This window comes from Erpetoichthys calabaricus, chromosome 7, assembly GCF_900747795.2.
Source record: "Erpetoichthys calabaricus chromosome 7, fErpCal1.3, whole genome shotgun sequence".
Taxonomy (NCBI): Eukaryota; Metazoa; Chordata; class Cladistia; order Polypteriformes; family Polypteridae; genus Erpetoichthys; species Erpetoichthys calabaricus.
Window position 1 is genome coordinate 180,119,368 of NC_041400.2, and position 54,210 is coordinate 180,173,577.

The 54,210-nt window shown below is 35.6% G+C and overlaps 1 protein-coding gene across 2 annotated transcripts; it reads right to left on the bottom strand.

The window, feature by feature from the left end:
- Window positions 1–1,838: 1,838 nt before the first annotated feature.
- melk (maternal embryonic leucine zipper kinase) lies at window positions 1,839–49,271 on the bottom strand. 2 transcript variants are annotated; one of them, XM_028805787.2, is made up of 18 exons: window positions 48,983–49,271; window positions 40,826–40,927; window positions 37,594–37,679; window positions 33,340–33,456; window positions 32,760–32,903; window positions 30,198–30,266; window positions 24,176–24,268; window positions 21,036–21,134; window positions 18,659–18,727; window positions 18,207–18,305; window positions 17,568–17,654; window positions 16,900–17,025; window positions 12,324–12,461; window positions 8,916–9,147; window positions 6,389–6,485; window positions 4,095–4,263; window positions 2,759–2,862; window positions 1,839–2,538 (listed from the first exon to the last, which is right to left on the bottom strand). In XM_028805787.2, exons 2-18 carry the CDS (start codon window positions 40,887–40,889, stop codon window positions 2,361–2,363), a joined length of 1,971 nt encoding a protein of 656 aa, XP_028661620.1. In that variant the 5' UTR covers window positions 40,890–40,927; window positions 48,983–49,271; the 3' UTR covers window positions 1,839–2,360. The 2 variants fall into 2 exon arrangements, with proteins under 2 accessions (XP_028661620.1, XP_051786000.1); XM_051930040.1 differs by having other exon boundaries at window positions 40,826–40,921; window positions 48,976–49,271.
- Between the last annotated feature and the right edge of the window lie 4,939 nt (window positions 49,272–54,210).

The following is a 54,210-nucleotide window of genomic DNA, read 5'->3' on the forward strand; positions in this document are numbered from 1 at the left end:
TTTGGAGGAGATGCTTGTGGCTTTCTTCAGATTATTTTGACTTGACTTTTGACAATTCTCATTGGGGAAAAATGTTTTCTGGAGGGTGACTGGTACCCAGGTAATGTTGTAGATGGGCTGGCCTCATGGAACTGTTGGCTAGCACTTCACCACAAATAAAACACAGCAGTTACAGTGGGACTGCATCTGTACTTGTAAATCCATATAAAACATACTCCTCTAGAAAGATTTGATATTTGACCCTTGCTTCTTTTTAAAGTTAGATAAATGCCTGAACTTGCATTGCCACTGCCACTTAGTGTAGCAGCAGCAGCGGGCATTTCAACCTTTTATCCAGTGAGTTGCTTTTTTTTCCCCACCAGCATTGGCACCTTTCTCAATTACCACTGGTAAAGTTACAACTGACTGAACCCAGGGGAGGGGGAAACTAAATGAGGCGTGTATTGTTCAGTATGAAGGTATGTGATTGTGAAAAATGACGGTAAAATTTTTTTAATTGATTTTTAATTAGAAACAGACAACACTCCATACAGTCGAGTCATATTTAACAAATCAAAGCAAAATTTGACCCCCACCCAAGAGAAAGGGAGAGAAGCCAGCAACCGAAGCTACTCTATAAAAAGAGCAAGAAAAGAAGGGGATCCTTTTCCCGGAAATGGAAGCTTATTCTAAAATGTTATTGATTAGATCCGGCCATATTTTAAAGTTTTGAACAGATCCTCTAAATGAGAATTTGATCTTTTTTTCCCCCAATTTCAAGTACTGTCTTTCAGTTACCCACTGACTTAAGAGTGGTGGGGTGGGGTTCTTCCATTTGAGCAAGATAAGTTTACATGCTGGTAGTAAAGAAAAATTACAGAAATAATAGTAAAGGAATAGTAAATAAATAAAATAGTAATAATAGTAATACATAGAAATTGTAAATAAGGAAATTACAGTTTGTCCTTATATTCTTTAAGGCTATCTGGAAGTACATAAATGATGGTAAAAATGAACAATTTCATGACTTATTTATTATATACATTTATTTTGTTCCAAACAATTATGCCTTTTTGACACAAACTAATAGTATAATATCAGTCTTTCTATGGACCCACCTGCAGGTAACTGCTTGTACTTCTGGTTGGGAAACAATGCTCTGTCAGTTTTTCTGCTAATGTCTTCTTTGTAAGTAAGATATTGGACTAAATAAACCACACCACATATATTTAGAAAAAAAGGCATTTTCACAGATGTTTAGAATGTAAATTGAAAAACGGTTATATATAAAAAAAAAAAAAAAAAAAAAAAAAAAAAAAACACACCCACACACCGATAAAATATACTTTGTATTTTTGATTTGTAAGTTACTTTGCCTAAAGGAGCCAGCTAAATAAACATGTGTACATACATATTATCCTGATAATGGGATTAAACTGTATGCAAAGTTCAAAGTATCATCACCACAAATACTATCTACTAGGATATATGGTAGTGATAAAAACCGCTTTGCAAATGTGATTAATTAGCACAAATATTAGTCATCATGTCTTAAAGTGTTATTCATTTATAAAAAACACTTACATTAAAATGTATAAAGATCTACTCTAAAAGTATACTAGCTTAACTTCACGTTCCATTATTATGCAATTCACATTGCTTTATAAATGACAAAAATAAGTAAAGAAACCGTGGAGACTACATTTAAAACACTGAGACGTAAGTAATGACGAAGAATGAGTACTTTCAGTTCTTTAATGTGCAAAGTTTTGAACCGTTTTAAACATTCCACTTGCAGAATTAAAAAAAAAAAAATTATATTTTTATATATATAAAGAAACTTGTTTGTTTAACACAAGCCTTCAAAGAGAGGGAATTTGAAAACACCATGCAGTTTTAATTGGTGGTAATTTTACTGGACACACAGTTTAACTCTAGTGACAACATCTGTGCTTGAATTAATAGTACCAATAAATTCTACTTAATTCACAAACATGAACCGAATTATGCAAATTAAAGATAGAAATAACATGTACACTGACGTATAATGGATTCTAGGAGACAGATTTGTAAATATAACCAAAATATTCCATTACAACCATATAATTAAGGTACAAACTAACAGAAATGCTTCAAGGGTGCTATAAACAAATTTATTTACAAACCACAGGATTTACTTTTATTAAGGAAGAAAAAGGAGTAAACAAAGAAAGATACCACAAAACACATATAAAATATACACATGTAAATATGAAAACTATCTATAAAAAGTAATAGCCTAGGTTAATTTACATTTATTCACAATATACAGTTTTCTACAGTTAAGATGCAAGTTTGCATAGCTTATGAATACAAATCTGAATATGAAACCTTATTTTGCATTATACATTTGAACAGGTTAATATATCTTCTACTAAACGCTTGTATACCCAGGCGTCTCCTTTAAGCCTCTGTCTTCTGATTCCTACAACCTCAGGCTTGCTCAGTTGACATACCTCCAACTCAAACTGCATGGTAACCTTGCCAAAGTCAGACTGGGTTTTACATTTTAGTGTATATCTGAGGAAGGAACAAAAAGCGTTAAGACTCAAGTTGGGGTTCTGAGTGCAAAATTCATACTTGAGGACATATTTTTATTTTCGGTAATTACCGAAAAAAAAAAAAAGAAAGAAAGAAAATTAAAGAAAAAAGCAACAGCAATGTATCTATCTTGTAAAAAATTAAAAAAAAATAATAAAAAAAAAAAAAATCCAATTTTAAAATATAATTACATATTTACCCTTTCTGAGTATAATCCACATTCTTTTCCGGAAGAATGCTGATAATTTGATTTAGAACTAGGTCTGCATTGACCATGTTAGTTGATGTTACATTATACTGGGCCTGAAATGTATAAAATTAAACATGTAAAACAAACCATCAGTTACAGATATAATATTGCAAGCATTTTAAACTTGGATTTAATGCCAGTTTAGCAGTATGACACTTCACACCTCTATGACACCACTGCAAAAAAAAAAAAAAAAAAAACATAAAGCCCAAAGATCATTTTTAAATAAACAAACATATAGAGTAAATTAGGCACTTTCTGTAGGTGTAAATTTTTAAATATTCAGGACAATGCTTTGAGGACTGCACCATTAATTGTGAAAAGTGATAGTTACTACACTTCCTTAAGTACTGCTGTTCTCTTAGAGATTATGTTTTCCCAGTTATAAAATGGGAAAAAGTAAAGTTGGATAGTAAAATTCAAAAAAGGCATTTACCAGAACTTTGAATTACTTAGGTAATCATTTTAATTTTTAATTCTGATTAATTAAAATACATTTATTGCATACTAAATTAAACTACTGTGGGAGGTACAGCCTTTTCCTATATGCTCCCCTCCCCAATCCCATGCTTTGTAATGATCTGAAGCTCAGTATAAGAGATGCTTCATCTGCCTCAGTGTTTAAATCAAGGTTGAATAAGAAGTCCTTTGGCACAGGTTATTTTAATTACAGCTGCTAATGTGGCTGAGCTTACTATAAAAAAATGGACTATTTTTCTAAAATCAAATTGGACATTCCTCAACTTGCTTGTTGCAAAGAACTGTAAATTCCTGAGATGTTTAATCAGAAAAATCTATAAATTGAAGTCCCACTATGAATGTATATGTTCAAAGAGGAGATGTACGTAGCTCCCCTGGTGCTCCAGATGGGACAGGGTAGCATGGAGAGCAGCAGCAACAGCGTCCTCAGTAGACCTGTTAGCAAATTGGTGTGCATCAAAGGTGGGAGGGACGAAGGACATATGACTCCGGACCAGTCTCTTAAAACACTTCAACACTGGGGTGAGCGCTACTGGCCGATACAGTATGACTAAACACACTAAATTAACAAACAAAAAAACTTCTTTCATTAACTATTCAGTATTATATAGGAGCTCAAAAGCAGTGTAAATAAGTATACAGTATTGTTGCATATATTATAAAAACTATGTAAAATCAATGCATAATATTTGCAATCTAAGTAAGTAAGTAATAGATACCAGCTTTATTTAGTTACGAAATAGAGAATGAACAAACTGACAAGCTTTATAGATATCATTGCTTTTGTCAGTAGCTATACTCTCACCTTGATTTTTCTTGGTCCATCTTTCATAGATCCTTTCTTTTTGCTTGGTGTGAGCATTGTAATCATTTTGTCCAGCCCTCTTTCTAGGCTTCCAAATACCTTTGTCCCTTTTTTCTTTTGTGCACTGCCCAACTGATCTTGTTCAGGGTCAATTTCTAAAGAACGTGACCTGAACAAAAATACCAATATTGAAAGATCAATACAGAAAAATCATTTTGAAAACCTAAAATGTGAAAATGCATTACAATCTGCAATCTATACTGCTAATGTCAAATACTATGGAAGTCTTATGTCAAACATTTACCAGATATCAAACATTATCACTGTAGAATTTACTGTTTTACTTATAACACAATCAAACAAAAACATGTTCCATCTTTAATAGTAAAGTGTACTTAATCTAACCATGTTTGTATAATGTAGTACTGCAGGATGACCAGAGACAACGGACTTTATTTTGATACTGTGAATTAACCAAAAATATGCAGTAAATTAATTGCAGTTGTGATAAAACTAAAATGCCAGTTTAGTCTGCTACATTTAATACTTCTCTGTGATTCAGTCTTACAAGGTGCTGCATTTGAAATAGTGCTCTCTACAGAGAGACTAGACCTATCCATTACATGGGCCATCAAATGAAAAAAAAACAAAAAAAAAATTAGCAAGCAGCACAGAACATTTTAAATGCCCGCAAGTTCCAAATAAGAGATTCATAGCAAATCATGAAATTTTGCATTTAACAAAGAAAACTACAACATTGGCATACATTTTACACCTAATTCTGATTATTTTTAATTGCATCCATCTCAAAATCATAGCCAGGATTTCACTTGTATATTTGTAATTAACCATGTGTGCCTAATGCAACACCTTTTGAAGCTTCTACTACTAGAATGCCCTTACAGACACACTGACGCTTTGCCCCCCCCCCCCCCCCCCTTAAGCCCATCAGTTAATGAATTGTTCTGAAACCACTTTATCCAAAAGACTGACTTGGTGGTAAAGAGGGTAGCACTGCCTCTTTGCAGGCACCCCAAGTCTATAACCCACATCCACATGTGGTTCATGTTTGCATGTTCTCACATCTGTGTGGGGTTTCCCCTGCATTCTCTGGTTTTCACCCACATTCAAAAAGGCATTAGGCCAACGGACAATTCCAAATTTTCCCCATGTGAGAATAAGTGTGTCTGAGAGGACTTTGAACAACAGATTTCTGGGCAAATCTCATTCAACCCCTGGGACCTTGCCACTGTGGGGTTTCTTAAGTACCTCAGTGACATCCCGGGCCTTGATCTCCCAACGGCTTCTGGCTCTACCTCATCCTATAGAAGGCATGTATGTTGGGTTCAGAAGCTCCTCAAATTATTTCTTTCACAGACAGACTACATCCTGTGTATACGAGCCCAATCTATAGTCACGTTCCATGGTCTCTCCAAATTCCTCACAACCTGGGCTTTGCCCTCTTCTGATCATTGCAGCTTCATGAGTCTCCTGTGCTGGTTGGTCGGTACTTCATTGCAGCTTCATGAGTCTCCTGTGCTAACCATACACGATTCCTTCTTCAGCCTGATGACATCCCTCACCTTTGCTGTCGATCATTTGGTCCTTGCATTGCCACCTCAAGAGGTACCTATGGCCTTCAGGCCACAGGTCTTGGCAACCACTTCCATGGAGTCTTTGAACAAGGTTCATTCGGACCATGTCCCTGTTCCCCCCAGGATGCAGGAAAAGATCTTTCGGATGTGGGACGTAATAGTCTTCTGGACAGGGGCCTCTTGCAGATATTCCCAGTTCACCCTCACTACTCACTTGAACTTTCCAGGTCTGTCCAGGCACCTCTCCCACCATCTGACCCAACTGGTGGCCAGTTGGGGGCTCTGCTCCTCTCTTCACCCAAGTGCCCAAAACATTTGGCCACAAATTTGATGATACGATTATAAAATCTATCATAGATCTTTGGCATGGTACCTCCGAATCTCAGGTACCAAGTACACATATCACCTACCTTATTTTTAAACATGGAGTTTATTGTGTACAAACCATACCCATATTTAAATAATAGTGCGGTAGCCATGCTATGGGTGACACCTCATTAAATAATAGTATTATTTTATATTTCTAACATTCTTCAAATCTTAAGAATGACTGCTACTTATTTATATATACTTTTAGCTTCATTGGCAAACAATCACATCTTGCTTTTCATTTACTTTTGTGTAGTTATACACTTCTCATCCACAAATCAACAGTATTCTGGTGTAGTAAATACATCTGATACCTAAAATCACACATACCTTCGCTCTGGACTAAGGGAAAATGTTGCAAGATTATTGGTATTGATTAAGTCAGCATACTTCTTCGTTGGGGTTTCTTTGACACAGACATTTCCTGCTGCAACACCAAAAAAAAAAAAACACATTTTAAAAATAATCTTTTGCTTTTCTTTTTTTTTTTTAATGGAAAACTTAAGTATGTTGTTCCAGGATATAGATTTGCTTAAATTAAATTACAGTAACACAGAACTAAATTGTTCACTAGAAAGGTTTTTGGTAAGATACTTTGTACGCAGATTACTGAGTTGAAAGTTATCTGCATGCATGAAACAGGCGTCTCCTTATATGAAGATGCACATTAAACTGCAAACAGAAACATTTTCTGAAATTTATGTTAGCCACGTTTAATTCTTTCTCAATAATTTACCTAGTATGTTAAACAAACCACCTGTGTTTATTGTCTTTCCATATTTATGTATTTGTTTCTTCATTAATGTAAGCATAATTATAACAACTTTAAAAAGAGGAATGTGGCAAGAAAAAATGGTTTTTGTATAATTACCATTCTTTTTTAAAGCAATCTAATTATTTTACTCATTGTGAGTCCAAGCAAGATAGTTCACTTATTTCATAAACAATCTTTCCACTCTTCAGTGTGCACTTTCAAGAACCTATTCTCTGTTGAAAGAGCTGTTTTAATTGTCAAACTCTTTTTATGAGTGGTCTTTTTAAAAACACAGGAACATACAAAGCACAGTTTAGATCAATTACAAATATACAAGTGGTCTGCAAGTAGGCAGGGTGTAGAGCAGCGAAAGGCAACCTTTTTCGAGTTGCGGCGCACTAAGTCCAAAAATTTTCTTTCGCGCCGCACCTGAGGGACTGCCCATAAATAAAGTTGTGATGACACAATCTATGGACAATCGCCAATAAAAAGTTAATTTTACAAGTTTGGAAGACATTTTATTAATAAAGGAATCAAAGGATAAATCTTAAATTTAATTAATGTGAACGTTGAAATTGTTTTTCAGCACATATGAGATTGATGCGAGGATCAATTTTTGAAAGACAGACGCGCATTTCCTTGTCGATCATTTGAAGTCTCTCGCGTTTCTTAGACTTCATTTCTGTAAGTGTTGAAAAACCTTTCTCACAGAGATAAGAGCTTCCAAAAGTTCAAAAACACTAGCAATTTTAAATATTTTACAAAAGTTTTCGCGCCGCCCCTAGAAAATTCCATGGCGGCGCACCGGTTGCCCGACAGTGCTTTAGAGCATTCACCAGTAAGGTTCTTCTCACCATAAAGATGAATTTCCATACTTAGAAAAACATTTCAATTTGAAATGTTCTCGTTTTTGAAACATAATGCTGTGGCATCATACTACACCAGAATTCACCTATTAGCTAACTATGCAGTTACTATTTTTGAAAATGAAATGCTATAATTGGAGTGATAGTTTATTGATTTACTACTCCATCACAGAGAAATGTGAAACAATAAAACACAAGCCTGGAAGTCATACGTAGAATAGTGTCAATTAATTTCAGATTCTCTGTTGTTATCGATAGACTGCCATTTTTGCTGGGAGAAAAAAAAAAAAACGTTGATAAAACATAATAAAAAGTATTTTGTTATTTCAAGCTGATACATTAATCTCAGAAAAATCTTTTCTAATATTAGGATATTTTTTTTTAAACTGGCCTGAAGACTCGCTCAACTACAGTCAGAAAATTTTACACACTAATGGACATGCAGTATTAGGTGACATAAATTAATCTGGCATACCGGATAAAATTATTATTCTAGTATGGATTCTGAAGAAAAAAAAAAAATAGTGGAAAACTTGTGAACACTTTTAAGATAAAACATGGGAACAAAAGGAAATGTTATTTAGATGTATTTGTATTAGTATCTTAAAGATAATGTTATTGTGTAGTTGACCCACGTGTAATAAGCAAGCCTTCCCTTTTAAGAATATTACCTAGAGGGCTGTGCAGTTTAACTTGACTGGTGAGTTGATTCAAATAGAAAGGTAGGACATAAAGAAGCTGTGTCTTGTGCATATGTTTGATTGGCAGCAGTGGAAGAAGTGAGTGAGAGGGACAGCAGTTGTACTTGTATCAGTTCAAGAGAGGTGAATATCTGCAATCAAATCTGTTTGAGAAGCAGAGTGTTGAAAGTGTTTCAGTGAAGAAGAGGTGTGTCTGCATAAAGTATTAAAGTAATCTACATCTGTTAGTTTCATTCTGAACAGTATATACTGTACACATTATACTGGTAAAAATCAAAACAGTCAAAATTTTTAGTTATACATAGATTTTTTTCTTTGCCATACTGATAACTTCTATGTATTTGTCTAGAACATTTACATTTAGGGCCTAATGTTATTCTTGCCTAAATCTGTATTCAAAACAAATGTAAGTTTTCTATAATGCATATTGAATATAATTTCTCAACTTTTAAGTAATGTTTGATTATAATGTTTTACATATAAAACTGCTTATTATAAAAGATAATGAATAAAAAACTATTTCTTAACATCCTTACTTTTGAAATTGGCAGTAGTATTTTTATTTGGAGTCATAAGAATATTTTTTTTTCCAACTGAATTCATCTTATATGAAGGAGTCTTCGGTGCTGGCAGAACAAAAGGTTCTGCTGTTTTTTGGCAGACACTATTGATGTTTTCTTTATTTTCAACATTTCTAGACTCCTTCTGTTTACAGGAAGTGGTATACTCTGTATCTCTACTACTAGATTCAGATGGGTATTTTGTTCTCTGAAATACAAAAAGAGAAAAATGTATTAAATGTTGGTATTTTTAAAATAAAACTCATTGCATGCTAAATGATGCTTTGTAACACATATATAGGAATTTTACAAAAAACACAGACTAGAGATATTGAAAATGTGAAAATCAGAGTGTGAACAATAAAACAACTAAGCCAAACCACAAAAATACTAGGTATAAGTAATATATATGCATTTACATAATAGCTAATAGTAGTATGGAAATCATTGCACAGATATAGCCAAAAGTAAAATAAATACAACAAATTTATAGAAAAAACTTAAAATTAAACAAACTATGAAAGAGTATTTACTGACTAACACAAAAAGAATAATAAAAAGTAGGTAAAAACTATAAGAAATTGAAATAAAAAAAAATTATAAATTTTATTTAAGCATAATACTGAACAAAGCACCTGTAATCTAACTGGCCTTAATCAGATTACTTTCATTGTTTTTGGTTTTTTTTTTTTAAATATGGTAGTATTTCCTGAAAATCTTCTAAATAATAAAGAGTCGCTATAATTATTATCTATGTTTTGTTTTTACAACTTCAAAAATAGTGAGTTTTAATTCAAAAAGAGTATGGTTAGAATGTGTAAAATATCTGAAAACTGCAAGTCTCCTGTGAAATTAAACTGCAAAACAGATGATCGTAATGAGGTTAATTATAACAACTACAGGTTAACTATAACAGATTAAAGATTAAATAAAAAATCTGCACAAAAGAGCATTAACACGAATAATTTAAATACCATTTTGAACAGCCATAATACTACAATTCATCACTGCTCTTCCAAGAACTTGAATATGGCCTTATTAAATGTTAAGAGTGTTAACCAACATGTTTTACATCAACAATATTATTAGTGATAGGAAAATCACTGCTCAAGCAGGATAAGTGTAAAGATGTCAGCTTTGGTACGTTTACATCTTTTGAGTATCTTGCTGTTGTTATTCAAGGAGTTTCCCAGTCTCTAATATTGTCCGTGTATAGACCTTCTAAATATAATGCGTCTTTCATTGAGGAATTCTTGGACTTAGTGTCAATTATAATAACTAACTATGACAGGTTCCTAATTGTTGGCGACTTTCATTTTCACATAAACAGTGTGACCCGAAAACAAAAGAATTAATGAACATCCTGCACTGTTTTGATCTCAGCCAGTACGTTAGCCAGCCCACACATAAAGGGGGACAATACCCTGGATTTAGTGTTTATTAATGGATTAAAAGTTGATGTGTAGCAAATCATGGATATCGGTATATCAGACCATCTTTTCATATTATTTAATGTAGAAATACTGAGGACTACAACTAATGAGAAGTGTATTGTTGATACATCTGCAGCTTCAAAGTTTGCTAACAATCTAAACAACCAGTCCATTTGTAGTGCTTCCTACAATAGTGATAATAATGTAAATAGTAAGGTGGAAAATTTTAATGCTGAAGTGAGAGGTGCCGCTGACATATTTGCTCCTGAAAAGATAGTTAAATTATCCAGGACTAGTATACTGTGGAAGACCCCATGAGTGTCGGATTTAAAGAAAATATGCCGGAGAGCTGAGCGAAAAAGAACAAAAACTAAACTGATAGTTCACCATGAAATATTGAAGGCTAAAATAACAGAACATAACAACATACTCCGTCTTGAGAGATGGTGCTACTTCTCAAAAATTATAAATAATAATTAGTTAGGAAGAAACCTGCAGGAAACAAAGGTCTAAGTTTCCACTGAAAATTTTAAAAGAAAGCTGTATCCAAAAATGGCCACAATGTTTCTAAGAATAGCTGGACCAATCCCCCATGAGGATTTCTTTTTTTGTTTTTGAACTGAGTAACACATTGCTAAGCGACTATGAACTACAGGGTGGAACAGAGATATTATAGCTGAAGAAGATTATTCAGAAAGCTAGCAATGAAATGAATAGTCACAGAGGACAGAAGATCCATCTGGGATAATTCCTAAAGAGAGCAATAAGTATAAGAGGGTCCTTGCAAGTTTTAACAACTCTGAAAGTAAAACAAAAATGTGCAGTAGTCAGATACTGTATGTTAGCAACGACAAATATGACATAGGGGGAAGATGAGGATGCTAGCTTTTAGAAAATAGGAATTGTATTAATTAGTAATGAAAAACTATTTCAACATCAAGTTTTATTTCTCATAGACTTATTCAAATATTCCGAAGGTATGTATACAAGTATCTACTAAGGTGTGTATGTGCGTGTGTTTGGTTCCTACTTTACTTACAGGCTATATGGTGTATCAGGGAGAGAGTTTTACTTTAAGGTGGCAACCCCAAAAAAAGTGGTGATATGGGAAATGTAATATTTGGGGCTGATTGGAGGGCACAGTTATCAGCGCACACACAAAGTTCTGTGCCAGTCAAAGAAAGGTCTCATCCAAGACTGCAAATACAATGTTTTCTTCTCAATTACACTGGACAACAATTTTATGTCTTGGTGGATTACAGCTTATGTCAAAGAGGATGTCATTTAATCTCATCATGGATCACGTTTAGTGATACTGAATTTCCAAAACAGACGTTTTGCCCATTTGTTTTCATCTAGGCCCCCAAACAAACTCCGAAAGGCCCATATTTTTTTTAAAAAGTGTATCACAGTTGCAAAATCACATGTGAAATGAACTTTGGCATTAATTTAGCAAAACTGTGAAATGAAACTTGTATTTTGCTCACCACAACCTATAGTTTCTAATGGTATATTGAAAACAGGTATAGAAAATGGATGTGTGAATGGATATTACACATACCCAATGGACTGAGATTTGGCCCACCAGGCATGGACAGTGGCAGCCTGCTCCAAACATATAGGTAGGAATTTTATACACATGACAAAAGCTTAGTTTTCATACTCCAAGACTATAGAAAGGTTCAGTGTCTTTAGCTCGTCAGAATATCACATGCTCTTTAGATGGATGGATAATATATAAATAGTAGATAGCACTTTATTTGTAGTCCAGTCGTTTTGGTAGTGAAGTGAATTGAAGGTGGTATAGAACTCCAAATTGTGTTTAATTACATGATTAGGATTTGTGATGATGTAGTGTTTGATTCCATGCTGGTATGCTATGCTTTACTAGTATGAACTAGAAAATGTTCCTACAAATAACAGAAAATAACTAACAGAGGAATTCAGATACCTGGTTTTTTCTTGGCGATAAGGGAACAAATGTTGGGTCTTCAATAAAAGCACATTCATCAAGAAAGTCCATGGAACAAAGCACAAGTGGTATCTCAGTACTCTCTGGTTCTTCACCAAAGTTCAGGTTTTTCTTAGACTAATAAAAATAAAGTTATATAAGCACCAACCAAATCTTACAGCCAATTATGTATTATAAAAGCACAATAAATAATTTTCGAACACATGAATGATAATAATGCAAAAAACAGGATTTAAACAAAAAATAACTTCTAAGATAGTAAAAATACATGACAGTGACCCAAACTAACTGTTTCAATTAAAACCATAAAGGTTTACTTTTTCACATATTCACTGCTTCCATATCAGTTAAAAGGATATTTAGAGTCAAAGGCTGCTAATCATATTTACTTGACTAGATGTTGATCAGACAGACAATGCTGCCGTCCATAACGTTTGGGACAAAGACATGTTCTTCCTTGATTTACCCCCTGCTCCACCATGTAGAAATTATAACACTTTTTATACGTAGTCCCCCCTCATTGGACGGCACAATAATGTTTGGGAAAATTTGTGTCACAGGTGTTTGTGACTACTCGGGTGTGTTTCATTGCTTCATCAGTGCAGGCATAAGATACCTAAGCTTAATTCTACTTTTTAGAGTCTGTAATTGACATTGGTCAACATGAGGACAAAAGCTGTGTCAATAAAAGTCAAAGAACCCATTATGAGGCTGACAAACAGGAATAAAACCATTGGAGACATCAGTAAAACCTTAGGATTACCTAAAGTAACTGTCTGGAATATATTTAAGAAGAAAGAATACACTGGTGAGCTCTGTAATTGCAAAGGACTGGTAGGCCAAGGCAGATCTCCACTGCTAGTGACAGATGAATCCTCACTATGGTAAACAAAAACCATCAAACACCTATCTGTCAGATCAGAAACAGTCGTCAGGAGGCAGATGTGCATGTGCCAGAGACTGCAAGATGCAAACCACTAGTTAGCTACAAAAGCAGGATGGCCAGATTATAGTTTGTGAAAAAGTACCTAAAAGAGATTGCAGAATCCTGGAACATTTCTTGTGGAGAGACAAGACAAAGATGAAAAGGAACTGCCCAAGATCCAAAGCAGACCACCTCATCTGTTAAACATGGTAGTGGGGGTGTTATGGCTTGGGCACGTATGGCTCCCACAGGTACTGGCACACTTCACCTCATTGATGATGGATCTAATGATGACAGACGTACAATGAATTCTGAGGTGTACAGAAACATATATATCTGCTCAAGCTCCAGAAAATGCCTCCAAACGCACTGGACAATGCTTCATCCAACATCAAGATAATGATATCAAACATACAGTACTGCTGAGGCAACATATGAATTTTTCAAAGCTAAAACATGGAAACTTCTTGAATGGCCAAGCCAGTCATCTGATTTAAATCCAATTGAGCAGGACTTCCATATGCTGAAAAGAAAACTTAAGGGGACAACCCTAAAGCAAACAGGAGCCAAAGATGGCTGCAACAGAGGCTTGGCAGAACATCACCAGAGAAGATCCTCAGCACCTGGTGAAATCTATGAATCACAGACTTCAAGCAGTCATTGTATGCAAAGGACATGCAACAAAGGACTAAATATGACTCATTTAATATACCTGACATTGCTATGTTCCAAACATTACAGTGCCCTGAAATGGGGTGGGGGGGATCATGTGGAAAAAGTGCTGTAATTTCTACATTGTGTAACCAAAATGTATGCAAAGCCCCTAAAATGTAAGTCTGCAATGTGTACTTTATTCACATCTGAATTGCAGAACCTTTAGCATTCAGGTTTCTGGTAACCCTATGTCATAGACAAAACAATATCTGTTTAAGAAGTCGGAAAAACAGTGGTTGTTGATGATCAGTCTAATGAGGTTTCTGAACTCTCTTTAGTCCATCATTCTATAAATGATAAAGACATCTGTATTTACTAATAGGGAACATTTAAGTATTTGTCTTACTAAGCGTGTGCATCCTAGTACATTCTCACATACAAAAACATATTATGCTCCAGGAAATAGCATATAGCTAAAAACCTACATTCACAGATCTATAACAATCTGCAAAATGATAAATATTACAGGCCATGACTCTACCGTCAGGGAAAGAAAAAATTTAGATGAGTGATTATCTATGGAATTGTGGACTAGGCTATGAAAGGGAAATACTTGGCTACTCCTTTTTACAAGACATTTCTTGGTGGTGTTGTCTGTGTGATTTGGATCTTTGTTGTGTTGACATGTGAAATTATTCTGTAATAATAGCATTCTGTTATATTTGATGATATTTTTTATTCACTGTGTATGTGTTTTGTGGGAAACTAATATAAAAATATAAAGGAATTTAAAGCTCAGCTAGGCTCTTTCTTGTGTTTAACATAGAAGAAATATGGTATGTACACACTAACAGATGGACCGGTGTATGGACGATGCAATAAAATAAGAGCACACATTTTAATTTCAAGCTTAGCTGCACAAATCTCAGGATCCTCCCTTTGCCATTGATGATACTCTGCACATAAATGATTTCCATGGTACTCTATAATATGCACTGATACAGCAAAATTTTAAATGCAAAATTATAATCTTACTTTTTTTTTTTTTTTTAAATGGTGTATATATTGCATATATAAAAAAATAGACATATATATTATTTATATATTTTCATATGCATCACTAGACACTGTCATCTGTGAATGTGATGAAGAAATATTGCACATAAAGAAAGTGAATGGATATAGTGATAGGATAAGCATGCACATTTTAATTTCAAGTTAAACTTGTAAACATGTTTTTCTGACTCTTCCTTTTCCCAAAGCAGGCATTTGGTCTATAGTGATGATTTTGTTATTTCAACTACATTTTCATTACAGTACTGTATTTTTTATAAATTAAACCCATACATGCGAAGGTGTAACTGTACAACAGAAAAATAACTGAAAAATACAGGCACTGAATTAATATGTTATTGACAGAACATGTATAAAGCAAGGCCAACATTCCAAAAAGACAAGATCATTAAAGTGAATATGTGCTAAAAATGCCAAATTAGCAAATGCACCTGAAACATTGGCAAGCCAATTAAATGACACTGCATGAAAGATTGCTTTGTGCAGTTATTTTAGGAATTCACCTTCATAGCTTATAAAATCTGAAGTAGTAATGCTAAAAAAAACCTGAAAGAGTAAAGGTATATGTTTATTTAAATCTCTGGCACAGGAAAAAAAAATGAGTATAGCAGAAATACAGTGATTAGGCCCAACATTAACAGCACCTGCCTAATATTGTGTAGATCCTTCTCATGCCACCAAAGCAGCTCTAACACGTTGAGGAATAGACTCCACAAAATCTCCGAAGGTGTACTGTGGTATCTGGCACCAAGACATTAGCATCGAATCTTTTAATTCGTTTAAATTGTGAGGTGGGGCTTTTATAGTTCAGACTTGTTTATCTAGCACATCTGAAAGATGCTTAAATCGGATTCAGTTCTGGAAAATTTGGAGGCCAAGAGAACACCTTGACATCTTTGTCATGTTCCTCAAACCATTCCTGAACAATTTTTGGAGTCTGGCAGGGGACATTATCCTACTGAAAGAGGACACTTCCATCAAGGAGTACCATTGCCATGAAGGAGTGTACATAGTCTGCGAAAATCTTTAGGTATGTGGCATTTGTCAAAGTAATATTCGCATGAATGCTAGGAGCTAAGTTTCCCAGCAGAACATTGCCCTGAGCATCACACTTCCTATGTTAGGCTTGCCGTCTTCCCATAATGTATCATGCAGTTATCTTTCCCCCCCAGTAAATGATGCACGCATACCTTGCCATCCATATGATCTAAAAGAAAACGTGATTCATCACACCAAGCCACCTTCTACCCTTGCTCAATGGTCTTGTTATGATGGTCACATGTACATTTTAGGCACTTTCTGCAATGGAGAGGGCTCAGCATAGGCACTATGGCGCAGCTACGCAGCCACATATGCAGCATGCTGTGACGCACTGTGCATTTCAACACCTTTCTCTCATGGCTAGCATGAAGTTTTGCAGCAATCTGTGCTATAGTTGTTGTTCTGTATGACAGAACAACCCACAAGACCTGCCATTTTGAAGATGCTCTGTCCCAACCATCTAGCCATTACAATTTGTCCTTTGCCAAAGTTGCTCATATTCTTATGCTTACCCATTGTTCGTGCTTCCAAAACATCACCTTCAAGAACTGACTGTTCACTTGTAATATGATAATATCACTCACTACACCCCGGATTAGTTTTAATGTTGTGGCTATTTGTGTATAAAGTAAAAGTTTGTAATATTGCATGCAGCAGTATTTAGTTAAAGGTGTCAAGCACTGTGTGGTTAAGAACTGGAAAATCAGTTTGAACAAAAAAGTGTGATAAAATAGGGAAATTTAAACATACTTATTAAAAGTATGCAAAACTAATTGTTAACCTATATTGCTGTTATACACAACACAAAAAACTTGAAATTAAATTAACTAATACGTATAAACCACAATACATTTTACAAACCTTTAATTCATTAGTAGCTTTGAACAATGAATCGCCATAAAAGAAAGTAGCCAACCGTACAGGCTTTCCTCGTTTTTTCTTGGCCAATAGCAGCAGGTAAGTGGCTGTTGTTTGATCATATCTCCACTAGAATAATAAAACAGCAGGCATTTCTGAGCTACAAATATTTCAGCAACATTTAAAACATATTTCAGTAAGAAACTGATTATCTGATGTTACATAATATTACAACACTAAGTCCTGGTTCTTTTTCAGGCTGCTTGATGGCTTTTTTTGCCAGCATTTTCCTGGCCTCTTTAGAGCCCTGATTTGAACTGAGCATGATTTGTAAATAGAATTGGACAGACATATAGACAAATGTCTGCAAGCTGTGAATAAGAGTTAATTAGCTGAAAAAGAAACAGTTGTATCAATTCAGAGTTGATATTTCATTGTTTTTCTTGATCTTTTGTTGGTCTTACATAAAATGAGTTATAACTTCCTGCAAGGTACTCTGTTAGTAACAAAGTAATATATAGCAAGCAACAATAGTAAATAGAATCTGTATCATCCTATATTTGATCAGTTAAAAAAAAAAAAACAGTTTCCACATACAGAATTAAAATATAATTACACAAATGTAAAAATGTTACTTCCACATAAAATTTAGAATTTAAAAAAATCTTTACCTCAGAAACCATGTTGAGCATGTTCGCTTTTGATTTCCTATAACATACTGCCATTTCTGTAATGCAGTCATCATCGATATATCTCAGCTTTTCAAAAAAGGGAACATAATGAAATGTTAAAACCAGGATTACCTACTACACCACTCTTCCTTTTCAAGTTTTATTTAAATTCTTGATTTAAAAAAATCTTATTTGTACAGTAGACAAATATTTAAACAATAATCTTGTAATTACAGTGTGCTGAGTTACATCTCACTGACTAGTAAGGACAGTAGATCTGAGGATTGTGATCTGAGATGTTTCCATTTGTATAACACAGGACATAGTCTCTAGTAAATACATTGCTTGTAACATGAAAAATGTATCAAATGTTTTATCAAACAGCTTTTTGTTCAGATAGTTCCAAGTGTGAAGTTGAAGAAAGTTAAAACCAAAACCACAGAATAAACCATCTGAATACTATATTAAATTCTGCTTGAAAAGCAGACAATGCTATTTAATAGGGTAATAATCAGTAATTATATATTAAACAAAATACAGTCCAGCACATTAATGCTTTAGCGAGATTGGGGGAAAGTTAACCTATTTATCCATTAAAAAAAAAAAAAAGGTAATATTAATGCAGACACAAAAACCTACGGGATATTTGCTGTGCCACTCAACTGGACCAATGCCTCCCTGAATTAACCATGGATGGTTTAGAAGCTGCCTCAAAGTAATACGCTTCTTTGGGTCCACCTAGTGGAATTTGCAGAAAATGAACGTTAAGCAGTATTTTAAAGAGATGCATTTTACCTATTTCATTGGCCCCTTCTAAGGCTTTCTACTTGCCTACTGAAAGAATAGAAATTATTCATTTAACAACTGACATTAGCAGAACTGATTGAAGAACATATACAATGCTATCTTTAATTGACCTTTTTAAGATAAAACATGATTCAAAGTAAAAACTTACATACTTACCTAAATGGTCTAAAAAATAGCCAAAACATTAAAAATTAACCCTTAATCACTGAATAAAACTAAAAGCAAAATAAAAGTGCAGAGTCAATCCCCAAACACAATGTTTCCAATTGATATTCTAAAATTACCTGCATCATTTGATCCAGAAGAATAACACTGCCAGGGGAAAGCCAACAGGGAATCTCATATTTACCTCTCTAAGGAAGAAAAATATGTTTAAAACAAGAACAATGTTCTGAAGTTGCTATAAGCGTGTGAACATAATGCCCACAACCGTATCCCAGGCAGCAGAAAGCCTGCTAAAATAAATGGTCTCAATTCTCAAAACACAAAGCTACATTAATGGTGGCATGGCTTCATAGTATTTAAGAACTACTACCTCATTGACCTAGCATCTTCAAATCAAATTTATTGCAACAAGGTGGCAATCTGGTTTGTCAGCAATGTTTTTTACAGAGAGATCAAGATATCATATAAAAACACAGCTGACAACATCTCAAACATCAAAGCTAACGTTGCACAAATAAATATAGCAGTGATCATAGTATTTATAAAACACACAAAAATTTTAAAAACATTAAGACTTCACCATCGATTGACAAGAATGAGATCTGTTCAGACCATAAGTTAAGCCTGTGAATGTTTATTAAATTTAAATTTATTTAGAAGATTAATAGCAGTTGGAATAAAGAAGTTTTTGTATTGGCTGATCGTCCTCTAAAATGGAATCTGCGACCTGCTGGCAATAATGGGAATTGTGAAAATAATGGGCAAGTTGTGTTTGAGAGAATATGCCCTATTTTCGGTACATGCTTACTAATTTGTCTCATCCTATTTTTGTTGCCAACATTAAGATTTCCAAACCAAACCACCAGAAAATTAGGTTGACAAAAAGCATTAGGTTTCTTATACAGTGTCAGTTTTAAGTCTGATTGCCTCAGGATATTTATAACTTTCAGAAGTCTCCACTTCCTTATCTTTGATGAATGTTTCTTGTAGATGAGAGGTGCGTCTCTAAAAGCAATAAGAAGTTCTTTCATTTTTGTTATATTAAGCTGTAAAAAAACTCCTTGCTCCAGCTCACCAAATCATCCATCATACAATGGACTCTAATCCTGCACCCAGTCACTGTGTTGAGTTTGCAAAGTTCTCCTCATGTTTGTCTGTTTCTCACCCCAATCCGCCGACCCTGCTTTTATCTCCCAAATCACACAAACTTACATTTTAAGGTGACTGGCATTTCTGAAACTGCCCTGTGCAAGAATGGGTGTGTATATATGAGTGGGCCCTTTGATGAATGTCATTGGCCAGCACAACATTTCTCTTATATTTGTCTTTAATGCCTTTTATTTGCTTGTTATAAATTGACAATGCTTCATTTAGGAAAACCAGAAACAGAATAAAGGACATCTTATGAAAATAAAAGTGTCAGGAGATCCATCTATCCATTGACTTCATCAAAGGATGTACAATGAACACAACTATGTAATTTCAAAGTACATTTGAAATGAAATTTATATAAATAGCAAAGAAACTTCTTTCACTGGTGAATAAAAATGTATTAAAAAGAAAACACAGATGTCTGGGCTTTCCAAGATGTAGAAATTCACCACTCAGTACAATGTTTTCTGATATTTTTGTGGTGCTATAGTTTCTACTTTATGATTTATAACTTAAAAGGTATGTAGCATAGCAGTGTTTCTATGTAGCCCAAGCAGTTTACATTTGCTGCTTGGTCTTAACTGATGCATCCAAATTTCAAAAAGAAAAATTTTGTGTGTACGTGCTGCAACATACAGTAGTCTAAGGTTAACATCCTGGATTAAATTCCAACCATTTATGAATGTTTAGTTGAAACCCTTGTCCAAGGTAACCTACAAGATCATAACTACTAATTTTTATAAATTTTACCCTGGATGGCTCTGGCCACAATCTGCAAAACATTCAAACCTAATCAATGAAGTGGCTCATAAGAGGCTTTAATATTTTTAACATCAGTCTTTCTATATATTCTGCTTTTTGTTGGCTTTCAAGAGTAAAGCCTTTTAAAAATCGGTTAATGTCCGAAGTAAAATTCATATATTTGATATGTCATTATAGTCAAAAGAAAAGTAATATTTTCATGGAATGATAAAAACTAATGCATGCTTTGTTGGCTAAGGCAACCAGGGCTGCTGGTTCTCTTCCTGTCCAAGACACTTGTATAACATAAAGGTATAGAATGAACTCCGGTAATGGTGGTAATTTTGGGAAAAGTTGCTTTTCTAAATAAATGATAGATGAATAATAATTATAATAAATTGTGTATGCCCTAGTTTGCAGAACATTCATATCCATGGAAGCCTTGGTCTATGGATCCCACCAAAATTGCTAACAATCAACCAAAACCAGGGAAGTGATGTCAACAACAAAATATTTAATACATAAAAAGACAAAAAATATCTTGTGTCAAAAAATAAAATATCAATGCATGCATTTAGCAAAAACTAAATGCTTTTAACTTACAGTAATTTTTCTATATAGAACCATAACATTATCATCATCAAAAGGAAGAAATCCACAAAGCAGAGCATACAGCAAGACTCCCATGCTCCACACATCAGCCTAAAAAAAAAAAAAAAATTAAATAATAAACACAAATGTACTCTTCAGAACTTCCCTAATTGCAAGATTAACAAATTAACCTTAAGACCCTCTGTATTAGGTATTTTTTTGCAAATAGGAGCTTATACCTCAAGGTAAGGTTGAAGATCAACAGAAAAACTAAGACTGACATGGAAAGCTTATGCAAATACCACACCAACAACTACCAGCATGGATCTTTAAAGCAGAAAAGCACTGTATAAAACATACAAAAATCTAATCAATTAGTAACATTGATTTAAAATTTTAAATATATGGAATACATATTTGTGGCTCTCTCCTAGCTTTAAACTAGTGATATCATTGTCTTCAATAAAGATGTCATGACATTGTAACAACCCAATTAGCTTCCAGAAGAAAAAGTCATATACCTTCTTCTCTGCTTCCCAAATTGGCCTAGATGACTCCACACTTTACAGCAACCAGTGCTTCATCTGAATTTATTTTCACCTGAGCTACAGAACAACTACATAATCATCAGTAGCACAATTTTTGCCCCATAAAATGTTAGCTGAAAGAAAAACTACTTTGACTTGTTTTATTTTCAAGTTACATTTTTGCTTTAAAACTTAAAATATGTGATTAATAAATTATCAATTGATAAAATGCATTTCATACACTTTTTAATCCGCGTTAATTACCATTTAAGAGAGATACAGTATATCGTGAATTTCTATAAGAACAATATACACCTGCTACAGTAAAACTGACAATCACTTAAACAGGATCATGCCTTGTAGTGCTGTCAGCACTGGCCCAGACCCACTACTGGATTAATGAGGGTATGTTATGGTAGGGGGTTGTAAGCATTAGGTTAGCTTACTTGTTGCTACATAACAATGGCTTGATAGTATTTATATAGTATTATCAGAATCAAAGTTCTGATAAACTTCTGATAGACATAAAAACTACAAGCAACATACATCCATCCATCTTCCAACCCGCTGAATCCGAACACAGGGTCACGGGGGTCTGCTGGAGCCAATCCCAGCCAACACAGGGCACAAGGCAGGAAACAATCCCAGGCAGGGTGCCAACCCACCGCAAGCAACATACAATACATGTTAAAGAAAAAAAAAAAAAAAAAAACTTTTACATACACCCCTCCAACATACACTCAGGTGTATGTAAGGTTACGTTTGGGTGTTAATTCAATGAAAGAAAAATGCTAAATGTTCTTATGGCAGAGGGAAAGACAGTGATGTAGTTAATTTTTCAAAAGGAAGTATTTTTAATATTATTCTAAAGGAGGTATTTTTAAGAGGGTGGAGATGGTCCAGGTGTCAAACGTTTCTATACAGTGAACTGATAAATATCATAGAACACGTGTGTTTTTGATCATATATTGCTTAAAAATGTTTTTAAAAAGACTGGAGAATTAGGAAATGCCCAATACTATGAAAAAAATTTGTTTCAGGCAACCACTGCAAATGTGGTAGTAACAAAGGTTATGGAGGGATGCAGCATACATGTCAAGGAAGATCATACTTTGTTGTGTACAATCCTGCTTAACAAAAGACTGAATTCATTATATGCAACTTATACAAGCTAACTTGCAGGCTAACTGACTGATACTCAAGAGCAGTTACTGTTTTAAATGTTTGAATGCAAAGAACACTTTCGATTAGGCAATAGGAGATACAAATGTTTATACCTATAACAAAATTTGAATGTCCTATATATTAAAAAGTATCTTTTAAAAATTATTTGTTATTAGAAGACATTAAAACAGTTTTGAAGAGAATAGTCCATTCAAAACAACAAGCTCATCAGCCCTATTCTCCTTGATTATTCAAAGTAACATTAAGTTTAGATTTGAAGATCTCTATCACTCTACTTCATTCCATGTGTGTGTTATCCTTTGTGTGAAGTAAAACTTTTTAATATAAAATTTCCCATTTGGATTCAGATACTGACACGTCCACTGTGATGTCTACATCTTTCTCATTGTGTATTCAAATCTAACATTTTTACTGCCTGTGTGTTTACATTTACTTACAGTACATTAAATTTCAGCTATTCAGCTTTTTGTTGTCTGGGTACCTCTAGAAAGATTCCGGTGATTTTACATTTCCTGCCCTTTCACCTGGTTTAGTATCAGGCAGACTGAGCAACTTGCTATTCCGATCATGTATGCATTTTAAAAAGAGTAGCAGACCTTGCCCTGATCCCTGAGGGATGCCACTTTTAATATCACCTAATTCTGAAAACATTTGTTTCATCATAACCCTTTAATCCACTCTTGTACCCATCTACGGAGAGCCCTGAAATCTCGCCACATTTAGTTTGATCACTAACCTCCCATATGGTACCTGTCAAAAGCTTTCTAAAAATTAAGATAAATAATTTATCATATGCATCACTCCTATCAAATGCTTTTGTTGTTATCTCATAGAATTATAGCAATAAGCGTTATAAGTGATACACAATGTCCCTATCTGAACCAATGCTGTTTGCTAATACACCTTTTCTTAACATGCGATACTCAATCTTTCCCTTAATAATTGCTTCCATCAATTTGCACATTAAGATTACTGACCTGTAGTTACTTGGATTAGACCAATATAATCAGATAAAAGGTATCCTTAATTATAGACTGTCTGTAAACATATTTTTCCCCCTTGTGCTACAAAGTTTAACTTATTGTGCACTTACAGAAATGTATTTATTTAAAGAATATTGCCTAAGTTATAATATTTATATTCCACACCCAGACATAGTAAATCAGATGTACAACTTACACTTTGTGTAATGATACTGTACCTACCCTCAAGAACATTGGATTCATAAATTAAAGCTACCAATGTTTTCTACTTTCATGTAATCAATAATTCATATTAAGTCAAAACACATGCTTTATAACAATCTGCTTTCTGTCCCAACTTTAATTTAAAATGGATACCTCAAAAGAACTGTAGATTATTTCAGTGAAAAATATACTCAAACCAAATAAAAACAGATTTTTTTTCATGATTAATACAATAAGGTTGTTCAGTTTTTACCTCAGATCCAATGTAGGCCCTTCCCTGAATAAGTTCTGGAGCAGCATAGGCTGGGCTTCCACAGCAAGTCATTAGATGATAGTCTAAACCACCCTACCAAAGAAATAACAAAGGCTATATTTCACACACCAAAAAAACATAACACTCACGACAGATGTAGTGAACTCCTTGTGCTACAGAAAGTAAAGTAAAACTTGAGACATCTAAACCAGGGTTTGACAGACAGGTAAAATCTTTCATTACAAGGTTGTGATTACACACATTAAAGAAAAAAAAGACTATTAAAAAAAAAAAACGTGTTAAAAAGTTTGTCTTTTCAACTGCTTTATACTCCAACTTTAGTGAACGTATTATTACAATGCATATATCTAAGCAACATATATATTTGTTACAATTTTTGTTGTTGAATTTTAGTTTCTCCCAGAAAATCTTATTTCATCTGGCTGGCACTGAACTGCAAAACGTTTCACTAGCTAAGCAATGCAAAAACTATAGAAACATTTTTTTTCCATTTTAAACAATGACGCATTGAGTTCTCTCTACCCATAGTCATGATAGCTTTCTTTTTTCTTTCTCAATCGTATCAAAGTTACCCATGAAGTGATTACTTCTTCATTTATTAATAATTTGCTATCATCCACAAATCTTAAATTTCATGACATTCTTATTTCTGACTTTGCAAAAGTTTCCCTGCTTCTTGAATTGTCAATAGCTTTCACTTCAGCTTGCAATAATATTTCAATAAATCTTTCATCACCAAATTGAGATTGTTTTGTTTACCCCAACATGCCTAAGCTTGTCTGTAGGGACAGATGATTTCTTACGTTTCACATTAAAAAAAAACAAACAAACAAATAAATAAAAAGGTTTAGTCTTGTGACCATTCTTTCTGGTAATGGTTCTGATTTCTCATAACCTCCACCACTAAGAAGATGAAGAAAATAAAATCAAGGCATGGAAATTAGTTTTATTTAAAATCACTGAGATTGTAAATAAAACTAATTTCCATGCCTTGATTTAACCGCGCGTATATGCAAATGTGGCCTGGCATTAATAAGAAAATAAAATTAACTCTTTTCTTTAATGCATCACTCAGTAATTTTATGCTAATACTTCTTGAAAGGAAAGAGGCTTTAACACATTTATATTGCCAAATAATAGTCATTATTTCTTTTTAACTGTTGTTCCTGGACAAGCACTGTAATTGATCCTAACTGGTGAAGCTTATAGTCCATTGTTTCATGGGAAAATGAAATAGAACTTACATCTGGCAAAACTGTAGTTCTGTTCTTGTTATGGACTAGAGAGTTCCTAAGCACACACAATCCCAAAATTACTCATAATGCCCACTACTTGGGGGACGGACCGTGATACAATAGACACAATCAAGGCTATGTAGAATCTTTATATAGAAAAGATTTATTTGTACAAAACATGCTCTTTATCAAAATAAAGCTCCATGGAGCACAAGAGGCAAAAAGAGTTGCCTGAAAGGCAAATGCAATCCTTAGGCAAACAAGTCTCAATACACAATTGAGAAGGCAAAGTCAAAGCAGATCAAAAGGTCAGTCTTCAAACAAGTGTTATTTGCTGTTCAAGAAAGGGCACAAATAAGCTCACTTCAGGGGCGATTCAGGTGTACAGCTGCCCAGTGAATCAACATATTATTTTAACACTAGTCATTAAGCCCGTTACAATAACGGTCACTAGAACAGTAGTGCATAAACATTAGTAGGAACAGTCTATATTAAATGGCAAGGGACCTTGACCTCATTCTGTTTGTTGGTCGTATTTTTCTTTGTCTTTCAGCCTTTCTTTTCTTGATGTTTACTTGCTGAGTTGACCATTCTTTGTGGGCTGCCGTCGTGTATTGCGTGTCTTTAATTTTCTGTGACAGTAATACTGTCTTGTACGTCCGCTGGATTGTACGTCCGTAATATACCTTTAATTTTCTCTGGCAGTAATACCGGCGTGCGCGTTGGTAATATGCCTTTAATCTCCTCTAACAGTAATACTGGCTTATATGTGGCTGTAATATGCGTCACTGTATTGTGTACCTTTAATTTCCTCTCGCAGTAATACTGGTTTGTATTTCCGTAAAACGCCTGTAATTTTCTCTGACAGCCCGCACCGTGCCCCGTGCATGCGCACTTCACCTGAAGACACACACATGGACAACTGGATGCAGACAGGGATTTTATTAAAGAGGATTAAGAATATTTGGGGCAGCTGAGAACTTCCTAAGTTTCTCATTCATTCGACAACAACCACATCTAGCCACTGTGATTGAAAAGTTTTTCTATTCATTTTGAGACCAATGACAGTTGGGTCGTTATAATTTCCAGAACACATATTCTGCATTTGGTTATAAAATTTTCCAGAAAACATTGTTTGCATTTGGTTACAAAAATTTTCTAAGCACATTTTTACAAATACCCTTGGGTTAAATTTCAGTATCCACTTTGGGGGGTACAATGAAAATATTTTAATCCTGGTAAAAGGTTAAAACTTATTAATAAGCAAAAATATGAAAGCCTTTATCTTGTTTCAATTGTCCTTTTTCTGGGTTTCCTGAACATGAACAATATACAGATGTTTTAGAGGTCTTTAGCAAACATAAATCTTTAGTTTGCCTCCTCAGACAAAATTTGATCATACTAGTGATTTGTTTCTTGTTACACCTCTACCTAAAGAGTATTCCCTATGTAATCCTGAAAGCAAGGCAATGGAAGACTTTATCCAAGAAATCTTAGAAGGTCTAGTAAAGCCATTTTCTAATAGATCTTTTGGTGCTAGATTTTTCTTTGTTGAATTATAAAATGTCTCATTGTGCCTTTGTATAGAATACAGAGATTTAAATATAATCACGGTAAAGAATTTCTGTCCCATTACTGAATCACTGAATAAGTCAAAACCTTTTATAAAATTAGACTTGCGTAGTGCATGCAGTTTAAGATTAGAAAAATGTGATGAATTGAAAACTGCCTTTAATGTGGAATAGTATGTTGTAGGTAAATTACATATATTAAATACTGAAAATATATTCATTGAGAAAGAGTCATAAGTCTTATTGTTTATAGAGGAAATTTGTCTCTCTTTTCCTGCATTTCACTCCTAATAATAATAACAATAACACGTCAGGACAGGTCGGGAAGCATGCACCAGTACAGCGCATTGCTGTACCCACCATATGACGAAACAGCTTGGGATCCTGGTTGGCAACCCCCCAGGCTGACACACTGTCCAGTCCCACCATCCGGAAGTGACCCTCTATCTGCAGCAGCCAGGTTTTACATGGGCATCTCCTTGGCCTGGTCCAGCCACTCGGGTCCTCAACAACGAGGATCCTGCGAGCCGGATCACCAACAGGGATTCACGCCACATGGCCATAACTGATGCTCCCTCTCAATGCAGGTAATGTGCTTCATTTGGGACTCAATGAGCAACTGTTCATTTGACACAAAGTCAAATCTGTGGTTCCCAAGGATTCTCTGAAGAGACATAGTACCAAAGGATTCCAGTCTTCGTCTCAGGTCACTGGATAGCGTCCATGTCTCACAACCATATAGCAAGACAAAAAGCATCAGGCCTCTAAAGACTTAGACCTTTGTACTTTTGTATAAATATCAGGAGCTCCATACAAAACTTTCCAGCGACCTCATGACCTCCCAATGCTCTCCCAATCCATCTACTGACTTTATAGGAAGAGTCACCAGAGACATGAATGTGATTGACAACGTAAGTAAATAATAACTCCCAAACAAAAAACATAGTAGAGAAGTAATTGAATGCTTGCAACGAAATAACTTATTTACAAAATTAGGAAAATGTGAATTTTATTGCAGCCCAATTTTCATCTTTGAACACAGCAAACAACAGAGTGTTAGATACTGTGATTGCCGTTAGCAAAAACTCACCAGGATCTGGATTTTATACATAGTTAAAATCTTCAGATATTATGAACTTATATTAATTCAAGACGAAAATTAATACCAGAACCTCTTCTGTTAATTCATTATTATCTGTATTTGGTGTGTATGGTATTCAGTACTACCCAAAGCACACAGCGTTGCCTGGGTATGTTTATTGAATGGGTTAAGGAAAGGTTTATGCATTTTGTAAATTGTGACCCTGTTATTGGTAGCTGTCTCAGCCATCATCCTCACTATTCTTCTATCAATGTCTCTGCTCTCACAAGTACAGAATTTGTTCTTTGGGTTTAATTGGATTCCAGAATTGCAGTAAGTCTACGTGAGTAATAACCATGAATACTGTCATGTCTGACTTGTACTCTTAGTTTAAGGTGGACAGATCGTAGTGCCTAAATTATAATGGAAAGAAAACAAAGCAGGAGTTAAAAAACAACCCTTTGATTTTCCTTTGTGCTATGCCACACTTCCACTCTCAATCAGGCCTCATCCAACACATCCCTGTAAAAGTGCACAATACTTCTTTTTATATTACGGTTGATAGAAGCAGCATGCAGTATTGCCTGGTTAAGTAATGCTAAGCTCTGGGTTATTTGTCTGCAAGCTGCATGTTTCATTTGCTCCGAGTCAGCAGGTGGCACTGCTGAGCAAACTGTAGCAAAGACGAAAGAAAAAAAAGACCTGAGCAGTTTATCTGGTCCATATAGTCCTACAGAACAACTATGAAAAAATTTCATCCAGACCAGTCAAAGCCAAGACATCTCCTTACTGCTCAAGTAATATTGCTTCTTCTATCAAATAATTAAGATGGAACAGAATGTGTATTACTCTTAAGATCAGGAGACCTTTGAAGCTCAAGTTAAACCAAATTTATTGATTCATGTTACACTGTTGTATATTTGGAATAAACTTCCAGGGTAAAAAGGGAAAAATTAGATAATTTTCAATTATGCCTTTTATCAGTAACAACTCAGTTGTTCCGACTACCAGAAAAACTTCAGAAAAATGTTGGACACATAAAATGAAGAAAAAAAAATAGGAATGACTTGTTCTGTCCCTCATGTCCCATTTTGAGAATTTTAAGCAGCTTCTGGACCACTATGCCAGAACCTAGGATGAAGTAAAGAAATTTTCTGATTGTCATCAAAAGGAACATTCTACTTTTCCATTCAGAATTTCTGGTTGAGGGGTCCATTGCAAAAGCAGGCTGCCAGATTTATTAGTTTCTTTAACAGAATTAAGCAACTGTCCCACTAATGTATAAGATGGCTTTACTTATTCATTATAGAGTTCACCCCAACTTTTCATATTGTTTTTGTTGAAACAAATAATTTTAAAGTGTTTATCCCCCTTCACTGCCTTAACTACTCTTCGTGTCAAGATTAACAGTGAGCCAGAAAACAAAAATCAAACTTTGAATTCCTGTTATGATGTATTTTGCAGGCACAAAAATACCTACTATTATGTAGCCCACTACAACATCTTTAATTGTACCCTCCCACCCAAATGCTGCCTAATTATGGTTAAGGGAGTTGGTGGAGTAATAAACCCAGCTTAAGATGGCCACACTGTATTGCATAATGGTGCCCGAGGTGATTGGAGAGAGCCTGTCCTTCTTGTTATAAATCTATATACAGAAAGAAAGGGAAAGAACATAGTACAATGTGAAGTATACCTCTATTGACTTTTACATGTGAAGACAATGTGCAGAGAAGACACTAAAAAACAAGTGCTGAAAAATGCACATTTTGTTCTGGAACATGGCTTACCAAAATACTTTTCAGAATTACTCAAGGAAGCTATAGACCACACTGCAGTATAAATTAAATTACTATTCATTTATAATGAATAAATGCATTGGAAGGTCTTTAAATTTTATTTTTGCAGTTTAAAATGAATTATAAATACTAACCATTGACTCAGTACAGTATAATAAATTGATCAAAAATCGTGTTGATGTTGTTGAGATAAAACCAACAAAAGCTTCTCCATAAAAAAAAAAAGTGCAATAATTTGTCATTAAAAGAAATTTTGAGAATTTAAACAGGCCATAAGTGACAACTTTAAGAAACAGTGAAAAGAAATAAACATACCTTTGGTTTTGCACAAAGACCAAAATCAATTAGCTTAAGATTATGTTCTTCATCAATTAGCAGGTTTTCCTAAGAAAAATGATGCAGAAAAAACAGATAAACAAAATCTCTGTACTGAAGAATTGCAAAAGTCAGAATTAATAAGATATATAAGAGACACAGAAAATATTTAAATTGTATCAGTCATTTCTATTTGATACTATTTTTTCATATGAAAAGATCACTGGAGATGGAGAGCAAGGCATTAGTATGCTTTAATTAAATTTTTCAAAATATAGAAATACGGTGGTGCACCCTTCATGCCTCTAGAGCCTTATGATCAAATTAGAAGATGGAATTTGCATATTTGGTACTTCACTTTAGAAAGCTAAATAGAAAAAAGTTAATTCAGGTAGATGGGCTGTAGATCATAGAGGGTAATAATAATAATTAATAATTCCTTACATTTATAGATTGCTTTTCTCACTAGTCAAAGCTCTGTATGTAGTGAGTTGGGAACCACCACTGATGTGCAGCATCCACCTGGATGATGCGACAGCAGCCATTTTGCACCAGTACACTCAGAACACATTAGCTGTTAGGTGGTGAAGTGCTGAGAGAAGCTTAGTCAGTTACATGCAGGGCATGATAATGGGGCCAGAATTAGTAGGCTGTGGGGAGCAATTTAGCTAGGACATCGAGAAATGCTCTACTCTTTACAAAGGTTGCCCAGGAATCTGTTATGACCACAGAGATTCAGAGCTTCAATTTCTCTCATCCATAGGATTGCACCATTTGTATAGCACAGCATCCCCATCACTGTACTGAAGTTTTGGGATACACTTTCAGACCACAGGGTAAGCACTCCCTGTTGACCTCACCAACACATCCTCTAGTAGCAACCCAAGGTTTCCTGGTTTGACTCCAATCCAAGTACTGGCTGGGCCCACAGTTTAGCTTCAGGTGGGTGACCTGTTCTGAAGTGCATGTGGTATGGCTCTTGGCAGGTCCGGCTAGGAATTCAAATCCCAAGGTGTCAGATTCATTTCTCATTTCTGTTTTTTCCAGAAAGGGGAGTCAATCTATTTCATGATAGTCGATATGCTTGTAGATACAGACTACATAAACTTAAGATACACCGATATTCAGAAAAAGTTTACCACATAAGAAAGAAAAAAAAAAAATACATTTATGGATTCTCAGTTTTCTTACTAAAAATGATCCTTATGTGAATGAGAGATTTTAGTTTTTCATTTTTAATATATTTGTAAACCTTTCTGAAAACGTTTTAACTTTGTCATTAGGGGTTATTAGCCAAAAAATGAATGGGCAAAAACAGCAAATGTATCTATTTAAACAAAATCTACAAGACAATAAAATGTGTAGAAAGTTAAGGATTTAATACTTTCTGCATCCACTGTACAAACACAAGATCATTTATAGGCTTTTCTACTGTTTATAGGCTTTATCTTTATAGGCTTTTCTAATGTTGGCAATTCAGAGCCCACAACTGACTTAAAGTACAACAATGTGAAAGTAATCCAAGCGAACTTGTTCCCTATTTAGTATGTAACCTGCTGTACTGCAAAAGTTCCTTGAGAAGGCATAGATGAAAAGAAAACCAACATTTGTCGTAATCCAAATTCCAGAAAGGTACTTTTTATGCAACTCATAAAAGCAATCGATTACATACCTGCCTCTAATAAAAAAAAACAAAAAAAACAAAAACAAAACATTTTCAGAATATGGTCAAAATCATTTTAAACTGTAAAATTATAGATTTTAAGATTATACTGCTAGCTCTTAGTAAATGGCATTTCTGTTCCTCACCATTAAGAAATAGAAAGTATACCCAGGTGTTAAGTCTCATCATCTTTTCTATTTCTTGTCTCCCCTATGTATACCACTTTACCAATTAACAGATTTTAGAGTGAATCGATTTTAAGATGATTCTGGAACATTTCCAAAAGCTTTGATTCGTACCCAAAACCAACGCTTTCTTTTAGCAAAATAAAATTCTCAAGCTACAATTCATACATGTCTGCAGTTTGTAACACTTAAACGCATTATTTTAGATCTCTAATTAAATGTATTGTTTTCAAGTGTCTAGCTGTACGTTTACATTTATTGGTGTAATGCATTACCAGATCTGACAGTCTCCTTATTTGTATTTAGTATTCTAGCTGAAAGCCCATCTGAAATAAATCTGGATTCTGACATATAAAAATAACCTAGGTGCAAAACAATAAGTACTTTGACTTCAAAGATGGAATCTGCACGTTCAACAAATTATTCATTTTTTTTTTTCCTTACAAGGTTTGTTTTTTGGAAGTTTTTTTCTTTTCTTCTTAGAGAGTCAAGGTTGAGGGGCTTTTAAATAAAGGGCCTGTTAAAACTCATTGAGGCATTCCTTGTGTGATTTTCGGCTATACAATTAGTTTTATTTATGTTCCCGACAAATAACAACAAGGCAATGCATTGATGCAATGTGAGCGATACAAAAAGCCTAAAGAAATGCACCAATTTTATTTTGATACTTTACGTGTGAAGTTACAAAAACTAGTAATGAAATGTTTTACTTACAGGTTTCAGGTCTCTATGAGCATAACCTTGGCTGTGAACGTAAGCAAGTGCAGAAACAATTTGACGGAAAAAGATCCTAGTTTCATTTTCAGATAACCGATCTTTGGCAATAATGTAATCAAATAATTCTCCTCCAGGACAATACTAAAAACAAAAACACACAACAAAAATGCAAAATGATTTAATAAATTAATTTTACGGGAAAAATATATAAAGTAATTTAAATGTGTGAAAAGATATTTAGTTCTTTGTACTGGCTTCTTTGAATTATTTTTATTTTTCAGAAAATGCAAACAATCAATAGATAGATCGATTGATTTAATAGTACATCCTTCTAAGGGCGGAGCCAAATAGACAAATTTCATAAATTAAGACCAACTCAGAAAAGACCATGAGGTTTTAAGGTTTACAATGTCGCATTCTGGAAAGATCACATCCCTCTACTGCTCTGCTCTCCTAGTTACACACTATTTCAAATATTTAAATATTCTTTTTTCCTTCCACTAAGAGTTATTTTATTATTCAGTTAGTATACCCATTCCTGATATGCAAATATACACATTCACATTGACTGGCTTACCTCTAAAACCATGTATATTCGCCTAGATGTCTCAATAACATGATACAGACGACAGATATTCTGATGACTAAGATTTTTCATTGCTTCAATCTCAGTCTTGACTCGAGGTAGATCATCCTAAAAGATATCCAAAAGATTCAGATAAATGACTAGAGTGTTTAGATTAATGAGATCACCTTAATAGTATTTTCAGCTACATAATAAAACAAAAAGAACAATCTTTACAGCTCTACCATCACCCTTCATTCGTGAATGTACATAAGACCTGCAGGTCATTAAGGTGCTACAGACCTTTGAGCTATATTGCTTGATAAAACTTGATAAGGTATTAGGATCTATAATTGAATCAAAATTCATGTAGCACCATTCTGGTGGAGTATAACAATCATGCATTAAATGCAATATCACATGACATATACATAAAAATAACCCTCAAGTAGTTGTCAGTAGGGTGGCACGGTGGCGCAGTGGGTAGCACTGCTGCCTCGCAGTTGGGAGACCTGGGGAACTGGGTTCACTTCCCGGGTCCTCCCTGCATGGAGTTTGCATGTTCTCCCCGTGTCTGTGTGGGTTTCCTCCCACAGTCCAAAGACATGCAGGTTAGGTGGATTGGCGATTCTAAATTGGCTCTAGTGTGTGCTTGGTGTGTGGGTGTGTTTGTGTGTGTGTCCTGCGGTGGGTTGGCACCCTGCACAGGATTGGTTCCTGCCTTGTGCCCTGTGTTGGCTGGGATTGGCTCCAGCAGACCCCCGTGACCCGGTGTTCGGATTCAGCGGGTTGGAAAATGGATGGATGGATAGTTGTCAGTATAAGTAGGTTTTGACCAATAAAAAAAAAAAAACAACACGCACAACTGTCTTTAAATGTAGTGCTGCCAGTTCAAATGGTCTTGAATAGATGAAAAAAAGTATCTGTAGAGAATGGATGAATTATTTAGCATGTGTTGGCCTTTTTAATGGGAATTGTGACATACAGTATATGTCCAAGCGAGCAGTGACACCAAAAATATTCTGAGACAACTTCGCTACACTATGCATTGGGGTCCTGACATGAGCAAGTGCTGCTGTACCAGCACATAATGCAGCCAGTGAGAATGGACTCCATTGTACATCAATACAAGTGGGTTAACATAAATGGAGATATCTGGGTTTTGATCTGACCTATGACAAGGTAGAGGTGTTGATGAGCCTTCCAGACAAGGGCTGAGAGCTGGCTATATTCAATCAGATCATCTGAGATGACAACATCAAGACCTTTATAGTTGCTGACACCCTACACAAGAACAACAGATCCTTGTATTGGCACTACTGTGTCAAATCTTGTTGTAGTAAGCCATCTTATCATTGTTGGTAATCAGACTTAGGTGGTGTCATCAGTAAATTTAATGATGGAGATAAAGGTGTCTGGCCACACACTCAAAGTAAAACAAGAAGTATGGAAAATACTATACTGAGAAGAGCCTATGTTGATAACTCAGTTAGAAAATCCAAAAACGGCAGCTATAGAGGCTTTGATGGTACAACAGTGTTAAATGTTGAGCTATATTCTAGGAGTTTTATTCTAACAGAAATTTTTATTATCCAGGTGTGACAGGATGGTATGCAAGGCAAGTGACATGACATTCTCTGTGGACCTGCTGAGATAATATGCAAACTAGAGGTGGTCCACACTATCTAGAACGTTACATTTAATGTATTCCTGCACCTGTTTTTGAAATCATTACACTTTGTTTTCTTTAGCACAGGAATAAATGTTTTTTTAACCAAACAGGGGCAGCTGGAACCAATCCCAACAAGCATTGGGTACAAGAGTGAAAAAATCTCTGGACACACACTAATACATATACTAGGGCCAATTTAGCACTGTCAGTTCACCTAATGGCATGTCTTTGGCCTGTGGGACAAAACTGCAGCATCCAGAGAAAACCCACGCAGACACAGAGAGAACATGCAAACTCCAGGGGCCTCATGTATAACGCTGTGCGTAGAATTCACACTATAACATGGTGTACGGACAAAAGCGGAATGTTCGTATGCACAAAAAATCCAGATGCATAAATCTGTGCGAAGGTGGAGGCAAGGAAAAACTTACTATTTGTTGGTTTAAACAGTGATATAATCAACAAAAGGAAGTTGATCGAGTGACAGAGTGTCAGAGAAACTTGAAAGCTCAAGTTTACAAAGTTGCACAGTGCTCGAAATAAAAAAAGAAGTTGTCAGATATCAAAGTCGCCATGAAAAGGCGAGTCGTAGCCCACCATCTGAGTGTCATATGGAAGCTTATTAGGGTACAGAGGAAAAAAAAAATAGGCACACAGTGGGGAAAAAGCACGAAATGTCAACTTTAATCTCAAAACTTCCACTTTAATCACATAGTTTATTTTGTCATTAAAGTAGAACATCATAAACTTCATCTTAAAATCGTTTAATTTACTAGTTTCTCAAATCCCATCGTAACTAAAGTAGCACGTTACATGCTTTGTTTTGTATTTGATCTTCTATGAGCTCTGTGTGTGTAAACCACTACGTGTTTCTTAAACGAGCTTTCTCTTCCTCTGACAGGACACAGAATCCGTTACATTCGTGATATTACAGCTCTCTGAATAATTAAAATACTGAGATGTATACTTGATATCATTTTCATGATGATAGGAGTTAAAGCATGTTATTAAACATGGGAACACGGTGGCGCAATGATTGTTCCTGTCTCACGCAAGATGCTTGATGCGCTGTGCGTGACCTTCGATGAAATAATTTATTGCAGTAGTACTGTCTCTTTCAAACGTTCTAACCCCCAATTCCTGTCCTTACTTTTGTTTCTCCAAATACCCAATCACCACACAATCAGCTCTGTAATAGACGTGAAGCCATTTGTAAGCTGAGAACGCAGATTCTTCAAAACTTTTAAGGAACATCGAAATATCTTCGTAGTACGTTTAATTATTCTATCCATCTATCCTTCCAGTGTCACGCCAGCCCCAGCAAGAATACAGCGCAAGGCAGGAACAATCCGTGAACAAAGCGCCAGCATTTTATCTGTATAACATATTTTCCTGCATTTCATCTTAAAAATGATATTGTCATCATATGTAAATACGCGCTTTATAAAGTGGCTCAGGTTGTGCAATATTATAACTATCGCAAGTTTACAGTGAGATTATTGTACTTATAAGTACAAAGTGTTCTACAAGGATCACTTGATGGACTGATTGAGCGCGTTTATAGTTTATGGGATGAAACTGTTTCGGAACCGCGAGGAAAGGCTCTGAAGCGTTTGCCATATGAGATCAGTTCAACAGACAGCATGGCTGAGGCAGTGTGTGCTTGATGCTGTATACCGATAATTCTCTTTCCAATCATCTGCTGTACAGCTGTGATTCCCCACTCAGATACAGAGATACAAATATTCTGAGTGCTGCAGTGAGAGTAATATGGAAAAAAATGATCCTCTGTGGCAACCCCTAACGGGAGCAGCTGAAAGAAGAAAGTGCAGATGAGAGTAACAACGCTAAAGCAGCAATGGTATTTAGAATAGTTTGACCATTCTGTGGTCAAAAATTATTGTTACAGGTTAATTACAATCAGATGCATTAAACTAAATAACAATATGCGGTTAATTTCAGTGTATTTATAAAGCTGCGTCAGGGATGTGTATCTAAAAATGAAAGGCAAACCACACTCGAACAGTAGCACTGCTTTGATGCTGGGTGCCGCCAGTTTGCAAAACCGAGCAGAGAACTTGCGTACACCAGGGTTGGAGCTACCGTGAAAATGTGCGTGGCTTTATGCCAAGTTTAGAATTTATACATCGCAATTTGAGCGTGGAAACGGGCTTACGCAACATTTTTGTGTATACGCACCGTTTATACATGAGGCCCCAGGTATGGAGCACCAAGAATGCAAACCCCAGTCTCCTTACTGTGAGGCAGCAGTGCTACCACCATGGCACCCTTTAAACAAACCACTCAGTACAAATGTAACTTGGCACAGTTATTAGGATTGTACAATACTAGAGGCCTACAGTATTTCAAGTAAAACTGCTTAAGCAGATTTTGTGTACCAAGGTAATTATTTTGTGTTTTTGAACACATTGACATGTAATATTTTACAGCTAAAAAAATCTGCTTTATTAATAGAAAGTCTTGTGCTGGCACAGTAGATTTTTGCAGTATACTGTATTTAGCTGAGAGTTATTCAAAATGCTCAATAATAAACTATGACAGAGAAATTATAATGGGTTAAGGCAAACACTTACCCCCAGTTCCTTCTTATCCATTATTTTAACTGCAACCTTTTCACCTGTAATTATATGCCGTCCAAGTTTCACTTTGGCAAATCCACCTGATTAAAGCAAGATAGACATAGTTAAAATCCTGAATTACTGCTTTCATAACTTTAGACGGTATCTAAAGACACACTTTATATAAAAAAAAAAAAAAAAAAAAAGTGTGAATGAAATTTAGATTACCTGGTCTTAAGGGCACATTTTTTCAGGTTCAGACTTTACTAGTTACTCTGAAGAAAAGCCAAGCAAAATGACACCTTTTATTGGCTAACTAAAAAGATTACAATATGCAAGCTTTCGAGGCAACTCAGGCCCTTTCTTCAGGCAAGATGTAATTACAAGATGATTACATCTTGCCTGAAGAAGGGGCCTGAGTTGCCTTGAAAGCTTGCATATTGTAATCTTTTTAGTTAGCCAATAAAAGGTGTCATTTTGCTTGGTTTTTCTCTACATTCATAATGGCTAACACGGTACAACACCCTAGTACTAGTCACTCTAAGTGAGAATTATCATGAGAATGGTGCAGTTTTAATGATAAACTTTATCAATACAATATTAGCACCTTAAAAAGGTCCAATAAAAGAAAAAGTGAGCTTGATAAATAAAATTAAAAAGTAAATTAAATTCTTTATATCAAACAAAATATTCATATTAAAATTGTTAAGATCAGCAAATAATACTAAGGTACAAGTGTAAAACTGTGGTGTTTGCATTCTCTGCAAAAATATTAAAAATTAGGAGGACTGGATGGAAGACAATTATTGGAATGAGGATATTTAAACAAAAATTAAATATGCACTTGTTTATGGTAATTATGCACACTTTATTGTCATGGACAGTAGCATACAAACAGTAACAAACTTTGAGTTGGTGGGAAAGATATGTAAACGAGAGAGTAGTGTTAACACGCTTAATACAAACTTTTGTTTTGATATTTCTGCCATTTTTAATTCATCCTCATTTGCTCCAAGCTATGTAGAGCACAGTCTAAAACACTAATTGGTCATTTATATTTTCAGGTTATATACTGTATGATTCCATAAACAGTTTTACTCTAACTTGAATTCAAAATTTCAACAAAGAAGGATCTCATAAACATCATGAAAAAACACTCAAAAATTATCTACAAATAAAAATTGTTTCCAATTGTAATTAACAATAAGACCTCAAATTAAAAGCACCTTTACAAGGGATGCCTTTAGAAATAACTTAGTACTTAGTACTGTTTGCAATATAAAGTCTGCATTCTGCTGCTCAGCAGCAATTTACATACACTATGTCTGTTAGTCTGAAACAAGAAAAACTAGGAACTGTAATACTTTACTATATATCTGTTTAAATTATAATGGCAATGTGCAGTAATGATCATAAATACAACCAGGACTTAAAGCTATTTCTGAAGACTCTTTATTGATAAACAGCTTATCTTACTGAGGCTCATTTATATTAAACGGTAGCATGTTGATATAATGCCTCACTGAGATCGCTCCTTTTATGGGTCCTCTGTTCTTAAGGCTAATCCTCCAGTTAACTGTGAACCACCCAATCTCACCGAGATTGCAAAGGTGGTGAACAAGCTGAGAGTAGGGAAGGCTGAAGGGATCTTTGGTATCCGAGGTGAACTTCGCCAGGCTGGTGGTAAGGCTGTCCTGCTGGCATTGCAAGCAATCTTTGACAGGCTTCAGCCCAACTGACTGGCAAACAGGACTTGTCCCTATCTGGAAAGAGAAGGGTGATTTCCTTGATTATGGCAACAAGGGGATAACACTGCTCTCTGTGCCAGGTAAGATCTTTGCTAGGGCTGCTACAGCATTTGTTGATTTTCATAAAGCATTCGACTCAGTTGATCAAGCTGCCCTGTGGGACATCCTGAGACTTTCCAAGAGCAGCTGCTGATCACTTCGCCAGACCATGTCAGTTTACACCCCTGGATTATTTTTTTTTGCGATGCTGGCATGGCAAATTTAGCGACTGTGTGATGACTTTCCAGCACTATCTTGCTCAGCTTTTTTTCTGACAACCTGCAGCATACTGCCTGACGGAACCTGTGGTATACGAAGGGTTGACAGGCAAGGCAAGTTTAGCCACAAGTTCTGCCCTTGTTATTCTATTCTATGGTGGCACATAAAACATGAGTCATCAGACAGATGAGCTTCTCTTCAGTTTGTGAGGTCCAAAATACCTACATTCCCCATTGCTGCATTATATGCATTATAATTCTGGATGAGCATTCATTGTTTGTCAGGTCTCACGCACACAGAGAACCACCCCTACGACTACAGGGATAAATCAAACATATCTGATTTTGTCGGGGCGAGTCATAGACTAGTTGAAGTGAATCTCTGGGTATGTCAGACTACATGACTTTCACAAGACTGTGCCAAACTGCCTCTAACTCACTAAGATTATGTAAATGAAGGCTCTAAATGGAGGGGGGGGGGGGGTAATCACTAATGTATCTTGGCAGTTACAGTACCAAAATGCAATCTGCTCATTTAAGATAACAACCCTAAGTCAACAGTGTCCTTTTTTGGTTATTTATTTTCCTCACCTAGGCTTTGCAATGAATTTATTTTTACAATGTAATATCTGCACGATTGCATCTTACAAGGAATGCTTTTAAAGTTTTAAATTTGTTAAATGTTAAACTTTTTTATGCATTATGCATGTAAACCATCTGTGAGAAATGTAATTCTGCACTAATAACAATGACTTTCCTTAGCAGAGGTTAACATACTGTACGACATACAATTACAACAGCCCCAGAATCTGAAACAGTGTTAAGCTAAGTCAAAAAAATCCTCTTCAGCATGTATGGGAGACTTGATTCACTCATTAAAACAGAGGGTCAGGCCTACAAGTTTTGATCCACCCGATGAAGGATTTGACACTTGAATGCAAGCATCTAGGAGTTTTCAAAATAGTTCTTACAGCAGTATAACATCTGTGAACTATCATTTTTGTTTCCAAGAATAAAGAAAGTTCAGACAACCATCTTTGTTAAGGAATGGGCTTTAACAATTATTGGCACTCTATTTTGTACAGGAAAGCTATGAAACTTACACATGAAGACACCACTTTATAGCTTAAACAGCCATGCACTAGCAACAGTGCATAGACATGTAACAAAGAAGAAAAGATGAGACAGGTATAAGATAAATTTACCATTTTTTCCCCCAAAATCACACCCAAGGTTACATACCTGTACCGATTGTCTCATGTAGTTCATAAAACTGAAAAATGTCTCCAGAGGCATCAACATCCATGGCTGTATTTTGTATATATCAAAGTACAGTAACTTTAACTGAAAGCAAAGGGAAATGATTGAGTTTTTGTAAAAATGTATTAAGCTAAAGACTCAATAATAATAAATTTTATTTATACAACATCATACTCATGCTCAGGGTGCTTACTATTGGTTAAAAACATACCAAAAGTTCCAAATTTCACAATATCTTAAAAGGAGAGCAGTGCAGCATAATAAATAAATCAAACATATTTTTAAGTTTTGGGGAATTATGAAGTAAAATTGACCATTGAGCGTTTCATTTTTGCAGAATATTAAATCATACAGATACTGTACTTTACATACACACTAAAGTGCAGTCAGGCTAGGTTCTTGATCAGTTTCACAAAAGCAGCTAGTGATAGAAAGGTCTTCTGCAACATTAGGCAGTCAGTCAACAACACTAAATGGAACTTTCAATAACATTTTATTCTAAAACCTGTCCTCACCTATATTCACATTAGAACCCATTATAGAGTACCTCATTCAATTCCCTTGACTTTTCATGTGGACACGTAAACATCAGGCACTAAACTCTTTCTTGGTGTCTCATAATAATAGATGGAAGCTTTTATAGTTGAAATCTTCTATTGCATATGTATTAAACTAATACAAGTAAAATTTGACATGACATTTATTTTTCTTGTTTATTTGTTATTATCGTACACAAGCTTTGTTTCCTTCAACCCATTCAGAAAGTGCATGAAATTAAGCAGGTAGGGGTCTTAGATTTCACTTAAATCTTGGAGATAGTCCATCAGATTTCAAACAGGAATAAAGGCTGGAAAAGGTAACTCTTGAAAAAGCTAAACAAATGTGATAAAGATAGTTATACATCCTGTAATGGGAATACATTCACAGAACATGCTCTACCCTCAATGAACACCACCAATTTGGCATACGCTCTTCAATCCAATTGATTACAGATGTAAAGATGGTATTTGTATGTTTTGGAAGACAGAATGCAACAATTTATTCTTATCTGGGAAACTAATTAGATTCAGTAAATGAAGATGCATTGAGCTTGTTTTATATTTGAAGAACATTAAATTTGATCTCATCAATTTGAATAAAAAGAGAGCATTATATTAATGTATAATTTTTGTGTGTCTTCTTAATTACTTAAGAAGATCACAAAAATATTTTGCCATCAACAGCCATAAGAATTTGAATACCAAATGTCTCTAGTTATTGGTTTTTGGAACTTTTTAAAATAGTTGTAAAGGTTCCACTTGTCTTCTTTTAACCTATCAAATGGCTTAAGGTATGGAAAATTATTCATGCCAAAATTAAATGGAATCTAACGTGTCAACTACATTGTAATGCAATACATAGGCAATGGTGATATTTGAGCTCGGCACGGTTTTATCGTGTCACAATTAAAAACATATCAACCAAATGATTGATTGCTTTTCACTTTGCCACGTAATTTTAATGCCAGTTTAAAATGCAATACAAACGCGTATATATTCACAAATCACATCATAACTTAAAGCAAAGCAGATGTACTGCATTTTGCTTAGTGGCAGCTCAATGTGTATTATATTTTGATTCAAAACCACGCTTTAATCATACCAAAACTAAAAGTAATCAAGTGCCCAATCAGCATCAAAAGTTGGGGCAAGGGGTGTCAAAAGTTGGGAGAATTTTGGCACGAAAAATTTTCCATATTAAAGGAATAGGTAGAATGCTGGCCTTGAAACCCCTGCAGATTTTTTTTTTTTTGTGCTCCCCAGCAATCTGACCACTGCATCTGACTAATAATCAGAGACCTAAAAATAAATGTACACATTAGGCGTTGAATTTTTTTATTACTTGTATATTTGTATTATGCAAGTACGTATTGACTAATTCTTACCTACTGCTTTCGGAATGTCATTTTCTCACTTATTCTTATCCATTTCTAATTTGTGCTGTTTTTGCCTTGCAGCTTTTTCTTTGACATCTTGTAAAAACACTTTGACCCGAGTGCTTTGTATGAAAATCCATCCATTATCCAACCCGCTATATCCTAACTACAGGGTCACAGGGGTCTGCTGGAGCCAATCCCAGACAACACTGGGCACAAGGCAGGAAACAAACCCCGGGCAGGACGCCAGCCCACCGCAGGGCACAGACACACACACACACACCAAGCACACACCAGAGACAATTCAGAATCGCCAATGCACCTAACTTGCATGTCTTTGGACTGTGGGTGGAAACCCACGCAGACACGGAGAGAACATGCAAACTCCACGCAGGGAGGACCCAGGAAGCAAACCCGTGTCTCCTTACTGCGAGGCAGCAGCGTTACCCACTGTGCCACCATGCTGCCCTTGTATGAAAATGTGCTTTAGAAATAAATATCGCTGTTGTTAAAAGCAATACTCTAAGACAGTGCTTCCCAAACTCGGCTCTGGGGGCACACTGTGGCTGCAGGTTTTTGTTCCAACCTGCTTCTGTTTTTAATTGGACTCCTGGGCTAATTAAGTGATGTGTTCTTTCCCAAGTTCTGAGTTTTGGGAACAATATAGAAATTAGAAAACTAAGTTTGCTAAAATATATTTATTTATATATATATATATATATATATATATATATATATATATATTAAAATGTACCAAGAAGTTATATGGGAATAATGTATTTTATTCTTTTTAACAATATTTTCATCTTGATTTTCATTCTACTTTTCTAGGTGTTATAATTGTTTAATTAATTCATTATTTACTAATTAGTGGGTCTGATGCTAAAGTAGTTGCAGCCTTTTATTATTCAGTGATGTTTGCCTGCGTGTCTGCTCTGCTCATTTTTAATTGTCATTAATAAGATACAACGAAGGGGGGAAAACTGCACAGAGAAAGGGCAAAATATAATGAAATCAACAAAAGAGAGTTAAGCATTTAAATCTATAGCAAAAGCAGAAATATTTCTATCTATCTAAATGTAAAAATCATGCTGCTGTGCTTTTCTGAACGTAGAATAAAAGTAAAAAAAAAAATAGCAGCTAATTAAATGTGATCAGTGTTATCAGGTGTTGTCACTGATTAGGAATCTGCTTGGAACAAAAACCTGCAGCCACAGGAGGGTCCCCAGGACTGAGTTTGGGAAACACTGCCCTAAGAGAAAGGTTAAACATTTTTAAAAAAAGTTCAATACTTTTTAAAGAGCCATATCTTAAAGTTGTTATTTATCTTTTTGTCCCACACAAATTACACTTTCATTAACCAACCGGATCATGAAATAACGATATCCAATGTTATAAATTCAATTTTTACATAGTGTTCTTCAACTTACAAACCCCATGCAGTGCACAATTTTGCAAACTGTACAAAGAAATAACATGAAATGCAAGCATTGAACTGCATATTTTTATGAAATAAATTACTTCAAAATATATTATCAACAAATCAATAACAAACTTGATAAACAGTAAAAGATGAATGTCAACAATAACTAAAGACCAATCGGCTCATGGTGTTAACAGGGCAGGAAGCCTAAAAAGTGTACTTCCTAAAAGGTATCACTAGATGGCACCCTTATTCAAGAAGAAAAGTGACAGGCCCTCTTCCAAAGATCAATTCTTTTAAATCGCTTTGCTCAGACTGTCACATTTTGAAACATTCACAAATAATTGTCAAAGAGGTATTGTGTGATGCAAAACCGTTAATCACTTAATTAAGACCTTATGAAGTGAGGTCAAACATCCCCATCTTCTATGCAATGGAGCAGTATAATGATGAGCCACATTACTGATGGAAGGTGTTCAATTATAAATTAAAAAGAATACTTCAAACATACATCCTCAATCAGAAATCAAACACACAAACGCTGTCTAAGGACACACAACAATGAGGAAGAGCAGATAAACTCAATAGAGTTATACATCTGCCCATCTACTGACTGTTCCTCCATTGACCGGGCAATGCTTCTCCATTCTCGCTGCAAAGCTGCCACCAATTTGTTCGTGTTTAGGTATCTTTCGACAATGCCCCTTTTCGTTAAACAATTTGGAACTGCTTAACTTCTCTTCTGCTGTTGTACTGACAAAGAGTTTAAGTTACTGATTTTATTCTTGATCTAGATGGGAGGGTAATAATAGAGCAGTAGTACTACTCCCTCTGTTGCTTATGGTGCTTGCACCTTACAATAAATACAAGAATAATTAGAACTTGATCTTTAAGCTTCCTTGCATAAAGGTGCCTGGTAAATAAAACATTAATATTTTACGACTTAATTTGGAACCAGCAAGATTTTTATTGGGTACAGCATGTCAGAAATAATATGTATTGCAGGCATATAGCATGTTGACCTTTTCATTTAATAGGTAAACAAAACTAGAGAGTTTTAGAAGCCATTCAAATACAGGGTGTTGAAGATTCATACTGGAGACTACACCATTAGTTTGGTTTCTTTAAATGACAACTGCAGTGTCTAATTTGATTTTTCATTATACGGATTAGTTTTTGATACTACATTGGATGCAGCTTAGTGGCACAGTTAATGGTTAAAAACATAAGCTAGCATATTGTGTTGCATTACAAATGATTAAGTTGTGAAATACAGTACACTGCTTTAATGGCCAGCCAAGCACTCGATCATTGAAATAATCATTGAACCATTTCAATTAAACAACACTGGGAAGTTAGCCAGGAGGGATTCTTTTGAAAAAGGAGTAAAACTGAAGGCTCTATGATATTTAACAGTGAACATAGCCAAAATGAGCTGGTGTTTAATGATGTTTAAAGAGTAATTTACAGAATCTAGGATTACATAAAAAAAGACCAGCTTCTTTGTCTTGGTAACAGCAGGTCCAGCACAGTGCCAGTCACACAAGGTGTTCCTTAAGGCTTTGTCCTCTTTGTCCCTCTGTTCTTCCCCTTGACCATATTTTTCGATGCTTTGGACCAGGTTATCATTGTTATGCAGATCATATCTGTTTCAGTGTTAAAAGTAGTACTAGGGCAGGGGTGGCGAACTCCAGGCCTCGAGTGCCGCAGTGGCTGCAAGTTTTTGTTCTTACCATATTCTTAATTAGTGACCAGTTCTTGCTGCTCTAAGAAACAGCAGAAAAACAACAGTTTTCGAAATGTGTGCTGTGACAGAACGAGAGCAGCAACAAGCCATGGAATTAAATAATGGGTTTAATTAACAGCAAGAAGTGGCTTCTCATTAAGAAAGGGATTGCAGTGAAATTGGTTGGAGTTTGAAGCCCCAGTTTAGCTGGTCATCTGTTAGCTCGTTTCACATCTCATTTCTGCTTGGCTGTCATTTAATGAAGAAAGGTATCAATTCAGAGGGCTGAACTCTTCTAAAAGGGCTATTAAAGTGATGGGGAAAAAGTTAATTAGCAGTGAAAACTGGTCACTGATTAGGTAAAGGGTTAGAATGAAAACCTGTAGTCACTGCGGCCCTCCAGGCCTGAAAGTTCACCACCCCTGTACTAGGGTGTTGTACCGGGATGTACCATGTTGTACAGTGTTAAAAGTGAAAGTTCAACCAAGTTTTCTCATATTACAATTTGCGTTAGTGAAATTAAAACTTAAATGGAAGAGGACTCTATTACTTAAACTGAAGCAAAACAACTCATGCTAATTGGCACTAAAGCTCAGTTTAAGAAAATGAGCTCCTTTTTAATCACTCTTGGCGATGACAGCATCAGACCTTTTTTCTGTAAAGAACAATGTTTTCATTTTGATCCCTCTCATTCTTATTCTACCCACATAAATCACATTTAGAAACTTTCTTACTTCCAGTTCCAGAGCATAGCCGGTGTTCGCTTATTCTTCTTTTCTGATGCTGCAAAATGTGTCCATGATTTGATTACATCCCACTTCGACTACTGTAACTCACTACTGCCAGGTACCCCTTCTAATCTGTTAATCACAGCTCCAATTGGTTCACACCTCTGCTGCAAGAGTCCTTACACAAACCAGCAATAGCAAGCACATAATAGCCATCCCACTCCGCCTCCCTGTGTCTTTCAAAAGTGAAATCAAAAATTTTATTAACAACCTACAAAGCTAAATGGCCGTGTATGGGACAATATCAGTAACCTCCTCCATCACTCTCCTCCTGTCTGTCCACAGATTCTGGCAATCTCGTAGTACCCCAGACTAACTGGTGTTCTTTTGCACCCAGACTTTGGAAACACCTCCCTAAGTTAATGAGATCAGCTAACTCAATTCATTATTTAAAAAAAAAAAAACAAAACAAAAAACTTAAAATTCATTTGATTGAGTAGGCATTTACCTTAACCTGACATTCTGACTCTTTCTTTCAGATTACCCTCACTATGCAACTGTTCAGAAAGATTTGTGTTTGTATCCCAAATTATGTTATAATATTTGTTCAGGGTTTTCTTGTGATATTTTGTATTTTTATTCTCATTTTATCTATTTCAAAGCTGTGTGTTTCTTGTATTTATCTTTACGTAGTGTTTTATACAAATATTATTTTGAATCCAATATTGTATATTCTGTTTTTTTTTTCTTTGAAGTTCTTTGATTATGAAAAAAGAGCCTGTATAAATGCAGGGCTGTGGAGTCTGAAGCAATAATTGGGTTACTAGAGTCAGAGTCTGTAAAAATGTACCAACTTTGACTAAATGTAAATTGCATTATAAAGTGTTAAATTTTTTCCAATTTCACATATGTTGATTCAATTAAAGTATTTTCTCTTCTAGACTTTTGATAAAAATGTTTTTAAAATTATGGAAGTGTAGTCTTATGTTTAATGTTACTCAGAATTTGTAAGCCACAACAGCCTTTAAACCTGAACTTTAACAGGTTACAGTGCTAAAAAGTAGCCTGATGATTTATGCCAGAAGAAAGGATGTGCCTTGTATCTTGTATGTTGTGTGATTTCAATCAACATAGAAAATATATTAGTCTGATTACAAATACAGGAGGCAAAGATTATGTGATGATGCCACACCCTTGTATAAATGTATTACAATTATTATTATAATATTTTATTATTATTTGGGATTCTCCCGGAAGAGCTAGAAGAAGTGGCCGGGGAGAGGGAAGTCTGGGCATCTCTGCTCAAGCTGCTGCCCTCGCGACCCGACCTCGAATAAGCGGAAGAAGATGGATGGATGGATGATTATTATTATTATTCTCCAGACCTACTCTATCCTGAGCAGGGTCGCACAGCAGATGGAGGCTATCCCAGCACAGGGTGTAACACAGGAACAATACAAATACACACAACAACATCGCCAGTGTCACCTACACATTTTGGATCATGTGAGAAAACCTACATGTACATGGGGAAATTATGCAAACTCCAGGCAGGGAGGACTCCGGACGTGAACCCCGGCTGGCTTGGTTTCTTTAAAAGCCAATTACTGCGTGTCTGCTTAGATTTTTTAGGTTTTGATTATATTACTTAGTTTTTGAGACTACATTTTACGCAGTTTAGCAACACAGTAGTTGATAAAGGCATATTCGGTTGCATTAAAAACCAACGATCTGGTAACTAGTCAAGCACTTCATCGTTGAAATAATCATTGATATATTTCAGTAGACGACACCCTGAAGTGTACAGAAGAGATTCTTTTGAAAGGAGAGAAAAACTGAAGATTGTATAATATTTAAGAGTAACTGCAAGCAAAAAGAATCGCCATTTAACGATTCAATTGAAAATCGAGGATTCAATTGAAAATCGAAGAAAAAAATACACTGCCAGACCCCGAGGTTTTGTGGAAATGTAAGGAAGGCACGAAAAAAGGAAGTCGAACACTCTGCCTGGCTGGCGCAAGGAAAAACGCGCAGCTATTAACCGGGAGACAGCAAAAGCACTGTGTTTTTTGGAAGACTGATGAAGACGAAACTGCGATGCTAAACGGTGCAATGACCTGCATTAGATAATGCCCCATGCCAAAGAATGTTTTAAGGAAATCCAGAAACTTTCAGGCTGTAACTCCACTACTACGAGAAAGTCGCAACCGAATCTAAACAGACAAAGCCAGCATATCCCTCTTCAGTTCACCTTTCTTTGGCTTAATGCAGAGACGTCCAATCAATAATTTTAAACGTGTTATTAAAGTGTTTACAGCGCGTGACGTGCGCTCTCGAGACCACTTACGTGCTTGGTGCTTGCAGAGAACACTCCGGCCCGTGACTTTCGCAGATTCGTTTGCCTTCGTTCACATACGCTCTTATGCTTCGAAAGCTTACCGTTGAAATTCGAACAAATAACAGTGTGCCTTCTTTCAGTTAGTTCATAATAATCGTGTCACCATCTTACACATAATCAAAACCAAACTTTTGTAGTACTGTACAGTATGCGTGGAAGAAAGGTTTGAATTTGCCTCCCAGTGACGCCTTTTCCGGCATCCAAATCCAGGAAAGCCAATCACGAGCAATGTAAATTATGCGCATGCGTGACAGCCTAAGTGTTACCAATTTAAGAGCTGCACGGATGTTTGGCGGAGTCCTGACTGGACCGCAGCAGATTGTTGGTGTGCTTGTAATTTTCTCTAAGACGAAGCACCCTTTTATTCAGCAAGGTTATTTTTTCCGATTGAGGTCCTCACCGTAATCACAACTGCATTATAAAGTTAGAGATCCGACTGCAACTCCTGTCCTGAAACGAGACGTTGGAGAGGTTGGGGGATATTTTACTAGAGTTACGGATTTATATTTGTGACGTGTGGAAGAGAAGGAGGGTGGCCGGATGAAATTATATATTGATTCCTCCAAAGATCTGTGGACAAAGACAAGTTAAGAACCCCATGGGTACCACGATGCCAAATCTCAAAAGTCCCATCTCTGTACACGCATATACGTATTATGAATGTCAACCGTGCCAATAATAAATCAGGCACAGGAACTAATATATACAAAAAAATCCAAAACTTTACATCGGGTTGACTTCTTCATTCTTTTTTGTGTTCATTAGTGAATTGCACAGGATGTAACAAACGAATTGATGACTGCAACATTACATCTAAGATAAATTAACTTTCTTCTGATATAGCAGTTAAGAAAAAAATAAACATTTTTAAAATGACTCTTCCAATTTGTCAAAAAAAAAAAGGATGAAAATGACCATTTTGGGGCCACATACAGTATTTTCCAAAAAAAAAAAAAACTGAGGATCAGAAAGGGGATCTTTTATTCGTGTTTGACGTTGTTTGGTGGCTCTTATTACCTTCAGCAGTCTCGTTGTCTTCCACATTGCAGTTAACACATTATTCATATAATACATCAATATTAAAGTTATCTTGATTATTAGTATGGTCAGACTCAATATTATTATTAGAATTTTTTGGCCAATGCATTTAACCAAGGTTGCTCATAGTCACTCAGTTACAATAGCTGGACTTGAACCTACAGAGTTGGGGGTTTAATGTCTAAAGCCTTAACTGATATGACACACTAGTCTAAACTGTGGTATTCACATTTTGTTTAAATCATAATTTTTTTGTCATTTATTTATTTTTTAAAGCTGCAGATGTTGGGTATAGTTTTCAGTAAAACAGTCTCTTAAATTTTCTTTTCGCTGCACCAACAGGCTTTCACTTTGAATGAAACATCCAATTTGTCTCTTTCTCTAATGTGGCACAGTAACACATCATATAGAGACACCTGCTCTAATCGTGTCCCTACCCACTCACATATATTTTTTAAAACTTTTTATTTAAGTTTGTTTGGACAGGTTTATAATTATAAGGATGGCATTGGGGTAGATTGGTGGTATGATTGCTTGTTGATGAAAATTTTGACTTTTCCTAGTATTAGGCTTTTTCTCTCATATATGCCAAGTCTTCTTTACAACCAGGGCCTCAGGGAGCACAGCCATGTCAACCTGATGATAGTCCTGGCCATATTTGTGGACATTATACTTTCTTCAGGAATGACTGACTTTTTGTTTTCCTCTCTTGAATTTATACTCCCTTCAAAAGTCAGCCCAACCTGAAAATGAGGATGAAGTTAGCTCTTATTCCCAGCTACCTATTCACACAAACCAGTTACTTGTTCGACATTAACAGCAAGACAATATATTTTGAAACACCTATATTAATTAGTGTCATTAAAACTTGTCCATTATTTGAAAAAAAAATCATTATTTCACATTTTGGACCTGCACAGATACAAATGAATTACATCATGTTGTGGTACCTTTATTTTCAAAGTGTTGGTGACAAGACACATGTCTTTGTTAAAATACAGCCCAGCACAGTTAAATATGTCAGATTAACTGGCAATGTTACCACATTCCCTCATCTATTTAATGGAATTAACTGTGACATTTACAGATGCCTTTTTAAAATTACAGTTGTGGTCTGCCCAGCCCAACACAGATACCTTGGTTAAACTGACTGGCAAAGCTGGCATGCTTCCTTACCTAAAGTACTGGATTTGTTGTGATGTTTAATTGGCACTGTATGCTGTTGGTGCACCCTATTTTTACAATCAGAAAAAAATACAGATGCTTTTGTTAAACTGCAGTCAAGTTTTGCCCAGCCCAATGCAGGTACATGGGTTAATTTGGCGGCAAAGTTGGTAGGCTACCATATGTAATGAACTGGAATTATTATGATGTTTAATGGCCAACCTTGCCACCAATTTTACCCATGTACCTGCATTGGGCTGTGCAAAACTCAACTGCAATATTAAAAGAAGCATCTGTATTTTTCCAAAAGTGAATATTAGGGTGGCCCAATGCCATTTAACCCTTTACATTTCTCATTAAATATCACAGTAAATCCCACTAATTAGATACAAGAATGTTGTAAATTTGCCAGTCAATTTAACCCAGGTACCTGTGTTGGCCTGGGTAAAAATCAATTGCAATTTAAAGGATATGGTCAATATTTTTTCAAGTCAAAGCTATTTCTTTACAAATATGCTACATATGTATTTGCTGCGCAAAATTGTGTACTAAAGTTAAACGCTTTCTATAAATTTAATAAAGTATCTTTCCCTCACTTGTGCTTTACAATGGAAGGTATGGAGCACAGAGAAAAAGCTTACCAACTTACTAAATACCTCAATTTTCAAAGCCAAGACAGTTGTCGTGTAATGATCCGCATCTTCGGTGTTTCTGACACACATTTATAACAGAAAATGAGATCTGGAAATAATCATCCATCCATCCATTATCCAACCCGCTATATCCTAATTACAGGGTCGTGGGGGTCTGCTGGAGCCAATCCCAGGGCGCAAGGTAGGAAACAAACCCTGGGCAGGGCGCCAGCCCACTGCAGGGCGCACACACCCCATAAGCACACACTAGGGACAATTTAGAATCGCCAACGCACCTAACCTGCATGTCTTTGGACTGTGGGAGGAAACCGGAGCACCCGGAGGAAACCCACGCAGACACGGGAAGAACATGCAAACTGCACGCAGGGAGGACCCGGGAAGCGAACGCGGGTCTCCTAACTGCGAGGCAGCAGCGCTACCACTGCGCCACCGTACTGCCCGGAAATAATCATTTTATTGCATATTCCTGGTACTATTTTTCTAGTGTTAAGGATACATTTTCTATTCTCTTGAACACGGAAGTCACTAAAAAAATACCAGCCAGGTGGCATGAAAGTTTTACTGTGATTTGGTCTTTTGAGTGAAGACCACTGCCTGTAGGGGTGAAAGTTTGTCCCGCAGAAAAAAACAAATGCTGAGCTATTGTGCACTGCTGGCCTTCTTCTAAAATGGCTGAGTCTTATAGTATTGATGCTTTTTTTTGTTCAAAAATAGTATGTGAAATATATTACAATGTGTGTGTAATAGTAAGACATGTATCAATATAGCTGCGTAAGATTGAAAAATGGACACATTTCAAAATTTTTTATGCTTTTCCTCCATGCCGCATAGCCTCCATTGAAAAGTGCCAGTGCAGGCAAGGTATTTTGAAGAAATTTATAGAAAGGGCTTAACATTAGAATACAATTTCACAGGGCAAATGGATATATAAAATGTTTGTGAAGAAATAACTTTGACTTGAAAAATACCAAACTGTATCCTTTAACAAAGGCCTCTGTCTAGTCACAAAACTGTGAATATGAAGGTGGCACAGCATGTTGTAACTCATTTGTATTTGTGCAGATCGAAACTGTGCAATACTGATTATTTTTCAAATAACATCAATTTTAATGACACAAATTAATTTATACATTACAAATTATTTTGCTTTCTTAATGTGGAATACGTAACTGGTTTACATAAGGTGTGAGTATATGTAGACACCTGGAAGTGAATAAGGAACTGGAAATAAATAGCTGCAAAATTCACAAAGACAGTAACTGGGTCAGGTTGTGAATTTTGGAGATGTGAGGCAGCAGTGCTGATTCCTGTGCTATCTTTCCACCCCTAAGGAATTTAAAGATAGCAAAATACTGCAATATATGTCAACTCAAAATGGAAAGCGCAATTTGTATTCTGAAGGTAATGTCTAAGATGAGAGTATATGATATGGCTTGCTCAAACCCAGTTTGGTGGTGTGCAGGGCCTATCCTTCCCGCTGTGGAGCCTGCAGCCCATCTCATTGTTCCCTCACACACATGTTCACACTAATTGGGGACAATTTAGAGTTGACATTTACCTCATAGTACATAGTACCAGACATAGAGGCTCTTTGGTGCAGCAAAAGCCAAACGTTTGGTGACACAGGAGGAAAACTCAAACAAGACATGGGGTGACCATGCAAACTCCACATGAACATATGGATTCAAACAAATATATAGTACTGGATAGCAATAGGGAAAGCCAGTTTCTTTGAATTTTTGCTAAAATAATTTTAAAAAGACATATAAATGTTGGGTTATATAGCACCTTGATGTGTGGCGTACAAGTCCAGGGAGGTTCTGCTCAAGCTTTATAACACACTGGTGAGGCCTCATCTGAAGTATTGGGTGCAGTTTTGGACTGCAGGCTACAAAAAGGACATAGCGGAGTGGTGGCTCTGAGGCTAAGGATCTGCGCTGGTATCCCAAAGGTTGCCGGTTCGAATCCCCGTCACTGCCAAAAAGGCCACTGCTCTGCTGGGCCCTTGAGCAAGGCCCTTAACCTGTAATTGCTCCAGGGGCGCTGTACAATGGCTGACCCTGCGCTCTGACCCCAAGGGGAATGCGAAAACTACCAAATTCCTAATACAAGAAATTGTATAAAGCGAAATAAAGAACAAAAACAAAAAATAGCAGTGCTAGAAAAAGTCCAGAGAAGAGCAACTAGGCTGATTCCAGGGCTACAGAAGATGAGTTATGAGGAAAGATTCAAAGAGCTGAGCCTTTACATTTTAAGCAAAAGAAGATTAAGAGGAGACCTGACTAAAGTGTTTACAATTATGAAGGGAATTAATACAGTGGA

What these genes read in the sequence shown, in the direction of transcription:
- melk (XM_028805787.2), bottom strand. Translation starts at nt 40,889, where the DNA reads ATGGATGTTGATGCCTCTGGAGACATTTTTCAGTTTTATGAACTACAT. An exon ending in GAATATACATGGTTTTAGAG is followed by an intron (nt 32,904 to 33,339) that starts GTAAGCCAGTCA and finishes TTTTGTTTTTAG; the next exon opens with TATTGTCCTGGAGGAGAATT. An exon ending in GTGGATTATACTCAGAAAGG is followed by an intron (nt 2,539 to 2,758) that starts GTAAATATGTAA and finishes TTCCTTCCTCAG; the next exon opens with ATATACACTAAAATGTAAAA.